The sequence below is a fragment of the Melopsittacus undulatus genome, chromosome 6 (assembly GCF_012275295.1).
Source record: "Melopsittacus undulatus isolate bMelUnd1 chromosome 6, bMelUnd1.mat.Z, whole genome shotgun sequence".
In the NCBI taxonomy this organism is placed as follows: domain Eukaryota; kingdom Metazoa; phylum Chordata; class Aves; order Psittaciformes; family Psittaculidae; genus Melopsittacus; species Melopsittacus undulatus.
In genome coordinates this window covers 2,080,378-2,135,820 of record NC_047532.1, presented here as the reverse complement: position 1 = coordinate 2,135,820, position 55,443 = coordinate 2,080,378, and the positions used below count along the sequence as shown (strand labels likewise).

At 45.7% G+C, this 55,443-nt stretch overlaps 4 protein-coding genes and 1 long non-coding RNA gene across 17 annotated transcripts; 2 read left to right on the top strand and 3 right to left on the bottom strand.

Annotated features, from left to right (window-relative positions):
* The first annotated feature begins 5,532 nt into the window (after positions 1-5,532).
* On the top strand, positions 5,533-9,305 carry TAF9B (TATA-box binding protein associated factor 9b). The gene is made up of 7 exons (XM_005144532.3): positions 5,533-5,598; positions 5,666-5,747; positions 6,238-6,374; positions 6,449-6,583; positions 7,336-7,417; positions 7,935-8,048; positions 8,255-9,305. The coding sequence occupies exons 1-7, from the start codon at positions 5,548-5,550 to the stop codon at positions 8,419-8,421; spliced, it is 768 nt and encodes a 255-aa protein (XP_005144589.2). The 5' UTR covers positions 5,533-5,547; the 3' UTR covers positions 8,422-9,305.
* Positions 9,113-11,815, bottom strand: LOC115945754 (uncharacterized). The gene is made up of 2 exons (XR_004079997.2): positions 11,392-11,815; positions 9,113-9,602 (listed from the first exon to the last, which is right to left on the bottom strand). It is a non-coding gene; the product is annotated as an uncharacterized lncRNA (long non-coding RNA).
* A 1,044-nt stretch (positions 11,816-12,859) lies between these two features.
* Positions 12,860-32,585, bottom strand: KIF4A (kinesin family member 4A). Of its 2 annotated transcripts, none has more exons than XM_034064255.1 (31): positions 32,527-32,585; positions 32,163-32,305; positions 31,962-32,076; positions 31,150-31,340; positions 30,780-30,872; positions 29,467-29,633; positions 29,125-29,219; positions 28,808-28,927; positions 27,608-27,783; positions 26,542-26,603; positions 25,725-25,860; positions 25,167-25,225; positions 24,853-24,958; positions 24,070-24,135; positions 23,581-23,766; positions 22,809-22,912; positions 22,199-22,343; positions 21,625-21,735; positions 20,828-20,911; positions 20,127-20,240; positions 19,734-19,889; positions 19,049-19,143; positions 18,570-18,699; positions 17,512-17,682; positions 17,017-17,124; positions 16,191-16,268; positions 15,995-16,096; positions 15,209-15,367; positions 14,715-14,834; positions 13,895-14,017; positions 12,860-13,508 (listed from the first exon to the last, which is right to left on the bottom strand). In XM_034064255.1, exons 1-31 carry the CDS (start codon positions 32,573-32,575, stop codon positions 13,326-13,328), a joined length of 3,747 nt encoding a protein of 1,248 aa, XP_033920146.1. In that variant the 5' UTR covers positions 32,576-32,585; the 3' UTR covers positions 12,860-13,325. The 2 variants fall into 2 exon arrangements, with proteins under 2 accessions (XP_033920146.1, XP_033920147.1); XM_034064256.1 differs by having other exon boundaries at positions 25,725-25,857.
* Positions 32,586-32,641: 56 nt separating this feature from the next.
* PDZD11 (PDZ domain containing 11) lies at positions 32,642-35,275 on the top strand. The gene is made up of 6 exons (XM_034063917.1): positions 32,642-32,761; positions 32,873-32,956; positions 33,255-33,311; positions 33,649-33,747; positions 33,925-33,985; positions 34,390-35,275. The coding sequence occupies exons 1-6, from the start codon at positions 32,675-32,677 to the stop codon at positions 34,422-34,424; spliced, it is 423 nt and encodes a 140-aa protein (XP_033919808.1). The 5' UTR covers positions 32,642-32,674; the 3' UTR covers positions 34,425-35,275.
* A 1,641-nt stretch (positions 35,276-36,916) lies between these two features.
* On the bottom strand, positions 36,917-55,051 carry RAB41 (RAB41, member RAS oncogene family). Of its 12 annotated transcripts, XR_004549673.1 has the most exons (11): positions 54,864-55,017; positions 53,328-53,386; positions 51,621-51,674; positions 48,201-48,306; positions 44,749-44,801; positions 44,504-44,609; positions 44,116-44,227; positions 40,884-40,977; positions 39,467-39,533; positions 38,706-38,935; positions 36,917-38,228 (listed from the first exon to the last, which is right to left on the bottom strand). XR_004549673.1 is itself a non-coding variant. In XM_034063683.1 (10 exons), the coding sequence occupies exons 1-10, from the start codon at positions 54,940-54,942 to the stop codon at positions 38,871-38,873; spliced, it is 795 nt and encodes a 264-aa protein (XP_033919574.1). In that variant the 5' UTR covers positions 54,943-55,017; the 3' UTR covers positions 36,917-38,870. The 12 variants fall into 12 exon arrangements, 8 of the variants coding, with proteins under 8 accessions (XP_033919574.1, XP_033919578.1, XP_033919579.1 ...); XM_034063683.1 differs by having other exon boundaries at positions 36,917-38,935; XR_004549674.1 differs by lacking the exons at positions 36,917-38,228; positions 38,706-38,935 and adding an exon at positions 41,436-41,529.
* Between the last annotated feature and the right edge of the window lie 392 nt (positions 55,052-55,443).

Genomic DNA, 55,443 nt, shown 5'->3' with positions numbered 1-55,443 from the left:
TGTATTACTAAATTGTAACTATCAAATAGATAATATATTTAATACAGCCAATAAATAATACAAATGTATTCAAATTTGACTACACGGTGGTTGTGTGGTTTTGTGGGTTTTAATCTTGCTCAGGAGCAGTCATTTGAGTGGTACCTCATTTAAGGTAAAGAAACACATTCAGATTGTTACTAAGGGTCTTAAACCCTTAGTTGTAAAGTTACTTGTGGGAGCCATAGCACAGCACCATCTTCATCCTTTCCACGAGCTCTCTCAGCCCTGCATCCATGCATCCCTTCATGTGAGGCTGGGAGGCCATAGGGGCAGCTGGTGACTGTTCTCACTTGGGTTGTGAGAGCTGAACTCACTGCTGAACATTGACATGAAAGAACCAAGGTCTGTACCTTCAAGAGAACCCTCTCCCCTCCTGGTCAGCAGCATCAAGTTCACTTGTGGTGCAGGACTTTGCTCATCACTTTGCTGTATTTGTATGACATGATGCTGTGATAATGTGGGGTTGATGGACACCCCAATATAGAAGCATGTGATGAGGCTGAAGTACTGTGTGAGGTTACTCAGGGTGATTTCACTGGCTGAAGAGGATTTAGCCAATATGGAAACTGAGCCAACCCAACACAGAGGGAAAGAGCACACTGCAGTCATTCCTATGTTCTCCCTATTCAAACTAAGCATTGAGACAGGAGCTTGTAAAGTTTAACCCAGCAAGGATGAGATCTCCTGCCTTGCCCAGTGGCTTTTGTGCTAATGTCAAGCAACAAGGACAAAATTAATTGGCTGCAATTAAAAGAGGGCTCTCTCCATCTGTGTGGTCCAGCAGAGAAGGGAATCAAATCCAGCCTGCACTTTGGTTAATGGCTGCTGTCCACTTGGCCTGAGAATCTGAGTCAGCCCTGACATCCCACAATGGGTGTTGGAGGACCCCTTTAGGTGGTGCAGGGGAGAAAAAGGGGAAGCACTGAGGAAGAGGATGGGAACACAGCATGCAGGAACAGAGAGCAGATAGTGGTTGTACATACTTCTGATGGCATCTCCGAGTGTGGGTGCTGCTGCCTCCCTGCTGAGATGGGTTGAGCAAGCACAGAGGTCACTAAGCTTGAGGGATTTTGCAGGGGAAATCGGTTTAAGCTGTTTCCTTGCCACGATAGGGAAGTTCCTGCTCTGGTTGGAGGTCACAGGATTTCCCAGTTTCCTTAAACTGGTATTTAAGTGTCAGAAATGAGGGGACACAATGAAGAATGTGATCTCCAAACACCCAAAGGCCCCACCATGCAGTAAGACCCCCAGCCTGAACACTGTGTAGCCAGGGACCCAAATTAGGTGTAAATCCATTCATTTCAAACCCTTGTATTCCTGTGTGTTTTGTATCTCCACACACCAGACCAGTGTCTGACAGCACCATGCTGGGTAGATATATGTTCACTGTTCTCCTCATCTCCTGCAAGAGCCTGAACATGACTATTGTTAAGTTCCCAGACTACCAAGAAAAACTGGATGATGGAAATTATGGGCACCTGAATACAGAATAAAACTAATAGCTATAAGGAATATTGGATTCACACACGCAGTATTTGCCAGGCAGCCTTTTAAAACCTGTATTGACCATTATAAACCCGTATTTACCATGCTGGTATTTATCCTTAGCTCCACTGTTCTTGCAAAAGGGCCATTGTCAACATTCCCATTCAAGTCCTGTGAATCCCACCAAGTGCATAGAGCCAGGTCTGGCATCAGGGCTCCACTAGCAGAGGAGCTGCAAGGAGAGGCAGTGCCCTGATGTGAGCTGGATGGGAACAGCCCCTTGGACCCACTTGGGGGTTCACCAGATCCTTCCAGCACCTCTGGGTACCACGAGTGGAAATCATGAGGCTGAGTGTCCTCATGCACTGGCAGAGATGGATGCTTCCCCTGCAGATGGCTTTCCTGTCACCACTGCCCCAGTGCTGCCATGCTGGGAGAGCCCTGGCACATCCGAGGTATCCAACTGGAGCCACTGGACTTTTCACAGCCGTTCCCATGCTTCTCATGTGGCATCATTCACCTTCCACACTCCACCTCCACACCACTGATGATGCTGCACTGAACACACACCCTCATGCTGGTTTCTCCTTACCCTGCAGTCACCAAGCAGGGTAGAAGAGTTCTTTGCTACCTGTCATTCAGTTAGCCCATTTGGGCCAGGTGCATCATTTTCCATTGTTCTGTGTTTACCTGGGGCCTTTCCCACTTGAGCTTCTCCTCTGCATGTGGTGCCGAGTGAGGGATTTCTCCTGGCAGCGCTTTAAGGATGATATTAATATAGGAGGGAGAGCCTGTACTTGAACATCAGTCTTCAAACTGAGCCAGTCTGACGCTGAGCTCGGGTTTACTTTCCACTTGAGAACGGATCAGAGATGATGACCTGGAGAGCGCTGGATAGGGAGGTGGGAGAAGGAGGGCCAGTGAGAGGGAAAAGCAATGGGAGGCGCTGGGAAGCTGGAGGTTACTGCACACAGTGAGGAGAGTGGGGACACTGGGCTGGATGGATCCAGTCACAGCCCTTGGAAATGCCTCCATAACTCAGGAACTGTGGTGCTGGCAGGAGTGAGCTGGGTACCCGGTGCACAACAAACCTCAGAGCACTGCTCTCTGCAGGTGTTCCTGTCTGAAGAGCTATTCAGAAGCCAGCAGTTTATAGAGCCAAACAGAGCAGGATTTAGGCTTGAAAGGTCAGTGCTGAAGACAGTCACTGCGTTGTGTCGGCAGAGCCCTGGTTCGGATGTTCAGGGAGGTTTCTGCTGCCATTCCTAAGAGGCTGTTGGGGTTCTGTAAGAGATTTAGGCACCCGAACACCTAAAGAAGGAGAACACCCCAACAAAACCCATCACTCCCACTGCTTGACTGTATGTTGGTGATTTAACCGAGGCACCCTGAGCAGAGCTGAGCCCACCGGTGCATGCTCACCCGGGTGCACAGTGCGGGGCTGTTGTCCCTGCTCCATGGAGCACATCGCAGCCATCCGGGAGTCCGTTGTCTCTGATGAACGGCCCCGGTTCAGAGGGGGCCGATGGAGGAGTCAGCTCTCGGCCTGGCCACGCTGTGACCTTGTTTCCTGTTTTCCACCAGTGTCTGAGCGAGGATGAAGGGGACGGCTCCGCTCTCAGCCTGCATGGTGCCTGCAGCGCCCTGAGCACAGCCCTGCCCCATAGGGCTGCCTTTGGGGGGGAGCCTTAGGACAAACAGCTCCCGATGGAAGTGGGTTCTCTGCCTCTCCTTGCCGCTGGTCTCCGGGCAGAAACGCTGCGAGAGGCTGTAGTGTGGATGTCAGCCCCTGGTGGGGAGCACAGCACAGACAGGAGATGGGGATGAGGCACAAGGGTCTGGTATAAACCCAGAGCCCTGCAGCAGAACAAAGTGCTTTACTGCATAGGGAACAGACGGCACTGACGGCAGGCGCTGATGGTGCCAAGTTACACCCTGCTCACATCCAGCGTCCAGCCCAAGGTGGAGGAGCTTCCATCCCTCAAACAAGGGGAAGAAAGTGGGTTTGTTTGCTGTCTAAGGTCATGTCTGGAACTCGTCCTCACAGGATGTGTTTGTGCAACGCTCTGACTCATGGAAGTCAAATGACTTGGACTGCAGCGGGGCCGAGCGCTGGCACGGGCTGAGCACCGGCTTCCAGCTCCTCCTCCAGTGCCGCAGGGCCCCGTTCCTCACCCCCGGCTGCCCCACGGTGTGCACACATCCAGATGTGGCTCTCACATCCGCATCAAGGGGCAGGATAGCGCACGGCTCCCGTGTGTTCCACATCCTCCCGGCGCAGCTGGAAGAGGGAGTCTCGGCGCAGCTGGAAGAGGGAGTCTCGCCGCAGCTGGAATGTGTTGTGGAGCACTGGAGGCTGGATCAGAGGGGCCAGCAGTTAACAGCTGTTGTTCCTTCTTGCTCCCAAAGGAGGCTGCGTTGCAGCTCCGTTGTCTCTTGCTTCGTTTGGGCCACAGGGTAATGGCAGCACCACTGCAGCCACTGTGCTGCAACCCCTATTTGACAAAACCACAACAAAAGCTTTACTTTACATTGTTGTTTCTTTTACCTCAGAGAGGGAACTGTGATAAACACATCAATGTATTGGCTTTTGCAAATCATAGGTGTGATTATGTGGGTATAACCATACAAGTTATATTATGTGGATATAACTATACAAGTTATATTATGTGGATATAACCATACAAGTTATATTATATGGATATAACTATACAAGTTATATTATGTGGATATAACTATACAAGCTCAATAAAGACATAAGATGAGCAAACCAGAGTCATATAGTAGAAGAATCTGTAAAGTTAAAAAGAAGAAGGGGGGGGGGGGAGGTTTGCATGCTTGATAGAAGAAAAGCTAATGCCTATAAAATATAGAGTACTTTTTAGCTTATCTTAGGTTGTAGAAAGAACAATGTTTATGTCGTTAGCCTGTGGAATTTAGTGGCCCCACGAAATGTGAGTGAACTGTTTCACACTGGTCCTCTAAAGTATGTTTAGTTGTAAAGAACAATGTTTGTGTTGTAAGTCTGTGGTGAGATAAGATTTAGTGACCCCACTAAGCATGAGTTATTTCACACCATCCTTGTACTTACCGGTTAGTTCAGAGACAGAGCCTCCCAAACATCTGCTCCCTTGGGATACTCCTGTCCTGCTATAATTGTGCAGGAAGGTCACACTGTGTTAAATCTGTGTTAGTTATCAGAATAATCACAGATCTGGCTGGTGTTAGTGAGTTGTGTGATGACTGGGGTGTCCAGCTGGGCCAAAGGTGAAAAGCACACTGTGAGGAAGACTGCTTACTTCATCCTCAAGACCCCTCCTCACATGAGGAAGACGCTTACTTCATCTTGAAGACCCCTCCTCACATGAGGAAGACTGCTTACTTCATCCTCCAGACCCCCACTCACAATCATTGAAGAGCAGTGCGCAGACAGCAAGAGGAGGAGACTTATGATAATAAATTACTGGACTTAATTATAATGTCCCCTGCCTATATGCAGGGATTATGAATATGTCTGTGACTAATGGAATTGTGGAAGTATATAAGCCTATAACAAATACTGATCACTTACGCCTCTGGCTACGGTCACGCACCCAGCGCTGTTTGCTTTTGCTTTATTGACTTTGTCCCTTAATAAAACCTTTCCATCTTGTTTAGAGAAGTGAATTCGTATCTCACAGAAGGAACATCTCCTCCTGCTCCATCGCTGGACAAACGGGTGCCATTGGGCTGCTCTGCAGCAAGGGGGAAGAGACGGCCCCGGAGCCCATTGGAAGTGGTGTGTCCATGCCCGTGGGCATCGCTTCCACCCAACGGATGGGTTCATCCATCCATTCCTAAGTTAGGTTACGCTTAGGGTTAGGTCAGGGTTAGGTTAGGGTTAGGCATCAAACGGCTCCTCCGGCCCCGGCCGCAGCCAGGCCCCGTCGCCATGGTAACCAACCCCTCCCCATCACCCTCTCGGCCCCCGTAGCCCCGGTCACGCGACCGGAAGCTCCGCCCCCCCGTTTACCGGAAGAGATGGAGCCGGCGAAGATGGCGTCCCCCAAGAGCGCCCCCAAAGACGCGCAGGTACCGGGTTCGGTCGGGCCGGGTTGGGTCGGGTCGGGGCCGGGCTGAGCGGTGCCTCCTCCCGCAGGTGATGGCGCAGATCCTGAAGGACATGGGCATCACCGAGTACGAGCCGCGCGTCATCAACCAGATGCTGGAGTTCGCATACAGTAAGAGGAGGCCGCGGCCTGGAACGAACCACGGCGTGGGCATGGGGGGGGGATCGGAGGGTGGAGGAGCAGGGAAGTGTTTGGGATCGGAGGGTGGAGGAGCAGGGAAGTGCTTGGGATCGGAGGGTGGGGTAACAGGGAAGTGCTGCCTTCAGCTGGGTTCCTGGGGGTTTCCTTGCCGGAGGAATCACGGGATCACGGGAGGTTGGAATGGGCCCCAAGGATCCTTTGGTCCAACCTTTGTAGGCGAAGCCTAAATACCGAAACCTTTGTATGAACTAGACTAAATGTCCCTACGCCTTGTCCAGCCAAACCTTAGCACTTCCCTGGGGAGTTCATTCCCTTGAGGAGGAGGCTGTGGGGAACCATATGGAAAGCCTTGGGGCATTCCAGGATCAGTGGTGTTGTCAGGAAGCGGTTGTTGTGGGATCCGGAGGGGGCAGTTTCCTTTGCTTTAACCCATCCGTAAGCAGAGGTGCTGTTTGTGAAGGGTATGTCACAACCATACTGGAGGATGCAAAGATCTACTCGAGCCATGCAAAGAAATCCAGTGTCGATGCGGATGACGTGAGGCTGGCGATCCAGTGTCGAACAGACCAGTCCTTCACATCTCCACCTCCACGAGACGTAAGTAAAGCTGCATGGATGGCAGCAGGACGTGAGCAAGGGCTCCAGGTGGGAATGTGACTGTGTCCCTGCAGTTCTTGTTAGATATTGCAAGGCAGAAGAATCAGACGCCGCTGCCGCTGATAAAGCCGTATTCTGGACCCAGGCTCCCACCTGACAGATACTGCTTGACTGCTCCCAACTACCGGCTGAAGTCCTTACAGAAGAAGGTGAGGTCTGTGTGTGGGGAAGGACTCACACTGTCAGGAACATTGTTGGAATTAGGGCTTTCAGCATCGCTATGGGGTAGGTGTGGGCACACTCCAGCCTATGCACATCAGAAGTGTGTTTCACATGAGGGCAGTGGTCTCTAGCTCTAGGAATTTACAGGAGTTCTCACTGCTGGTTAGTTCCAAAGGCAAAGTGTGTTATCAGATGTTAGAGCAAAATTGCATATCAGATCATAAAAGGCAAATGTAAGTTTTTAGTACAGGTGTTAAAGGGTATTTTGTACTTACAGCTCAGCTGTTTCTGTTTTAGAGGGACAAGGTTTACATGGCTAACTGCAAAACACTGAAGGTCTTGTTGTGTAGGATTTCATATCTGTTTTCCCCAGTTTAAAGAAGGGGTCTTAAAAGTGGACCTTAAGGCTCCAGGTGTTGACATGGGACATGCCTGGATGTAGGATGGAGTAGTAATTGTTGGTTCAAATGTTCTAACTACTTTTTTTTCTGGTAGAAACAAACCTGACTGAGCCATGTGCTGACCCTGTGGTGTTACATTGCACCCAAGAGCTCTCCTGCTCACATCAGTGACATCTGCACCATGCAGGGCTTGAGAACAGCTGCATTGACCTACAGCTTGTGTGTTGTTGCTGTGAAATGGGCACTCTGGGGTTTTGTAGGAAGATTAATTTCTTCTTTCCATCTCGAGAGCTGTTCATTTCTAATAGGATGCTAAACTGAATGTTCTCTCTCAACAGGTCTCTTCCTCTGCAGGCAGAATAACAGTCCCTCGCCTGAGTGTTGGTGCTGTGAGCAGCAGACCCAGCACTCCTACTTTAGGTAAGAAACACCTCAGTTGGGGGTTCCCAGGTTGATTTCAGGAAGGCACCACTTGAGCTTTGTATTGCTTGACAGCACCAGGAAAACACAATTAATTGCAAAAAGATTAGCATTCTCTTTGGTGTGTGTATTACTGACATTCTGCACTTTTATTCATGTATTTGTGGTAACTTTGATATGGGAAGAGGTTATTCAAGAAGGTTACTGAAGTCTGAGGAGTTTCTCCTCACTGTAAGCACAACACAAATAGCACTCAATAAAATCCATTTTTAAAAGGCTCACAAAACTTATGCCTGGGCACATGTACTTATGTATTGGTGTGTGTTTGTAGCCTAAAATTTTCTAAGACTTGAGTAAATGCGCAGTTCTGCCTGAAAACCTAACTCCTGTTGACCCAGTATTGACATGCTGCACTGCTTTGGAAGTAACAGCTTCTGCTTTGAAGGCAGATTCACACGTGCAAGTATATGTCTTTGGTTTTTAAATGGCTCTCTTGACCCTGTTGTTTGAACTGCAGGTACACCTTCAGCACAAGCTGTGTCCGTCTCAACCAAAGTGGGCACTCCAGTGTCACTGACGGGGCAGAGGTTCACTGTGCAGATCCCCTCTTCCCAGGCTGCAGTCAAGTCAGGTAAGACACAAGCAGAGACCAGCAGTGCTTTTTGGTCTTCATGAGCATTCTTCTTGCTAGTATTTTCCCATTTTCCCTACTTTTGCAGCCTGAGTGTTCTAGTAACACCCTGCTTTATCAGCTTGCAAGTTCCATTTCAGTGTGGGGAAATCCACTGTCACCTTTTTCAAGCCATTAATTGAATGTCTTCATTTTTGTTTTCACAGCCACACCAACTACTCCAACAGTTCAGAATGTTCTAATTAATCCTTCCTTAATTGGACCAAAGAACATTCTTATTACTACAAATATGGTGTCATCACAGAATGCATCTAATGAATCGAACACCTTGAAAAGAAAGCATGAAGATGATGATGACTACGATAACCTGTGAGGAGACTGCCTGGTTCCCGTTCCTGTCCTCGATTCACATTGAGTCCAATGGGGTTTTTTGCCAAGAGTTCTTTGTAAGCAGTGTGAGAGTGTGTAAATACTTGGTGTGCATTGGGTGTAGAGTGAGAGAGATCTTTGCCTGTGGAAAAACAGCAAAGCAACTCATTGTTTCCTGTGGACCACGGTGTCTCATGGAGCTCAGCAGCGATGGTGAGCACCGGTCCCTGTCACACAGGAGAACAGTCTTTGTGCCTTTTCTGTCACCTTATTTCTAAAGGACGTGTCCATGTCCCTGAACCCGGGGAGCCCTGTGCTGTAGTACTGTCTTTGGCCAAGTAAAATTAGCTTTTAGAAAACTCTGGATGATGTGACATAGATATTCCTTCTAAATAACATCAAAACCAGCCTTGGGAGACTGGGAGAGGGGGGACAGAGCTGGAACAGCAAATCAGTCCATGGGTTTTTTTCCCCTGAATACAGTTGCTGCTTCTAGGTTGTGTTAGTTGCATGCACTGTTCTCCATGTGCAGTTCAGCGAGTGCAAAGATCATCTCTTAACAGTAGAAATGCAGACAGAAGGAAGAGGAGTTGTACCAGGTTGAGACCCTGGTACTTGTTAATCCATGGTCTCTGTTAACCTGCACATCTCCACCAGTACCCACTGCTCTAAGTTAAAGGGAAGGAAAACACAGCAAAGATCTGTTCTTGGTTTATTTCCAAAGAGCTTTGTTAAGCTGGTGCCTGTGTGTGTGAACTGGGGCATGGAGGGACCTCTTAGAGGGTGGGAGGGGGCCTGAGCTTGGCTCTGAAGGGCTGACATGAAGCTGCAAGGCTGAATGCTGGGGTTTTGTATATTAAACAATAAATAAAGCAGTGTCTGTGGTTAGTGCTGTCTCTTGGCAAAGGCTTTAGCTGGTGCTGCCTTCCCTGATGCCTCTTGTGCTCTGGTCATACCTTTGGCTGGAAGAGCTCTTTGGGTTCTGGCTCAGCCACTGCTTCCTGCAGAGGCCCTTGAAGGTAACAAGCAAATGAAGACGCTGCCTTTTGAAGTGATATACACACCAGTGCCCCCTCTTCTTGACACCTTTATTGGGTGACTGGTATCACTTGATGTGCTGTGAGCTGGCTCCAGCTGTAAGTGTGCTGCATCTGTGCTCACTTTGTCAATTCCAGTGGGTTTTATCTGAAGAAAGGATGAATAAAAGTCACTTTTCCCAAGGGGAGAGGAGTGCACAGGCAGTGTCTGAGGGGAAGGGCAGGGGCAGGGGTGAAGAAAAAAGGAGTTTTGGCAGCACAGGAGGAAGGAAATGTGGGTTCTGGGGCGGGGGTGACGCAGCCACACAGAGATGTGCTCAGAGATGCACTTGATACAGACACATGCACACACAGACACCCAGGGTATAATTATATTACACACCCTAAGGCTCTCCTGGCAGCTATTCATTCATATAGACAATGTAGAGAGACTATTGTGGGTACAGAGTCACTCGACAGTAGTTTCTGGTGCAGACACAAACACAGCCCCATCTTGGTGTACACTACAGATTTATGGGTACACTTGTATTATATATACTTACATTCAAGCACTTACTTCTTCTATATTGTATTTGTACAGTCCCAGACACCCTTTTTATACATCTATATAACATACAGCATATGACGTGGCATATAATAGGTAATATGCATTTTTTGTATAATTATACACATCCACACTCTCACAGACACTATTCTTACATAGATACTAGTAAATGGATATATATAAATAAAACTATGTAATAACCTTCCTCACACCCACACCCCCGCTTTTGAAAATAATATATTTAGGCATACAGATGTATATTATGTTTATTTTACCTATCCTATAGCCACAGGGATTTATACTCTCTGTATGCACACACAGTCTCAGGTACTCTTCTGTTTTTAGATGCAAATATAATCATAGAATCATAGAATGGTTTGGGTCAGAAAGGGCCTTAAGATCATCCAGTTCCACCCCCTGCCACAGGCAGTAACACCTCGCACTAAATAAACCCTGTCACTCAAGGCTCTGCCCAGCCTGGCCTTGAACACTGCCAGGGATGGGGCATTCACCACTTCTCTGGGCAGCCCATTCCAGTGCCTCACCACCCTTACAGTAAATAACATACATAATCTATAACAAACAGAACATTGTTTATGTATGCCATTTGTTATACATTATGTGTCATGCAATCTGTAGTTCATCTTTCTATAATACACAATCACATTATTACATATTGTTGTATATTACATACATGTATATATTAGAGTATTATTTTAATTATATATCACATATGCATATATAACCCATACATTCTTGCACAGTCACCTTTTATGCACACGTATATATATACTCTGTACACTTGCAGACACCTTTTTTTTGTGCCTACACTATAACATGTAAAGTGCCTAGCTAAAACCTCTGGTTTTACACAGTGTGTCCACACTGTGATGCTGTAATATATATGGCTACAAAAAATATCATCATCACCTCTCTAAATGCTCCTGATCACCACACACATATTCACTCTTGCTCTCCCATGGCCACCTACCTTTTTTATACTTCTAGACACATATATATGCCTAATGACTTGACAATCTTTAGGATCTTTCTACAACCCGAGTCTGTGATTCTGTTTCAACTTTCCCTGTACACACAGTATGACAGCCTTGTATAGGTCGGAACTATACACCTTTGTATATTATAGATTATGTATATATAGGATATAGACACATCCTCTGCAACAAATGCTCACAATCACCTATTATTTTATATATATGTAATAGTCTAATGTATCTATAAATGTATATTGTCACACTAGTATGTGTATAAATTTACATTCACACACAGAGACACACTCTTTCAGTCACAGTGACACAGTCTTACATACATCTGCTCTACAAAGCCCCACACAGGTGCATGCACACACACATATATATTGTTATATATTTACCATATATAAGTGGAGGGAGATGTTGTCTGAGCCATCCAGGGTGCCCCCTTGCTTCCTTCAGGGAAACTCCAGGAGTTGCTTGTCTCAATTCAAGCCTTTGAACAGGTCCTGTGGCACCAGGAGTTGGCATGACATGACTTGTGCTCCTCATAGCTCCCTGCTTGCTCTGGCTGGCTGAAGCATGGCATGGCTCAACACAGCTTGACATGGCCCAGCACAGCTTGGCATGGCTTGGCACAGATCAGCACTGCTTGGCTCAGCTTAACATGGCTTGGCATGGTTCTGCCTGGCTCTACAGCTTACTATGGCTCAACACAGCTCAGCAGGGCTTGACACAGCTTGGCTGGTCAGGCCCATCCCAGGCCTTGTGGCTTTGTGTGGGCTGGGGGGAACCATCTGCACCACGTCCCTGCCCTGCTGAGGAAGGAGCCTTCCTGTGCCACCAGCATGACCCAGAGCATGGTCAAACCAACACCCAGCCAGGAGCACACAAGGGGGTGGCACTGAGGTTCAGGTTCACACAACTCATCCACCAGCATCACCTTCCAGCCAGCCAGCAGCATTTGGGAGACTGCCACCATGGCCACTGCCCCTGCACCTCAAGAACACACACAGATGTTTCACAAACCCCTTTATGAGGACAAGTTTGCTTAAACCACAGGCATTTGCACCTTGTGTGTCACCACACAAGGATTTGTTGCCTTTATGCTACCTCTTTGTTCTTCAAATACCTCACAGTACTCACCATTGCTAAGCCCTCTCATAAGGGAGGGGCAGAGGTGTGGGATGGATGGATGGATGGATGGATGGCCTTTCATTAGGTCAAGTTCTCCCAGGCAAGCACAGTTCCAAGCATGGATTGCATCAGCTAGCACATTGACGAGCACAGCACAAACCCTGCTCCTGCTCCAGCTACTCCCACCACTCCTCATAGAAGGTATGAGCTTGTAAGAAAGGGAAAGTGATACCGCTCTAAGGTCTTTCTGGTACTAAGAGAAACCATCCAGATAGATACCCTTTGATGTTTATTAAAGGCCTGTCTGAACAGGTCCTGTGCAGCAAAGCCTGCCTGGCTTGCACAGGGCCAGAAGCCACCTACCATATGGTATTGTACCCAGCCCACGATAAACAGAGAGGGCTCTTCCAGCTCAGGGATGGCATCTGTGTGCAAGTCAAAAGCACAGGTCTGGGTTTTCACTGCTACCACTGGAGGGGAAAAAAACCCCACAAAACATTACATTTGCCTCTGCTTCATGCTGTGACTCCAAAATTAGGACGGGAGCAAGGAGGGGGAAGGACACCTGCAGGGACTGCCTGCTTTGAGTAGGAAAAAGTCCTGAAGTGAGGCTTCAGGGGCAACAACACAACAAGTGGAAAGGAGATCCCTGCAATTAACCCTAGCCTGGGTGGGTCACTACATACAGTCATGTAAGATCACTCATCATGTGCAATAATGTAAAATTAGAAGTCAGGTTTTAGTAGTTACTTTATTACAGCTACCAAGGTAAAATCACAATATTCACAGACAGCTAGAGCAAGGTTCCAGCTTCACTTAACAATGACAGGCCAGTGCCCCAAAGGGACAGAAACACTGTTTCCAGCCTGCTCTCTAGGTTAAGACTACAGACAGCACCTCCAGCAGCCTGGGACAGCCCTTCGGGCTGGATTAGAGGACAGGAGCCAGGTTTCCAGTGCAAAGGCAAGATTCTGTCAAGATCACGGATTAAACTGTACCCAACCTGTTCACAGCTCAGGATGGAAAGAGGGACCCAGATCAGATCAACTCCAGTCACTGCAGAAATGCCAGAGCCACACATACAAATACTCACAAAGAACTGGACAGGACACAATCTAAGAAGACTCCACTTTTTTAAGTCACCAGTGACGTGGCCTGCAGGAACACAGGCCAGGCCAGTCATGCACCTGTGGGCTCCTCAGTTGAACTCCTTGATAGGGGTACAACCTGAGAAGAAGCTGGTGTTACTGCTCAGCATTCGCTTCTTTCTCTTCACAAGCAGGATCTGGTTCTCCTGGGACTCCTCATCGGTTGTGAGCATGGAAGAGGCGTTGCTGGCCTTCTTCAGGAACAACTCTTGGTCTGTGATGGGTTTCAGGACCTATCAGAAAGGTAAAGAAGGGAATTTGAGTGGATCAGTGCCCTGAAACACTTACTGTTCACTGTACACAGTGGTTTAAGAGCAGTAAGTTTGGACTTAAGACGCAATCACATCTATGAGCCTCGCCAAGACCAGACTCTCACTGCTGGAAGGAGCAGCAGGAAAGTATGGTAAGCTTGTGTGGCAAAACTTCAGTATGAAAAGAATTCAGCAGACTCAAACCAAACACAGGCTGGTTTAGCAGCTGCAATCTGCTCACAGTTTCCTAGCAGCAGTCTATCACCTGTTTGTTTGGGTTTTTTTTACTTACAGATCCATCAGTAGCCACTAACAAGGTGCTCACACATCCAGAGCCCTTCCTCTCCCCATACACCTTTAGGCAGTACCTTGGTGGGTGGTGTGACACACACAGGCTGAAAGAAGGTCTCTTCCACAGTCACTACAGTGGAGTCTTCAGGTTTCAAGAAGCCTTCAGAGCCCCTTCCTTGGTCCTCACGCTGTGCAGCATCCTGGGGGCAATACTATTTTGAAGCACTTTTAAAACATCCACCCTTTCCTTCCCCACCAACAGCTGAAGAAATACCAGTGGTCCCTAAGCCCCCTTCTCTCCAGCTGTGAAGTAATTCCTAATTCAGGGTGTCAGATGCCTCTTCCAGGCAACTGCCTTCATAAAAGAGTCAATAATTAAAGAATGACTATGGGAGATCTCTGCTTTAAATCTCAGAAAGCTAAGGCACTCAGGGTAAGGCAGACATTTCTAGCAAGAGATCCAATGAACATCAGTTGCTCTCGAAGCTCCCTGATGCTACAACTCCCACCCCAAATAATCACTTTCCATTTTTTAACAAAACCAAAAATAACCTAAAAATGAGTTAAGCTTTAGTGCCACCTGAAGCCAAAGATACAATTTTTATCTACCAAGTGCAAAAGAAAGGCCCAAACTGTTTGTCCTCACATTCATGGCTGATAATTGGTGATAGGTATATCTATGAGACATCTCCCAGATGTCAATCTTCAGTGCAGTGGAAAGCTTTGGGCTCAGTTAGCACTTGACAATGCTGAATTAGTGACATTTACAGATGTTTCAGCAAGGTGCATATGCTTTACCTCAACAAACTGCATGTTCACTAACAGCACAAGCACTTATCCCTTCACCCAGCTTTACTTTACACTGTATAGTGTGGCTGTAAATGCAGCACTACTCACCAGAAAGCCAGAGTCTCTGTTTCTGCATTTGGCAGGGTCACAGCTACAGCCTTCAGTGCAGCCCACTTTCTGCTTCCTGCAGCCACACTGCCTGTTTCCACACCGGCCCTTGCAGGAGCACTGACAGAGAGAAGAGCTCTTTGTAGCTTTGGTGATTTACAGACTGCTTATAGATTGCCACTGCAGCACACCACAGTGGGAGCAGTACGCAGGCATATTATGGCAGGCTATCCCTTTTCCACCTCACTAAAGTAGGTTCCATGAAGGAATAAAGCTGCTGTAGGGGTTCACTATTTTGCTGCTGTCTGAAACATACAGGCCAGTTCAGCCAGAGGCAGCTGGACAGAGCACAAGTGTCTCATGGTGGAAGAAAACTTGTCCAATAAAGAACTATTTAGGAAGGTGTCACTGCCTATAGGCAGCCTTTGTTCTTTATAGATCCTTAGGGATACAGTGGCTCCTTAGGTAACAACTCAAAGGTAACTGGACCTTACCCCCATTGTGCTTCTCTTTGTTCCTTTAACCGCCTTTACTGGAATCCAGTCTGCATCATCCATTTCCTCCCCAGACTCCGACTCAGAGAACAGCTCTTCCACGTTCATTTCTGAGGCTTGTGCACGGGGTTTTGCTGTCGTCTGGCGACGAGTCTTTGGCTACACACAGAAAGTAAAAGCACTGAGGCCCCAGAAGAAATAACAGGGGGTTTACATTTTATTAAGGCACTCGAGAGTCCTATCAGCACAGCCCCATTCCTCTCAGGCAGCCAGGAAGGCTGTAGGGGGAGGGAGGAGAGACTATCCGATTGCCAGGATTAAATATTCCATGCTATAGGTTGACAAACCCTTGGAAATGGAATCATTTGTGTCAGTTTTGACAAAAAGTTTTAAACAATTAATTCCTCCCAGCATTAAGATTTGGCTTTTTTGCAAGGTAATGATTCAGAGACTGGAAATACTACAGAGAGAAAGAGAAAACACCTGGATTACAGAGTCAGACATACTTAAACTAAGAAAACAAGTTTGGATTTTGTTTGTTTTGGGGTTTTTTCCCTATTTTAAGATTGAAAAAGTTAATGTAGGCCAGTTTTGGAGTATTCTGAAAGCAGAAGCCTTAAGGACTGTCTGAAATACAGATGAGGCCAACTTCAATAAATAAAGAACAAGATGCCTTGTAAAAAGCGACCTGGGGGAAAGAAACCAAGACTATTAACAGCCAACATTAACTTTTGAAGAGAAGTCAGGTACAATGAAAGTATGAAAACTGGTACACAGCATCTTTACCTTGGGTGGAATGTAATCGAAAGAAGAATCTGAGGACTCTGATGCCATTTGCCGAATGCGATGGAGCTTCTGTCCACTGGCAACTTGGAGGAGCATCAGTTTCTGTTAAGACAGACAAAAGTTAGCAAAACGTTCACAAAATACATTAATCCAACTGCCAGGAAGCTCTTCAGACTCCATCTGTACAGATCTCTACCTGTTTAAGAGTGTTGTTTTCATGGAGAAGTTCTTGGTTCTTCTCACAGAACTCCCTCATTTTCTCCAGCTCTTCCTCCTGTTTGCAAGACAAGATAGAACCTGTAGGCTTACAGGGAGGAGGTAGCAGAAGTTTGGGACAGTTTTGTTTTGATCTGTCTTGCAACACCAGAAGGGTTCTTTGCATTCTCCATCAGGAGATCAGCTCTCACATCTAGATCAGGAAAATCATTAGTCCTGCTGCGTTGTTTTAGGTGTAACACCACTGATACAGAGAGAAGTTGATGCTTTCAGAATGACCATTTAATACCTAAAATTGTCTGTTTCTAAGTCTTATCTCCAAATTCGGCACACCTATGACTGCTTTTGCTTTTATACATTGCTGAATACACCTTTTGACAAGAGCTTGCTACACTACTTAATTCTTTAGGGGCAAGAAAAATTGCAGCATGTAAATGTATACGATCAAGCTAAAGTTCTTCCATTACACAGCACAGCAGAAATATGCTCAAAGGACTAGTAATAGTATGTTGAATATCCTAACTAAAGGTGTTCTGAGCATGGAAGTTTATGTGAGCTGGTCAGATTGTGATAGGCCTCAACACTGCATTTACATTTAGTTAATGGAAGAAGATATTTAAGTGTCAAAAAAACACAGGCTTATTCAAACCTGTATAGCAACTGACCCCTGCAGCCAACTGAACTGAGCAACTTTAGCTACAAGTGGCAATACTCTCAATCCTTCTTCACCTTCCTCACTCTAAAGCTACTATTCCAAGTAGCATGTAATGAGCACACCCTCCCCAAGTCACATCTGGACACTCTACCTGGAACCTAAGTCGCTCTTGCAGCTGTTTCTCCTGCTCATTTAGCGAATCTTCCAATTGCTTCTTTGCTGCTTCTTTTTGCTGGAATTGGCTAAGCAGGTACAGAACCTAAAAGCAAGTTAATATGTTAAGAGGCAAACAGGCATGAATGCCTAAAGAGACATCTGGCAGCCCAGGCAAAGGCCTTAATTGCAGAAAGATTCTTTCTGCCACTTCAAAGCATGATTCCACCTGATCTACTTTTAAGTTATCTTGTGCTCAGGTGTCACATTCTCATTTAAAGCACTGCAAAATGTTATGGAATAAAACAACTTGGATAGGACAGAAGATGAACAGGGAAATTCCTTGTTAGTTATCTGCAAAAGTCTAACAAACCTTCATCAGATATACAGCAACAGGTTTCAGCATATCCTCTTTCCCTTTATCACTGAGCCCATTCAGGAGTCACAGTTCCAAGACACAGGAGCTCTGAAGATTTCCATCACTTTATTTTACCTTTTCCTGGTGCTGTTGTTCCTGCAGCAAAAGCCGATTTTGGAACTCAGTCTCCATCTCTGCTACGTGGTTTTGCTCTTCAGTCAGCTTCTTTTGTATGTCTGAACAGCTGGCTTTGCACTGCTGAAAGCTACTCTCCAACTTGCTTTCTTGCACTTTTGAGGAGACCAGCTGAAAGACAGAAGCAAGATGATTGCTTTGGTCAGTGAATTCCAGTTCCATGTTTCTTAATGCCTTTTGGGGCAGATATATGGCAGTCTGATGGCAAAGCATTTCTGTAACTTCCAGACACCCTAAGAATTGGACTGGCCATCAGCAATAGGGAGATTGTATGAGAGATTCAGAGCTAGATATTTGACAGCTGGTATGGAGGTGCAAAACAGCAGGAAGTCTTTCTTGTTGACAGTTCTAGATTAATCTCTTTTCTTACAACCCTTTCAGTCTGAGTACTGGGGGGATCTCAAGAAAGCATCTCTCCCATATTAGCTCCTTAATTCATTTCCTTTAATTTCCAAGCACCAGGGACTGATAAACAATTCTGTCATTCAGTTGCTCTTTCCTTAATCACACATTAGCCCTATTCCTACTTGTCCCTACGCCCAGTCTTGTTGGGGCTTCTCGCATCTCAACATCCATTCCATGGCTTCCTCTCTGACCCCAGAGCTCTTTCCCTGCAGATTTCCTACTTATTCAAGAATTTTTCCAGGTACTTCTTTCTTTCTTTGTTTTTAACTCTTCCACTTCTGACATTTGTCCCTTCCCTTTTCCTATTCCCATGCAGGGCTTGTTTTTATAAGCACAGCTTTAGCCGGTACCTCCAGGACTGGATCTATTCCATTGCCCTCTTCCTTGTTTCTGAAATTGTCACTCCCTAAACTGATCTACAAAACAGGAAAATATTTTAAATCTGAAGTTGTGGGGGAAATAAATCTCATCCGGAGAAGAGCGCTTCACTTCACTTCATCCCTGCGGTCAGCTTGTCATTTCCTTTCATCCCTGGCTAAGCAGACTTACAGCCTTTGTTTTTAGTGATTAAAACAGGGTAATTCAGGATTTACCTCTCCAAGGAGATACTTCAAAGCACATTTAGCTTCTAGAATTGTTGCAATGTTGTCCCAGCGCTGTTTCACACGATCTCCATTGTCAGCATCTAAGAGTTTCTGCTGCAGATCAGCTATTTGGGCACTCCTTTGGAAGGACACATTTGAGATTTACATGTATTTGAGGTTACAAAACAGGAGAAAAACTGGGCTAGTGACTGGGCTAAAAGTGCAGTGCTTCCCTTATACAGAGATGCTCACAAACAGAAAGAAAAAGCAATCCTAGTGTCCAAGTAGTGTCCTCACAACCCCACGTTCTGGAAGAAGTCAAGCCAGGAGAACCACATGGTCTTACCATTTTTACTGTCAGTGTATAAGTTCTCTTCTGTTTCACAGAAGAGTTGTAGAAAGAGAAGAGCTCATTAGAAAAAAAACCAAACAACCCACCCCAAAAATGGGGCAAGGCCATACAAATCAGCCTTGCTGTACTGCCTCACCTGAGCCCCATCTCAGTCTCCAGGCTTTCTATCTGCTTCGCTATGGAAAGGTCCGTCTCTGATGCCTGCAAATCTGCGATGGAATAGGTGCGTCTCTAAAGAATGGCAGCAATGGACAGAAGTGAGCAATAGGTGAAGAAATACATGCAAGACTGGGCTTTCATTTACAGATGTTTCAGCATAGCTGTTATAAAATCCTCAAGTATCTTTCCATAGTTTCAATTACATTGCTCCTCCTCAGAGTCTCTGATTAAGGGGTGTGACCCACTTGACTTTATTTCCTTTGCCAAGATTCCCAGTTTAAATAGGATCTGTTTCTAGGCCTACAGGTAGCAGAAAACCTCCAAAATGATGGTTTCAAGATGTTTCTTCTGTACAATCATCTTGACAGATTTTTGCAGTTCAGCATGTCCACCACCCAAGCTCATTTTACACTTTCTATCTCTGGGTGTGACCCACTCACACCCATATTTATTGCATTAAGAAACAAGTTATTTCAGCAACTCTGTCCCGTGATATGCCAGAGGACAGTAACAACACTAAATGCTCTCTTTCAGAAAGGTAACCATCTCCATCCCTACCACCCAAGGGGGAAGCTCAAACAGGAGCAAATCAGAGTAAGCAACAGTATTTCTTAACAGCCAGATGTGTGAGGCATGGAAAATGACATTTCCTTCTCTCTTACCCGTAACTTTAGAGGTGGGTTTTCCCCAGACTCTTTCTTTGTTTTAAGCTGATGTATCTCCTGTGCCAAGATCTTTCTGTCCTCCAGAAGGTCAGCAAGGTGCCGCCGAGCCTCTTCAGTACTAACGAGAACCTCTACTTCATTTGCAAGCCAGCTCTGGAGGAAAACAAAAACCAAACCCCAAAAACCAGTATATTAGTTTGCTGCAGTCTCAGTTTCAGGACTGAATCCCTCCCTGAAATGCTTTCACAGATAAACTGAATAATCATATTGCCTCTCTTAATATGTTCCCCCACATTCCTCCTCTCTGCCCTCCAGCCATCAACCCCAGCAGCACCTACTGAGTTCACAAAGTCTACTCATGGTTGCAATGCACAACATCTTGCCACCCACTTTTACTCGTGCAGCAACTCCTTCCATTCCCCGATTTTGACTTTCCTTCCTTTTATCTGCAGCCTCCTGTTGTTTCTGAAGAGCATCCTTTAGACGCTTGTTAGCAGCTGCTGCCTGTAAAACAATTAGTACAATAGCTGAACAGTAGATACCTCACTTAATGGTTGAAAACATGATGTATTCACAATGCAACTCAGACACTGAGGCAGTAAAACAGAGCAGAAGGTTAATAAGACCAGAGTAACTTCAGAATTAAGTGACTTGAGTGTCTGACTTTGTTTCCATTGCCAAGACTCACAGTTTAAACAGAATCTGTTTCTAGAACTACAGGTAGCAGAAAGCCTCCAAAGTGATGGTTTCAATATGTGTTTCTTCTGTACAGCCATTCTGACAGATTTTTGCAATCTAGCATGTTTACCACCCAAGCTCATTTTACACTTTCGAGCTTGGGTGTCTGAATTCCATTTGAAATAAAAGGCCTTATGTTCAAAGGATAATTCAGCCTTTAAGGAACAGATTTAACTTGAATCCCTCTAAGGCTACAGACAAGCACAGTATTTTTCTACAGAGAGAAAAGCACCTATTTCCAGACCTTCAAACTGCTTTGAAGAAGTGTCTGCATATTCTCTTACGACCTTCAACCACACTTTGCAGACCTTTAGGAACTGGTCAGGAGTTTCTAACAGATATGGGATCCTCACCTCTTCCGTTTTACGCCGAAGTACATTGGCCTGCTTCTGAAAATCTCGCTCTAGCTTCAGGAGCTCATATTGTCTCTTGCGATCCTGCAGGGAAATAATGTTGAGATAGACAGAAAAATCACCCCTCACATTAATACCTATGGCCAGATTCACAGGTTTTGGAACAGAATGATTAAGCTTGCTGTTCCACAATGCAAGTGCTTCATAACTATTTCACTGATCATTACAGGCTTAAGTCACATAGGGCCTCTAAGAGCAAACGTCTGTTAGGCTTAACGTGACTAGAAGGGCTTCAGACCTTCCATTAAAAAGATTTAGGAGCCTTAAAGCTGTAAGAGACCACAAACCATTTCGCATCTCAAAGCAAACTTGTTACAGTAAGAATTCCTGTGAGGCCAGAACTCAGCAGCTACATGTTTGCAGCTGGATTTCATTAACAATTCTGTTTACCTGAATTGTTATGGGGATTCAATATTCCTTTGAAAGTATAAATACCCCCAATTCCGTGGCCAAGCCCTAGAACTTTAAATCCTTAAAAATATTAAATATCTTTGCCTTCTGCTTTAGAGCTGGATCATGACAACTGTGTTGACAGCTTTAAGATCTCCAGACACAAGTGGGTCCATTTATGACAACTGGTGAAAGGTGGCAACCATATGAACTAACGTTATCTTCAAAGAATTCCCCAGATGTTTTTCAGATGCTCAATAGTTAAACAAAGCCCTTCAGCAAGCACTTTAATGATTTGTTTCACTCTTCAGAGGGAACTACAGGCTGGGGGCTTACTGTTTGCTCACCAGTTCTTTCAGCTGGATTACTTCCTTGTCCTTCTGTTGTTTCCACTGCCTGAATTTCTCAGCATCCTCTTTCATTTGGCGCATCAGCTGTACCCTTTGTGTTTTCATGTCCTGGAAAATAGAAGGGGCTGGAATTGTCCAGCACTTGCATCCTGAGTAGTTTCAAACTACATTCCCTTAGCGTGTCTGCCAGGGGTGGGGAGTGGCAGATGGGCTACAGTGTGCTGCCCACCCGGAATACTTGCCTAGGGACACTCCCAAAGCGCTAAACTGAGAATTCATTTTTTAAGGCAAAAAGGGAAGGCTAACAGATGCAAAGTATATAAAAGGAAATCAAAGTGACTGAGGTAATAAATTATCAGAATAGCCAGAAGACACTTAGGACTTCTTTTATTCCTCCAAGTCTCAGTAGCCATCTGCCCATTGTGTTACATCAGCAATTGTGGCCACATAACCAAAGAAACCTTGCAAAAAAAACCCCAGTCTAACAAAACAGAAAGTGAGGGCCTTCTCTCCAACACCTGCTTTATCTACTCTAGAGCAAGCCTGAGAGCTGCATGCTAAGGTTCGTTACCCTGATCTCTTGGTTCAGCTTGGAGACAGTATGTTCTGTAGATTCCTTCAGCTTTAAGAGCTTTGACTGCTCATTCAGCTTTTTCTTCAGCTCACTGATCTGTCCTTCCAACTCTTGAAGTCTTTTCCGACGCCGTTCACTAAGTCTGTGAAGAAGTCACACTTTACACACAGGACCCCCACCCAAACTGTTACTCTCAAACAGGTACTCTCCAACTTTAGAGACACCTTATGAAAAACAAAGCAATTATCTTTCCCATGTTGAAAACCCTCTATCAGGCTTTTCTGCAGTTCATACAACTCACATGCCATGTTAAAGAGATGCATCTGCATTAAAAGAAGAGCATTTACAAGTACCAGAATCATAGAATAGTTAGGTTAGAATCAAGTACCAGAATCATAGAATAGGGTTAGAAAGGACCTTAAGATCATCCAGTTCCAACCCCCCTGCCATGGGCAGGGACACCTCACACTAAACCATATCACCCAAGGCTCTGTCCAACCTGGCCTTGAACACTGCCAGGGATGAAGTGCAAGACAATGAATTTTCACAGGCACATTAACAGAATTTCCAGCACTATAAGCCACACAGCTCTCACAGTCACTCTTACTTGGCTTGGTTGACATCCTTCTTTGCCATCTGCAGAGCAAGGATCAGCTCCTCCTTTTCTTTTTGCAAACTGCTGACCTCAGATTCCAGATCCTTGATATTAGTCTAGAAAGAACAAGAATTATAAGCCTCCAAATAAAAACCCTGAAACCATACATCAAAACAAAGCTTTATGCCCAGAAGCCTTAAGAAACCACATTCTTTTCCAACAGGCTGTAAACCACTTTGTCTAAAAGCAGTACGAGTGTGAAAATGGCCAGTACGTCATACACTGAGATCTTAGTCAGTCCACAGAACCACCATGACAAACTGAAAGCTCTGACTGAACAACTTCAGAGACAGGAGATCCCAGCACAGCTAGTGAACAGATCACCTGGCTGTACTGCAAGAGTTAACAATGAAGTACTTGCATTTTGCTTGGTGTGGCCAAGCAAACCTCCAAGTAAAAAGCAGAGAAGGCCATTCTACCTAGAACATACAGTGGCTAATAGCTTACTTCAGGGAAAAGACTGTCTTCTGGTGGTAGAGCTATTTGTAGGTAGCTGGGCATGATGATCTCCAACCCCCCCCCCTTTTTCTGCTGACACCTATAGTTAATTCCCCACTATGCCCAAGAGGGCAGTGACCCAGCTTAAGGAAACAGACCCAATAAGAACACACTCATGGAAGGACAGATCATCTCCTCCCTTCCCTCTTTAGCATGGAGTGACTGCATTCTTTGGGGGAAAATAAACTGAACATATCCTTACCAGAACTATATCAAAAGAGCTTACCTGGTATTGGGACTGAATGGGCTCCAGCTGACTGTCGTTCTGTGTCATCTTCTTGGCAAGTGCCTCTTTCAGAGCCAGGACTTTATCCAATTCAAGCAGCTCTTTGGACATCTGTGCTTGACGGAGGGCATGTTGAGTTGTGAAGTCATCTGAGGATCTCTTGGTATTCCTTCCTATTCCTGCTTCCTGAAGGAGAAACAGCGATAAGCAGGAGAGGCCAACCCAATCCACCTATGTGACCACAGGCTCTGCAGAACACTTCTAATTCATTTTTTACATAAAAAATTAAGATACTTTAAAATAAGAACAGGTTATTGATCTTTAGCATATTGAGCAAATACGAGTTTAGAAAGGCAGCACATACAAAAGTGACACGTTATTTCCCAAACATCTGGATTAGAAAACTAGGGTAAGGATGCAGATAGGAGTGATCAGGGGATAAAAACATGCCCCTGGTGAGGTCTGCACTGCTGGACTCCCATCACTTACGGCTGTAGCATCCTGTCCAGAGTTTGCCATCTCTGCAGCAGCTTCTGCTCTGGCAGCACTTTCACTCTATAGAGGACAAAGAGAAAATAATTTTGGTTAAGAGTGAAGGATGAAGTAAAAGGACACTAACAACAGCCTGTTAGCCTATTATAACAAAGCATAATTGTTGTTCCCCTCTGTCCAGAATCCATGTTAGTTATCCCTGGAAAGAGGATGACATTGTCTTCCTCCTCTAGCAAAGTGAGGATACTCCTCCTAGACTAACTGGACAAGCCATTCTTTCTAGTATTCTCTCAACTCCAGCATTGGCATCCAGCTCCTCACAGGAGTAAGGAGTCAGGGAACAGGGGGAACATCTAGCAAGGGAGAACAGAGAAGATCCTCAATTACACAGAGATCGAACAGCTTCCATTTGACAAGTCAGGTCCCTAAAATTTCTGTTCCTCATTAAAACTAGCAAGTTCATAACTCTCATTCCAACTTTTGGATTGCAAATCCATGCTAATCTCCCACTGTCAGATTCTTTTGCGAAGTCTCTTCCTTCCCCCCTCACCACCACGTGCAGTCACTCAAGCACAAGTGGCCTTTCTGCAGCATTAAAAGTACAGCAGGACAGTTTGTCTTGAAGTAGATAACAAGAGTCATTTAATACTTTCATTACTGTGCTCCTTAAACAAGGTTTCTGCACAGCAGAATCCACTGCTCACCAGATGAACAGAAGAACCCTCTGTTTTGCTAGTAAACTCAGCTGGCACACTCTTCTCTCCCAGGATTCAGTCTTACCTGCAACTGAGCCAAAACTTGCTGCACATTGCGAATCACCTCAATATTTTCTTTTAGCTCTTCATCTTCTACATTCTCTACCAGCTTCTGTAGATCAAGCTTGCATCTGCAATGCAGAAGTGGGAATAAGTCCACGAGTATTACATGGCATGTTTGTGTCACACACACTAATAAGGAACAATTTTCCCCACTGAACACACAAATGAGCCCTAGATGAACAAACACAAATCAAGTGTATCCACTTTATCCCAACAAAAACGTTTAATGCTAAAAGACATTTCCTCAGCATAAGTAGGGTGTAGAAACAAACTTACACATCGTGTTGCTGAAGTTGGTCTAGTATGGCATTCATCTTCTCATTTTCTTGTTCTGCCTAAGAGAAGTCAGAATTATACTGAATTGTAGGAATAGCAAGTTAAGAAGTCAGCAAATAGCTAATTTATTTGTGGCAAAAGATACATTGTCAGTTGGTGGCAAATCAATGCACTGAAAGATCTTGCATGATCATTGCCACAAGTTTGTTTAGACTTAACACCCTTTTTCACAGGAAAAATACACTGCAGTGAACCAAAAAGCAGAATGAAGTGGGGAAGGGAGAGCACATGTGCAAATGCCAGTATTTAAAACATTAAAGGAACAGAAAAGCTGAAATATTCAGGTCTTTCCCCCACTGAAGTCAACAGATCGCTAGGCTCTGACTGGCTCTGGAAAACTTTTGGATCTGACTGATAGCTACAGATTTTAAATGAATGTGAAAGGAACATTAAAGAGAGAGATTCCTAACATGCCATTAATACAGGAGCTGCTGTTGATTAGTCTTTGGCTAAAAAGGGAAGTCATGCAACTTAAAAGTTCTTCCTGGGTAACCTTACCAGAATGAGCCTTTCCAACATCTGTGCTGTCTGCCCAGCAGCCTCACTCAGCCCTTGGCTCAGCTTTTGATTCTCCTCTGTTAGGGATTGGTTCTTCTCCATCAGGGACTGGAGATTCTCAGAAGGTGCCATGCTACTGAAATATTAAGGACCGGTTTGCTTGTGAACATGACTTTGCTAGAGGTTTGCAATAGCACTGAAAGTGCCTCCAAGTTTCCTAAACAACTTACAATAAATATAGGTTGTAGCAGAGAAACAGAAAGCACTGGAGGAAGTCTAATTTAAAAATATATATATATAAGTAATACAGCATTCCAAAAGTAGGCATTTGAAAGAGAAGAAAACAGCTTTTTGAAACAGGAATGCTGTTTGACCACTCTGTAAACCGAATGTACTTGGGTTTTGGAACATCCTCAGAAGATGACAAACACCTACACAATCCCACTCTTTCCTGCATTTTGTGCCTTTAAGAACAATGGAGGGGGAGGTGCCCTACAATTAGAGGTAGAGGGGAGAGAAAGAAAAGGGGGATGGATGGTTCTGAGAAACAGTTAGGAGACATTGCCTAGCTCCTCATATTTCCTACAATTGGTTTTTGCAGTCTTAAGGGGATTGCTATAAAACTACATGACCCACACATGCATGGAAATTCAGTAAATGTGACAAAGAGAAGGAAAAAGATTGTCCAGAACCTACTAGAACAAAACTGTTTGCTCTACCCTCAACTCTACAGCACTGCCTAGAGCAAAGGAGATCTAGAGCCTTTGCTGATGTGTGATGGCCATCAGAACACTGAGCATTAATATACAAATCTTACTTGATAGACACTGGGAGGATCCCTCCATGGGCCTGCAGTAGTAACACCTGCAGTTGTTGAACCTAGAAAGACAAATAATTATTACTTGTAAAGCTCTCCCATACAGGAACTAGATGGTTGAAGGAACACTGTTACGATCCTTTGTCTTAATACAAGTCACACTTCACAACTGTCCTTTTACAGGCAATGGTCTGTGGGAAGGAATCATGTTGCTAAGTATTTTAAGTAATTTACTCCTAAAAAGAAAAGTTACATTATCTTCATCAGGAATGCTCAGATCAGAGCATGGTAAATCACCAGAGAGCTGACATGATGTTCTGTGTGCAGTGTCAGGGACCTTGCTGATGTAAAGCACAGGTCTCTCACTTTGCTGAACCAATGTTCTGTTGCTACTGTTTGTATGAGAGAGCATTTGCAGTCCTAAGCTGCCTGAATATGTAATTTGAATTTACAGTATGCTAGTAACCATTCACTCAACTTTGGTGAACAGTGCTATGAAGTAAGCAAAACAACTCCCTTGATCCACTGTGGAACCAGAATACCAAGTTTTTCTCTGGAGAGATAGCATGAAAGGCTATCATATGCATAGTGTTAGGTAAGCATAGCAAGCCTAGTTAACTCTCATTGGTAGACAAGCCCGTGGGTGCTTCTGGCTTTGAGTTTAGCCGATTCCAGTTTATACAGCTTATTCCCCTCTGTAGCTGACCACATAGGAACACTCCTCACTTTCTGCTCTGTGCTGGACATAGGCAGGTGATGTCAGCAAGGCAACCACCACTGCATTTCTCATTTCACCTGTAGCCTAATGGGCAGGCAATGATTTGTTCAGTGGAAGGGAAATGAAAATCACGTTAATGCTATCATTTTTTGTTGCATTGAGTACTTGCTGTAGAATTACAAGAAATATTCATGTATATGGCACTTATATACTCATCTCAAGAGACAGAAACACACACTAAATATTTTTTGCTTATTCTGTGTAGCTAGGCATCCTGCATCTTTGCTTGCTCTTTAATGACCTTAGTAGGAAAAGGACAGACCTACACTTGTCACAAGTACCCAGTACCTGCTGCTTTAGTTGATGTAACTCAGCTGCTTGAGGGTCCCGGTTGACAATTGGCTTATTCTTTATTTTTCTTGCTCTGTCAGCATAACGCAGAGTATTCAGGGTTTCTTCTAGATTGGAATCCGCTGGGCTTACACAGGCAATCATGAGAGTGTGGCTGTTCCCACCCAGAGAATCTGAGAAGGAAAATACAGCATAACGGGCTTGTGTTGTAAGCCAAAGTCCCAAAGTTATGTCTCACCCCTAAGCCCCAATTATTTCACATTAGAAGTCCCAGTAACATTGTTCTGTTACGTAATTTCTGTATGCTATTTCTGGCATAGTTCTTTCAGGTTACTTCCTCCCTTCTCCCCCACAATAATACTCAAGATCTCCATGGATATCCAGACATCAGAATTCACACTACCTTCAGATTTAAATTATTGGCCAAGAATATAGTTATTCAACTTTATTAATTTTGTCTTTTTGTTTTAGACTAACACATACTGGCTACTTAAAACTTACAATCGGGAGGAAAATAAAAAATAAAAATAAAAAGAAGTGTCCTATAATAAACTCTGCCCAATCCAGGTTCTTTTTATTAGGTACTTCCAGAGGGAAAATACTGGAAAGCCCAACTTTTTGTACCACATTGTTTAACTACAAGGAAAAACCTCCAGTAAATTGCATGACTATAGTTATGCCTATATTAAAGGTTAATCTAAGTAAAATGCATTAAAAGCCCATCGCAACTATTGAAAAATAAGCGCCACAAGGACCAGATACTCAGACTGAGAAACAAAACAAACATGATGCACACAGTGAAGGCACAGACAGCTTGAGCTTCATTTTGGCTGCAATATTCTCCAGTAAGTAGCTATAATTAGGGTATAATAACAGATCTCTGCTTCCAGACATAGCTTCTCATCTTTCTTCTCCCCACCAAAAAACTAAATGCAGTTTGTCTAGTTTCCTTCTATTGCATAGGAACTGCAAAACAGGTGGACTCAAATGTGTTCATCTCAACATATCTGCAATCTGAAAATCAGAGTACAGAACAGGTCCAGCTTCAGCAAGAAGTGGAACTAAGCCAATAAATGCAACCCCTCTCTCAACAGCAGCCACTGCTTTGAGCTGTGGGGTTTTATGGCTGTTGAGGTTTTTTTTTGCTTCTTTGTTATTTAAAGTGCATATGCAGATTTATCATCATCTGTCTCTTACCTTGCAGCAATCTTGTTAACTTTGAGTCTCTGTAGGGGACAAAACCCCCCTTTTTATTTTCATCACCAAGTGCACCAATTACATTCCCCAGGCAGAGGAGACCTCTGTTTATGTTGATACCTGCAAACAAATAGATGACAGTGAGCAGAGATATCTCAGTAACTGGGAACTGGTCATTTCCTGTCCTTATTTAAAAGGAAAAATCAAGAAGGTTTAAAAAAGCACATTAAAAGTGTTAATTAAAAGACCTGCTTTGCTTTTTTATGAACTCAGAAGTGGTAAGAAGCCCAAGTTATACCAGTCCTTTTCCTACATACCTTCTTTTAGTCTGTCTCCCTCAGCCTTGGTCTTCTTTTGTCTCTCAGAGCCAGCAAGATCAACCAGATGTAGCTTGGAGTGAAAACTGCTGTTCCTATGGCAGAAAGAAACTATTCTACTCTCTCAAGTAAACGTGCAGTTAGGAAAGAAGCAGTCCAGGGGTTACTATACTTGAGCTACCAGGCTGAAAAACATTCTTCATATCAGAGACAGCCAAGTAAAGGAGCTGCCTCAAGCTCAGGTGAGTTCATCAAAGACCAAGAAAGAATGAGAGGACTATGAACTACTGAGTAAGTCTGACCCCCAACAACTGCTAGGACTGGCTGTGTGATCACACTTACTTGTCACTTTTCTTCTTCTGGTCAATGCAAATGGTGAAGATGGCATGGGACCGCGAGGACTGGGAATTCATTGCTGTGGAAGCCACTGTCCTGGAATTATTCCCTTGCTCTAGGCAGAATACCATCTCTTCGGCACAAGTGACATTTCTTTCTGTTAAGCCTACAATCTGTATCCAGAAAGAAAGCATTATTTATCCTCTTTATCTTGACTTCCATCAGAAAATTTATCCTTGGACTACAGTAAAGTTAATTCCCTTTGTAAATATGCATTCACAATAATCAGCCTTATTTCAAGCCAGAGGCTTGGTATGGATTTCCCCCAGCAAAAATTTGCTCTGAACTTCCTATCAGTAATGTTAAGTTGTGTCCTCTCTCCTTCATTATACTCCTACATACACACACCAAGTTCCTCTGTGCCTGCTTGAGAGTCAGCTGGGCTCCTCACTACTCTGTGGAAAAATCTAGAGCTGCCTTCAGATATGTCTGGCCAAGCTGAGAGCTGAAAGCTGTGCCACTCACGGGCACAAAAAGGGGAAAACTGGCTGGTGGGGGTGGCAACTTGTGTGAATAGAGTAGAGGGGAGGCAGGTTATTAGGGACAGAGAAGACATAGTGGGGAATGATCATGCTCCTTGGCAAGCTTGCATTTTCCCTAAAGGGCCTGTCTCCCTGGATCACAATGCTGCTACTAACACATGGATGAGTAGCACCAGAGTATTTTAGAGATAACAAGCAGCACAGGACTACATGTAACAAAGACATTAATGGATCAAAGCAACATGACACCTAAGCTGTGTGTATGGCAAATGACAACCTATCCACCACTGCAAACTGAAGTGATGCGAATGAAGCACAACAGAACTTTAGCTACAAAATGAGTACACAGAACCACCAGTAGCACAAGGCTTATCTGCATTATAAACACACATATGTACAAAACAAATAACTTGGGCACTGAAATAATTTCGTCTCAGGATCCTTTTGTTGTACACTATTCTGCCAAAAGGAAGAGTGCAACTGCAAGGGTTTGGAATTTGGTGAAGGACTCAAAGAACGTTCTCAGATATTCACCTAAAATAGCCTTCAAAAGAAGTCAGAACAGAATTCTGAAGTGGCTTCATGATGAATGTTTTCCCCTATTGGTGTTACCCAGATAAACTTAATCATCAACAGCTCGAGTTTAAGAGAAAGGAGTAGTTGTGATGATTTCACACACACTAATACAAAGCAGTGCTTAAGGAGTCAGATGATTCACTGAAATACTCATCCCATGCCATATCACACTGTATGTGACCCATCAAACAGGCAACAAACCTTTATGCCTTCTTTTGGGTCTTCCCGTATGCTGATTTGAGAAGGCCGTTCTCTTGATGGACACAGAAGGTCTAGAATATCCTCATTGTAGATCTGAAAACATCAGAGCAGCAGTTCAGAGTTACCAGCCTCGCATGGAGACAGACACACAGTCATGCTGTAACCATGGCTACCTTTGTATTACATTCTATTCCTTTTACTGCTACAGAAAGACACCAAGGACTCAGAATGCATTTCCTGACAAGACCTTATGTGGTCTTTGGGTTCAATTTAATAAATACCTACTATTTGAAGGAGGTGGCCTCATTAAAGCTTGCTTTATCTGCAGTTCATAGCTTCATAATAGCTTGAAAATCAAAACAACTTTTACCTCTAGATAAGAAACTTTGAGGACGAATTCCCAGTCCTGCCTTTGTTCCTTCTCCTTAAATAGCAGCTTGATTACCCGTGGGATGACTCCCACACTGGGCTCATCCTCTTGACTGGCAGTGTAAGTACCTCCCATAGAGTATGTTTTCCCAGATCCTGTCTGTCCGTAGGCTAACACAGTAGCATTGTACCCTGGGGAACAAAGGGTGCCCAGATCAGACAGTCACACGGAAACCAGGATAAGCTTTAATGAACAAAGCTGCATTTTGGGAAAAGCACTGATCCTTGACATCCATTTAACACAAGCTTTATGCACAGGTCACAGTTAGCAACATAAACACGATAAAATTGTTATTCCAACTCTTTGTTAAAGCTTTATTAGAGCTAATCACAGAAACACAACGTGAGTTCTGTCATCCCAGCTCTGCAGTACCATCACTAACAGCTCCTGGTATGAGATGATTAGCAACCCATCACATTATCCTTGATAAAATCCTCTTGCCTTACAGAAACAGCATCAAGAAATAAAATGACCTAAAGAAAACACAGAGATCATTTTGGGGAGCGCAACAGGTTGTGAACAGGCAAGATTTAGCACAAAAGTCACAATCTGGCTAGTGCGGGATTTAATTTCCTGAGAAGAACAAAAGTGAGTCAGAAGGAAGAATTAAACAGCACTTAGTTCCACAGCTGAGCCCACTGAAACTCCAGGTAATTTAAATCAGAGCTTAAAGGTTGGACCAGCTGACCTCGAGGTCCCTTCCAACCTGGTATCCTCCAATTCTATGATGTATAAGCTCAGTTAACACATACCTTTGAAGATGCCTCGTATGAGAGAGGACACAGCTGTGTTGAAGACCTCCTCTTGCTCAACGGAAGGGTCAAACACATAGTCATAAGTGAACGACTTATCGTTACCCACGACCACCTGCGGAGCAGATAGACACACAGCCCACGCTCACTGCGATGCCCCAGCAGCAACCCGCAGGATGGAAGCCCCGCTCGCCCCCTTACCTGCGGCTCCCCGGGCACGAAGGACAAGCACATCTGGCACCCTTCGCTGATCTCCTTGGGCACCAAGGGCCGGCAGCGCAGCGCCACTCGCACCGGGATCACCTTCGCATCTTCCTTCATCGTTCCCAGGCACCGAGGCCGCCCTGAGGGGAGCGGAGCCGGGTTAAGGCCTCACAGGAGCAGCACCCATCGCTGCCGGGGCTGGGCCGCAGCTGGAAGGCCTGGACCCCGTTACCGGCTCTACCAGCGCCCAGCCCTGAGAGAAGCAGGCAATGGGAGGCAATGGGGGGCAATGGGGGGTAATGGGGGGCAATAGGGAGCTCGAAGGGCAGCCGCCCCCACAACGGCCGGGCCTCAGACCCACCTGGCTCCGGCCCTGCGAGCTCCGGAGGCGGCGCCGCAACCGCCCGCATTCAAACCGGGCCGCGCTCAGCGGGCCGCCAATGGCGGCGCTGTGCGTCACGACGCACGGCGGAGCGGGGCGGGGCCGGGCCGTGAGGCGGAGCGGCAGCATGGAGGCCCGGCTGCCCTACGATGACTTCCCGGTGGTGTTCCTGCCGCCCTACGAGAGCCCTCCCGCATGGGTACCGCCGCATGAGGTGCGGGGATGGCGGTGGGAGCATGGGGGGATGATGGGGGAGAGGGGGAACCGGGAGCGGGGCCGCGGCCCCGGCGGCTGACGGGCGCCGCCGCCTTGCGTTGCCTTGCAGCGGGTGTACCACCCCGACTACAACAACGAGCTCACCCAGTTCCTGCCCCGCACCATCGTCCTCAAGAAGCCGCCCGGGGCGCAGGTGAGACCCCCCCTGACACTGACCCCTCTGCCCCTGTCCGTGGGTCCCTCCCGGTTGTTCCCCCTCGGGTTCGGTTCATGGCTCCCAGGGCCCTTCCTGGCAAACATTACTTGTTGCGGGGTGTGGGGTGATGCTGGTGGTAGGGTGGATGGGCTGAATGTGGGGGAGGCAAGAGGTGCTCACATGTGGGGATGTGGAGCTGATGGAGGACATGGAGCGGGGAGGAACGGCTCACGGTTCAGTGTGCAGGATCCTGGGTCGAAGCCCCGGTTGTATTTCACTCTGCTTTCTCTCGCAGCTGGGCTTCAACATCCGGGGAGGAAAAGCCTCACAGCTGGGGATCTTCATCTCTAAGGTGTGTCTGGCCTTCTACCATCTCCTTACCTGTGTCCTGGCCCTTTGGGTGTTGCTGAGCCAGCTGGGTGTGCAGGGAGACTGTCATACGAGTCTCTGAACTTACAGCTATAATTTGCCATGCACCAAGCAGCAATCAGACAGTCCTGCAGCGTTGCCTGATCTCTTGCCAGCACACAGAGCATTGATGCTGCACTGCAGTACCCACTGCTCCCCATCCTCCCCTGTCCTATAGATGGGCACCATGGGGAGGCTCCGGAGCTGACTGTGCAGAAGGGAATGCTGTGGCACAGGCTGTGCCATGGTCACTGCTGTTGTCCCTGCTGTTCCCCTTGCAGGTGATCCCCGACTCAGATGCACACCGGGCTGGGCTGCAGGAAGGCGACCAGGTGCTCTCAGTAAATGATGTGGATTTCCAGGACATTGAGCACAGCAAAGTGAGCACACTTGCAGCTCCACTGCTGGAGCAGGGACAGGATGGGGAGGAACTGTGCACCCATAGTCTCCTTCTGGTCTCTCAGCCTGCACCAGCTGAGCTGCTGACACCACAAAACTGATGCATTCCAATTTCCTCCAGCCCAGTCTGGTCACCGAGCAACTCTTTCTGGTTTCAGGCTGTGGAGATCCTGAAGACAGCCCGTGAGATCACCATGCGTGTGCGTTACTTCCCCTACAGTAAGTGCCCTCCCTAAGAACAATTGGATTCTAAGTGAAGGATAAGACTGTGTTAGTGCTTGATTTCTGTACCCACAGAGTTCATAGATATAATGGAGGGGGAGGAAGGCCAGGTCAACCAAACAAGGATTCTTTGTAAAATGGAAACTGACCCTCAAATGAAGAAAGAAAAATAGAAAGCAGAGGAAGACTTTGAACTTTTATTCTTAATGCCCTAAAATAACTTGAAATGAGTGGCTGGGGTGCAAATACTACTTTAAAGCCAGCTGCTACCCAAGAGGGTAGCAAACACTGTCTCTACTTAGTGAGGTATAAATGGAATGTATTTTCTCCTGTAACGTTTTTGCTAATTCCATCTTGCCATCAGCCTCTCCTGCTCTTTCAGCCTTGCCTTTCCCTTCCAGATTACCAGAGACAGAAGGAAAGAACTGTTCACTAGCAGGCAGCTGTCTGCTGGGTTTCCAGAGGGGCCATCCTGCTAAGAACTCTCCACTACTTTTCCTCAACATCTGAGATGACATACCACGTTTCAGCTGTCACTGGAGGTACAACTCTTCTGTTGGCTGCGCAGGCATTGGCTCTTTCCTGCATGGAGGGATACCAATGGAATCTTAGTTGGAAGATGGATGGGGCTTTAGTCTGTACTCCTTGAACTGGGTGTTGAAACAAGCTGTTGAAGCTGATGTGGAAGTGGGTACCAGAGGGCAGCTTCTCCGGCAAGATCTGTGCTTCTCTTCTAGCTGGACTTGAATTAAATGAGGGCTCTGCTGATTCTGGATCCAGCCCTCATTACTAGATAAAAGGCAAGAGGATATGAGCATGCTGGAGCACAGCACAGCCTTTGTCCTCCAGGAGATCAACCTGTTCACTTTTCTGGTACTATGAAGTTCTTTCCTTCTCTACTGTCCTACCTCTGCTACTCCCTACTGGGTTTACTTTGGACTCAAGGAGTAAAATCCACTCAAACCCAGTTCACGTATCTCGCTGCACTAGTCTGCCAGGGCAGGTTTGTACCTCTGCTGCTTAGCCACCCCCCACACTACAGTACCAAGATGCTAGGACCATGTTTGAGAGCTGCTGTAGGTGCTTGACTGGCTTCCTCCTAGGGCAGTTGAGGGTTTCATTCACTGAACCTGCTCTCTTCACTTGGCACAGTCCTGTCGTGTGCTACTCCGCATGGTACTATCACATACTAAGTGGTATCAGGACAGCCCTTGCCTTGGCTGCCTGTGGTGTTTTCTGCTTACCTGTAATAACTGAAATAATAAAAAGTACAGCAACCAGCATTCATTCTGTTCCCACTCAGGCTGTCTGTGTGGAGGGTTGTTTGTTAACACCCCCAGCACTACCCTGAGGAAGTGCTGGGTGGACAGCTGAGACAAGGCTTGGCTCCAGTTGCCCTGACAGCCTGTGGGAGGAAAGCATGGGACCCATATGACACGCAGCTCTGGTTTAAGGCTGTTCTTCCACCCACTCAGCTGGAAGCCAGTCCTTGATTTTAACCTGGAGCACTGCTTCAGCACTACCAGGAGCAAGAGCTGCAGTGGAGGGTTGTGTCTATGGTGCCATAAACAGCTTCCTTGGGATGGTAAAGGGTAGTAGCCCTGACACAAGTTCAGCACTGCCAGCAAACTTGCTCTTAGCTCAGTTGCTGGTAGAAAGCTGAGCCAGGCTGAAGCAGAATGAAATACACTAGAAACTTTCCAAACAGCAAATTTAGCTTTTCTACCTGGGAAAGCACTCTAGAAACCCCACTGTAAGATGTAGGAGCTCTTCCCTGGGGCCAGGCCTCTGTGTGCCATGGGATGTTCACATCTGCAGTCTCACACCAGTTTCCAGCATTTATATGTTCCTTGGGGAAGGAGGATGCTCAGGTTGCAGCAAGGCAGCCTCCTACTAGTCCACCTTCCCTTCTCCCCTTGTTGTGCCCAGACATGCCAGGGAGGTGGTCAGTTCCCAGCCCCAAAGCCAGCTCTGGTCTCTGCCTGGCGGAAAACACAGTGGCTGAATGCACATCAGGCTTTCAGCACACGACCCAGCTGCTGAGGAGCCAACAGACACCTTGAACTCCACAGGAGACTGCAAATACAACCTCAACATTCAATTTGCTCATCCTGCTCTGAGCAGTCCCTCACAGGAGCTCCAGGGAGATGTCCCCTGCCCAGGGCTGCTTCCTCCCTGCCATTACTCGGAGGCAATGAGTTGGGTGCTTTCACAGCCTTCTCACTGACCCTGTGACTGGCTGTGGGCAAACAGGAAAGAGGAGATTCTTTGTCCAAGACACCCAAGGCATAAGTTAACTGACACAGCACTAATGGGGTTTGCATGGCCACCACAGTCAATTTTATCCTCTGGAACCAGAAGGACAAATAGCAGTTACTGATTCCTGATGGTAAAATAACAGGTCCAGGAACATTGAATACTTTTTAGCAACTTGCAGAATAGGCCAAAAGTCATGAGGACTGGAGCAGATCTATGTCAGTGAATTAAGTCCCTGGCCAGGGAGGCAGACTGGCAGAGACACTGCAGGTAGCTTGATCTTCTGGAGCAAAACCCCTTCTCTTCCCACTGTACTCCCAAAGCCATGCTCAAACTCTGTAAGCTCACCTTTCTTCCAGCCTACACCACACCAGACAGCCTTGTCAAACCTACAAGTAAAATAGGCAGAGGCATCACAAGGCTCCTCTTCAGCAGCAGGACAGCAAAGGTGTTGGTGAAATAACTTTATTTAGTGTGATACATGGCTGTGGTCAGACAGTCCATACTCATAGTAATAGTCACACTTACTCAGCTAACAGCTAGGAGACAGCAGGGCCAGACACACACTCAGTATTATACACATCCATAGAGAAGACAGTGGGAAGTGACCTATTTAATTTCACTAATTACCCCCCCCCCCCCCCATTACTTAGGGTCTCCTCCCTCCCTCCCCCCAGGTCCGTGACTGAACAACACAACAGCAGGGCAGTGCACACCTGCCTGTGAGAAGGGGACAGCAAAACCTGTTTACAGCAGACACGGACACACCGACAAACATCAGCAATTCCCACACAACAGGGGTATGTACAGAGGAGGGGATTGAGCTTCCCGGACCAGGGGAAAGGAGGGGGACACTCCAGAGTGAAAAGGGAAACCACAACCCAGCTTCCTCCTGCAGGCCAGCTCACCCAGAGTGGAAGGGACAGGGGAACAACAGGTCTGTCACCAGCAGTGAGGGCACACTAAGCCAGGTCCCACCTAAGGCTGCCCCTTCCCCTCCTTTGAGGGCCCACAGGCTTCAAAGTGTGCATGCCATGTCAGTGACTGAGGGACATCTGCTGGGGGAGTGGCACCACCACCAAACACTGTTGTCCCCATCTGTCACACCATGGTCTGTTGCTCTCCTGCCCATTAGCATCCTCCCTGTCAACATGACATAGGCTGGATGATGAAAAGAGCAGTGGATGGCTTTCCACCATCCAACCGTTTTATTCTCCTCTCTTTCAACAGACCTACTGGCTTGTGGTTAGGACAGATGGTTAAAAAAAACCCAGGGCTCTATTAACAGAATTAGAAACCAGGGGCAGGGGTTAGAGGATGTATTTCCCAACCTCCAAGGTCAAAAAGTGAGACCAAAATCCACCTCAGCAGCATACAATCCTTCACTCCTCTACCTGGGTCTGGCAGTAGATCCCTGCACTGCTCATCACAGCTTTGGCAATGTTGCAGCTTAAAACTACCCCAAAAGTGAAGTGGCTACTAGCCCTATTCCCAGAAGCCTACTACAAAGGGTGAAGCAGCTATGTGTATGACTTCATCAAGCACCAACCTAGGCATGAGAGTACAATAGCTCTCACTGGCCTTCAATCTGCTGCAGCTCTCCTGGCTCCACATGAAGAATCTGCCATCCTATATTACAAGGAACAGAACAGAAACCTGAAAAGGATCCTGAGCAGCATCCATGGCTCCTGCAGTAGGTATTGCCCCTGTAGTGATGGATTTCAGGTAACTGCTCACTTTTGCTGTAGACAGACAGGACCCAGGTCTCTACAAATCACCCTGAGGGTCTCTTCTCCACCCAGCCTCATGCTGTGAAGCCTCTATACCCTCTTCCTTCCCCACATCTGACAATCAACACTCACCAAGCACCAATGTCCTCTGGATGGGAAAATAATCCAGCTGAGCAGAGTGGTCTGTGGGATGTCTCTGCTACACAAATGGAAGCAACAAGGCCAAAGCTATCAGAGTCTGGGGTTCTCCAGTGCTGTGTGTGACACAAGGGGCACAACTCAGAAGTCAGGAGCAAGAGTTAGCCAAGGTCATCCACAGAAAGGAGAAACTGAGGAGCTAATACTGTGTGTGCCCTGCAGGAAGCAAAAGCCTAGAAACAGATAACCTGTATTGTCCAAAAAAGGCAAGGCCAAGTCAAACTGGCTGGTTTAAAAGGAGCAGCCTTTCAACAGAGGAAGTGGGGATGCAGGATAAAGACAGGGCTGGAGTGGCCAAGGATGCAAGGCATTGAGCAAGGTGGCAAGCCTACCCCCAAGCTTTGTTTTTGTCTTCCCTAACTTGGTGGGTTTTCCAATTGCATTCACAAGATATATCTGAACAGAGAGGCTCGAGGTGGAAAAGAGGAGGAGGAGAGGAAGAGAGAGACTGTAAAGGGCACCACAGTGCCAAAGTGCAACAACATAAAAGAAAAGAAAAGACAGGACACTCATTCTGCACTCAGGGCTCATACCATGCAGTAAGAGGGACGACCAGGGCTGCTCCCCACCAGTAAACAGGGAGTTCGCTCGCGTTAATAGACTGGTTTTTCAGCCCACAGAGTAGGGTTGCCAATGAGCAGTGATGTTCTTCAGTGAGACTGGCCGGTTGGGGAATGTGCTGCTACAGAACGGGCCTGTTAGCAGGAGCACCCGCTCTCCGTTACTGGCTGCTCAGGAGGTTTCTCTAGTTTGATATCAATCACTGCAGGAGGCAAGTGAAGGAAAACAGCTGGTTCAAGGGAAAACAAGAAATAAAGGCCAGAGAAAGGTATCAGTATCTGAAAAGCCTGTTACCCTTCTTGATAGAGGCAAGGGGTTTAGCAGAGCATATTCTACCTACAGGATTAACTGCAAAACCCACAGACTGTATACCAAGAGTACTTGGAGGTTAGAGCTGAGTCAAGCAGGTCTGCACACAAGACAGCCCTGTGTAAAAAAAGTATGGTATTTTAAATCCACGCAAATTGCTCTCCTAAGCTTAAGTGGAGAAAGCAAAACTTGTGCTTGCCATTATAAATAGCTGTGTATGTTTCTACACAGACAATCGGGATCCTCAAATTATGATCACAGTTAAGCACCACACTAGAGTGGCTGTTCCAGCCGCATCTTTGCAAAATCCCAGTAAAGCTCATCCCCACAATGTGCCAAAAAGTCAGTTAATCCCAACCTATCACATGATAATTGTAAAACTCCCCAAGAACAGGGTAAGTTACTGCTGAGAAAGCAAGGATACTGTCTTCTTTGCTCTTCTCTGGTGTGCTGTCCATCCCCGGTAAGGCAGCAGCCACACGACGGAAAAGCTGAGAAGTGGGAATAGGAAAGTTGAAGGCTTGTCAGATATAAAAGTTCATGTTAAAACACACTGCTCTGCAGAAGGTCTTGGAGTCAGAGTTGTACAAACTTGTTAAGTGGGTACTTTAGCAAGCAAAGCAATGATTGACAAATGCCACAAGAATTTTACCTAAGAAATTTACTAAATAAAGGCTTTATTAAAGCAGTTATTCAGTTCCTACAAAACAGTTTTATTTTACCCGTTTCTGCTTGGACAGAACATGAAATTAATCATAGCAGTTCTTGCAGGGACATGTAGAACAATTTCCTCCTACTCTCATTTGCCATTTCCAGCCTCAGCTGCTTTTGCACACAGCAATATCACACAGCCCAGCTAAGGACTTCCGATGACCTATCTTAAAAGAGACCAAAGGTTTAAGAAGTCTATGGAATACCTGAGGTTTTACAGACCATCTTTTCAGTTCACTCCTGCTGTGAACCAGCCATTTCTGAGCAGAACAGCTGGCCCAAGTGAACTGCTTTGAGCTACGAAGGATGTGCTAAGGGCTGGGAAGGGCTATCACAGCCCCTCCAAAAAAAACCCCAAAAAAGAAACCCAGAAAGAGGTTTTGCATCATTCAAGTCAATGCTTAGAGCTCCTCCTGCTGACAGGAATGCAGCAGCTAACACACTACGCACACTACCAGGCAGTTAGGCCAGAAGTGCTGCACATAGGACAAGAGGAATCATCTGCTAATGATTATTTTCTCACAGTAGCTTGGCAGGGATTCCTCATCAACCCCTCCAAATTGTGTTAGTTGGAAAATCCAGCTGCTGAGGTACCATCAAGGTGCTGCAGTTTTCTCACTGCAAACACCCGTCAGGCAAATAAAGCAGCTAAGATAGAACCAAAGACTAAAGGGGTTCCTTGGTCTTCAATCCAGAACAGCCAAAAGAAACAGACCCAAAGTTTCCTAATACCATTGCGAGGTGCTCCTAGCCAGTTGATGTACAACAAACTGGTGTGTTTCCCAGTACACCAGCAGCACTCATGGCCCCTGCAGACCCCTGCACCTTACAGCTGCCTTACTCCCAGTGTTCTGTCACGCTTATGAACGATTGCTGAACTAGTTTCTAGTTCAAGAACTATATGATCACAAGCTTGTAGCAAGAAGCTATGGATGCAAACTGAAATACAAGAAATACTGATTAATGGTAAGGAGCAAGATGCATTTCAGTTCCTTGTTCATTCACATTATTCAGCTGACACTGAACAATATAAGCAAATATCCAATGGAGCATGAACCCTGAGCAGAAGCATATGCATAGAGAGCAGTGAAATACAGATGTCCTGACTCTAGAAGAGAACATTGACCTACCTGTTTCACATTGTATCCAGTCTTTGCACTGGTCTCAATAAACATCACATTCAGCTCTTTGGCTCTCTGTTCACCTTCTTCTGTGGTGATTTGCCTGGAAAAAGATGCAAACAAGCAGAAAGAGAGGAAGAACAGACAGGAAGAGTTAGAGATATCTGTGACTGAGCTGCTCTTCAGCAGTGGGCTGCTTCACCACCCTTAAAGGAGTGCACAGTGCATCAAGGGAGACCTCAGGACCTCCATGTCTTTAAGAGCCCATATCCTGCAGCTACAAATGAATCAACCTCAGGTCAGTTACCCAGGGAATACCTGGACTTATGACTATTAATAACAGATGACTTTGAGCCTCATTCACAGCATTCTAAAGGGAAGGAAGAAGCCCCACACACTGCACCAGACACAAAAAGCACTTTCCAAACAGAAAGGAGCTAAGTGGCTACAGGAAGGTTTCAGAAAGGCTCTAGCAGCAAGTACAGGGCAGCAGCAAGTGCCAGGCTGCTGGCTGTGAGCAAGCACCTGCAATTGCATCTCCAGTCAACACCCTGTACATACCTGTTTCACATTATATCCTGCTTTAGCACTGGTTTCAGTATACATCATATTCAGTTCTTGGGCTTTTCTCTCACCCTCCTTTATAGAAACCTGTCTACAGTAATGAGACCAAATCACAGAAAAGAAAAACCAGAACAAAGAAAAAGAGTCCAAAAATGATGAAAAGAAAACTGCAGTTAAAGAAAAAAAACCAACAAAAAAACCCAGCCACCAACTGGAGCAACATTAACAGGGAAGTAAAATTTAACAGGCTGCACCAAATAAGAACAGAGCTATTTTTAGCTCAGCTTTTTGGCCTCAGAACTTAACTCACATCATCACTTTACCATAGGATGAATAGCTCCCAACACACTATTCTATTTCAAAAAATGTGACTATGCTCAGGCTGACACTGGGGCTTTGTCCAGCCTTAAAAGGCCCAGTATTTCAGCCTCACAGGAATCAAACTCCCTTTTAAAAGAAGACCAAGGCAGCTTCTTTCACTGGTACCTGCATACAGACTGTCATTCCAAATTCTAGCCTAGACCAACACTACTGTTACTTATATGAACCTTTTAAGATCAGAATTTCTAGTGCTACATAAACTCCAACTGTAGCTACTATTCAATATTCTGTTATTTTTAATCCTTATGGCAGTGCTGGACCACACTGCCTCATTTATGGACTACCAGGAAATACTCCTAGGCTGAAATGATCCCATTTGGTTTTCCAGTTCCACATGAAATTGGATTTGGATAGAAATTAGAAAACCTGAAATCTAAATGGCAGCTTATTCAGTTAGGGAGCTGCAGTTATTTCATGCTCCCAGGAGGGCATAAGAGATACTAAGTGGTTAATATTCAGAACTGGCTCAAGTAGAACATGCTAGATTTTGCTCTTTTGCTTTTGTGAGCTGCTTTCAGAGATTAGACTGAGGTGAGATCTTCCCACCTGGAATTCAATCCAAATCAGCTGTACACGTTTTTATCATAGTTCTGAAGCTCTGAGCACCAAGTTTTACCACTACTTCTAAAGTGAAAGGCACTGAGAACAGCCTCCCACTTGAAGTGGGGAAAAGCCAATTGTTAAGACTAAGGTGGTTGTGTGGAGGACACAGAACCCATTTCTGTAAGAAGCACTGGTACAAAGCCCATACACAGTGGCCAGCCAGAGCCTAAGTTTATCCTTTTCCTCACTGACTCAAGTCCCTTGCTGGTATTAGAATTGGCTATACTTTTCCTGCTAGGCACTGCAAACTGAAAATTAACAGCGTGACTTGCACAGGGAGACAAAGGGCAAAACACATCTCCTGACCCAGTTTGTGCAGCCAGGGATGCTGGGTATTGTCTCACATAAGCATTTGGACAACACCAAAACCACAAGGGAGAAAAACACAATATATTCTGAAGCAATATATGTACACTGCAGGAGTGAACAAAACAAGGATGAGAATTTAAAACACGGCAGCATCAATGAATGAAACAGTCATTTCTATGTGCCTATTGGGCACATCATCCCAAGAAACAGAGGAAACAAACAGGCAGTTCAGATAATAGGGCAAGGCTGGTCTGAGAAAAAATTAATGTTCCACCTGTAAGGCTTTTCAAGCTGCTAGCTTTTGATCAGAAATGTCTCATGAAAAGCCAACGGATAAGGGTTTGATTTATAAGAACTCACTTTGCTGTGAGATACAGCTCTTCCCCAGTCCTACCTTTTGGAGATGCTTTCTTTTGTATCAGATAAAGTTTCCCAACCATTTCAGTACTTCCCATGTCCTATGACATATGAAGCACACATTTCAGAGTGCCCGGTGTACACAAACATGTTTCAGTGTAAAGTACTGGGACTGTAAGGAACTGCACAGCTTATTCCATCTTCCCTTTGCCAATTGCTACTGACACTATTCATTCAAATAAAACCCCTTCCTTATCTACACTCTCTCTGATGTCTTCAGAAAGAATTAAATCTCCAAAAACATTAAACAAAATTTTTACCAAATCAACAATCAAGAGAATTTGAAATAGAAACACAGACTTCTAAGAAGCCATTACATTGATTACATTGCTTGAAGTGGTGTTGTAGGACTGAATTTTAAAAGCCAAATGCTTTACTATGGCCAATGTGTCCCAAAACATTCAGTCCATGTGATTTTAAGAGTCTAATTCATTTTTTATTTCTCTTAGGGAAATCTGCTTCTGTTAATTCAGTTTCCTCACACATCCACAACAACAGTTTGTGTTAGGTATGACATGAAATTGATAATCAAAGGGAAACCTTTCATACTGATACTGATAAAGTTCATGCTGCCTCTTGTAGCAAGAGGCTGTACTGTGAACTTACAGCTGCACACAGACTCATGTAAATAGGATCACTAAAAAAAGGCACATTTACTTGCTTTTGCAAGACACCTTTCTGGTTTTATCTCAGCATGGAAAGAAAAATCAGACAAAATACACTATTGAGAAACATGGTATATATAAAGATATGCCAAGGATTGATATTTTTCAGGTTGGTTTGTTTTAACCAGAACTATCTGTAGAATAGCAAAAGGAAGTAACTTTGCATATGTTGAAGCCAGAAATCTGAATTTCATGACAAGCTTTTTATGCTTCGCTTAAATCAGTGATTGTTTTGAACACAGACTAGTTGGACACTGCTTTTACTGGTCATGGCAGCAAGGCTGCCAGCCTCCCTCCATTACCTCTTGTCTGCCAGGTCAGTTTTGTTCCCCACCAACATGATGATGACATCGCTCCCTCTCTCTGTCCGAACGTCATCAATCCACTTGGAGGTTTGCTGGAAAGAATTCAAGTCTGTAGGGAAGAAATAAAAGGCAGTGCTGAGGATAAAACTTCTCTTCAGAGAGGGAGAATGCTATGCCTGTACTCGGGTGCTTCTCTGAATCTCCCCACACCACATAGAAATGACCCATACATTGTTTTCTGCTCAGACAGAAAAACAGGGCTGGGGAGAAAGGGGGGGGGAACATTCCTAATGTTAATCACCTTTTTGCAGAGCTTCTGGTTGTAACTTATTAGTTCAGCTAACATGTAGTATTTCAAATAATGAGCCACCAAAGCATCACTCACTTGTAATGTCATAGACTACCACAGCAATAGTAGAGTCGCGGATGTAGCTGGGAATCAGACTGCGGAAACGCTCCTGGCCTGCTGTATCCCAAAGCTGCAGCCGAACCTGCTGGTACCAGGCCAGAGAGAGCAGAGAGAAGGAGAGAGACAGCAAGAGAGAAGAGAAAGGAGGAAACTGTCATTCAGAGAAAAGGCCATTTCTGGATTAACTGCATGCAGCTTCATGTGAGAAGCTGAAGGCTGACCTTGTAAGCTTGCCCCAAATATCCAAACATCACAGAAGTTGGCTTTTCTGACTCTGTGTGTAGATAGTTTGCTTTAATTACCTCCTTTCATTGTCCAGATGTTCTGCTATTCCCAGAGGTTAAGTCTACTACCTCATTACTGACAAAAGTAGCTAGTAAGGCATACAGAGCTGGTCTTCCTGGTTCACCCAGCGTTAAGCGTGGGGTTTCCACAGGACTCCTAGGCTAGAGCATCAAGACTTTTTGAGGCAATTCCCAGGACAGACATGCAATTCCATCAGCCCATACACCATGTGGTAAACTGGCACGCATTCGCCAGTATCAAGAATTCAGAAGATAGCAATGGGATTTTCATGCAAGATTAGAGCAATCAGTAACTTAAGTTCCAGCAGATAAGATTTTACACACCGCAGGCTTCATGTGACACAGAGGGCATCAGGTTCTCCCTTTTCAGATAAACACAAGAGTCAGAAACAAGCACAAATGCTACGACAGGTACAGTTTGTTCTCAAGAGCTGTGCCCAAACACAAACTGATCTACCATATACAATAGCTCTAAGGTCTGGTACTGCCTATTTGAAAGTGCAATAGCCAAAATATGCCCAACCACCACAGTGAATGCTAAACAAAAGCTTTTCACAACTAGGAGTGATACCATTTCCTTCCAAGTCATTACCCCACGCAGCTAGCTCTACAAGCAGTGCTACCCTGCCAGAAAACAAGACTGCTGTTGGCATTCTCAACAGGCAGGAGTTTCAGGGGAGGGCAGATACCAGTTCCCAGCTCAGGGACACAAATTGGTCAGATGTACTCACAAAGCCACTTGTTCAGCAGCGAGGGAGAGCAGCTGAGCAGCACAGTTAATAAGGCAGCTTGCAGGAGACTGGCTACACGGGGAAACACAGTCCCAGATGGACTGATAATTGCTTTGTTTAGAAGAAAAATAGAAGCTGGACAGAGTAACATCTGCAAAGTGTCTTGCTACCAGCAAATTCAAAACAACATCCGATGTACATCAGGGTATGTAGATCCAATGCCCTGGGGCTTAAGGAAGATCAGGGTTTATAGTTAAAGCAATTAGCTCATGATTTTGAAGGTAGCCTTGATTACAGTAGAAAAAACCAAGGCTTTTTACTACCCCAAGCAACTCAGGGTGACAAACTCCAAGTATTGGAGTCTGGACAATACTACACTTGTGCTGGAAGATCAGACTAATACTGACAGCTTCTGGCTCTTGCTTCTGGACTTTACAACAAGCTTCCACATAGTCCCCAAGATATTGCTGCTAAGTACACTATTCAGCCAGACAGTTTACCAAGGTGGCAACTTAAATACTCCAACCTTCAGTTGCCTTCAAAAAGTCAACTAGAGGAAGTACCACAGAGCTGGGCAAGAACCGGCCCTGGTAATCTTCTTGTAAGTGAAGGGTAACACTATTTGAGGCCTTCAGCTATGCAGGTACCATGCAGGCACCCCTGAGGTGACCTGAGAAAGCTGCAGTATTTCTGTGGCTTCTCATTTCTAGAAGTCAACATTCACATGCACCCATTCTGGAGGGGAAGTAAACCCACTCAAACACGATGGGGTGCCAATGACCCCACCAGCCTGGGAAGATAAAAGGTCCTCAACCAACAAGAATTAACCCAGCCTATCTTAGAAACTAGGTAGCTTTGTTCAGAAAGGAGCCTGAGATGCAGTATGGGCTTTCCTCATGGATCTCTCCACAGGCCAGTTGTGTATTTATTGTTAAGCTGTTGGGCAACTTGAAATGGGTTTTTTGTCTTCTCAGCTCCCCATTTGCTAGGTAACAGCTTTTCTCCATTAGTTAAGAGTATCTTGGCTGGTACTTAAGTATGTCCTATGGGACTGTCCCTATTTTACGCTACTATGACCTGCAATGACTTACAGGAGGCTGTTTGAGGTTCCCAAACACAGCACTAAAGACAATGCATATAGCTCTTTCAGAGTGGTAAATGAAACTGTGTTTTTCTAATTGCACTATAGTGCTTACCATCATCATGCAATCAGAAGTACCTGAGCATGTTCCTTCAGTAACACAAGAAAATCAAAAGCCTCTCAGTCACTAAGAACAGAACAAAGAGCAGTAACAAGAAAAATATGAAATTATCTGAAAAGATCAGACCATTACCAAAGTATGAGGAGATCAGATAGCACTTGATTGGTTTTGACATCTGTTTAAGACTGGCAGGATTCTTCCACCTGCCTGGATAAACAATACCTGTCACAACAGTGGGGAGAGAAGATGCCAAGCTCTGAAGCCTGCCACAGTGCCTCACCTTGGTTAGTTGCCAGCATCAGCCATCACATGCATATCTCAGCACTCCCCAGACAGATCACTTTAGTTTTACATTAGTTTGCATGAAACCAGGAATCCTGCCAGAGTTAACTACTTAAGCTACAGGACTGAGAGAAAGGCAATGTAATTATCTGCCATCACTATGCAAGATAAATCCTAACAGAAGTCTGTTACTTGCTAAGCACTTTAGTTAAAGGGAAACAAATCCCTGGTCCATAAAACCTCACAATAACCTAGAATTTGTGACAATAAAGGTGGGCCAGAGGATTTCATCTGCACTATGTTCTTTACTTAGGCTTTATCCACATGGTGTTAGTTCAAAGGTGTAAATCCTGCCTAAATAATTCTGCTGACAGTGTAGCTTAAGGGGAAAAGCCAGATAAAGTGAAATCAATAACAAGAAGTTATAATGAAGTAACTGTATTTATATCTTCATATCTTATATTAAAACATTCATGCCAAGATTTACAAAGTATTTCCCTTCTAAGCTCATTTATTCTTTAGAAATTATGGTAGTTACATCTCTTTCAAGAGCTCTGTTGTGAGAGAACAAGAACTCACATGAATCACCAGCTCTCTTCTTCAATGAAATGGGAATCCTGAATCCTCCTAAGCTGCCACTTAGCTTTTATTTAAATGACTGTTGTACTATTTTACCTACTCTGACAGCATTCCTTTGCTTTAGCATCTGAAGTTGTTACCTGTGTTACCCCTCTAGTTATCCAGAAAGGAAAATACTCATTCTGAGGGCTTTTTAGAAACAAACAACAATAACAAATACACAGACCCCAAAACCCCAAGCCAAACCAAACCCCCAAGTCCCCCCACACAGACCAGAAAAACAAGAAACCTTTTCAAAGGCTACCAATCACCTGACATTACCATCAGCACAGACATATGAAAAATCACAGTCTCTACTCACCTACCTCCAGTTCCCCAGCTTCTGGATTATGGGATGGAGTTACCATTGGTTGTGGGGGAAGATGCCCAGCTGCACTCCCTCAGCCCATGAAACACTTACAGTCCTGGGGCCAGTGGCCTATCCTAGCTCTTTTCAGATAACATCACCACTTCCAAACATAAAAGGTACATGTAAAAAGCAAGGTCCCTGCAGTCACTCCAGCTCAATACCTACTTGTAATGTCAAAGACAATGACAGCCACAGCAGAGTCACAGATGTAGCTGGGAATGAGGCTGCGGAACCTCTCCTGCCCGGCTGTATCCCACAGCTGCAGCCTGATCTGGGAAATGGAAAAGCGTAGGGGAAGAGGAAGGGGGAAGAGCAGGAAAATGGAAAACAAAAACCAAACTTCAAGTGAAATAAAAATTAAAATTAAAAAAACAAGGCAAAAATAATGCAACAAAAGAAAAGTCAAAATGGAACAGAAACGTGAAAAGAGCCAACGACACTTCTATCCACGTTCTCACAGCAGCCTCAGCCCAGTATGTCTGAGAAATCTCCCTCCCTCCACAGATCCATTAATAACTCACACATGCAAACACATTCTTCCATTTCATCATAAACCCAAGACATCCCTAAAAAAGTACCTTCTCACACCATCTGTTAACGGGGGAAATAAGCATACATACCTCAGTGCATCCTGCCATGCCAGAGCTCTGGCTAGACTGGCCACACAAGCAGACTGCAGCCTACAGCTAGCTAGATGTGATCACCTCCAACCATAAGGGCATCACCCACATACCGATTAACTCACTGGAGAACCTGGTGTGGTGATATATGCTAGCGGGGTATAAGCCAGAAGAGAAAACACCCTCTAGACTGACTTATCCTGTGCTGAAATTCAACAAGCCTGGGAAGACACTGAGTCACAGAAAAGGAAATACCAGGTCTTTTAAGAATGAGGTTGCAGCTGTAACATGGGACTGGCGGCGTGACAGCCAGGACTGAGGACAGGGTGTCTCGTGGCCTCAGTTCACTTAATGCCACAGGTTCCACTGCACTGGCAATGTGATGGAAACAGCACACTTAGAGCTCCTCTGCAGGAGGCAGCTGGAGGCAGTTTTGAAGAACCAAACTCCAGTCTATTTCCCCTTCTTCTGCCTAGTACATGCTACACAGGCCATTGTTAGAGCTGAATGATCTAGCACAGGTATATCTTCAGGATATATTATTTGGTGTAAGGACATATGAAGTATGCTAGAGCACATGCTGTAGTTAAGAGGCTCAGCATTCTTCATTTCGAGCCCAGCAGTCAAAGCCTATTGCAGAATACAGCATTAGCCATAGCTGAGAAATTATTTCACTGTCTGAATCTCCCCAGCTTGTGTGCTTGTATTTGTCCCTTTCTATCTTCATTCAACACCTCTCCTTTGTTTATACAGGCTTTATGAGCTGTGGACCACTTACATAATCAAGAAACTAGCAGTATACCCAATGAATATGGTGTTTTTTGGATAGCAGGCCAGCAGGTGAATGACATCCTGACCTGCATAGCCACAAGAAATCAAGACTACACTGCTGAAAACAGAATACAAGCATTCCAAGTTGCTTTCACAGGTGTTAAGGAGCATTTCCAGGATGTTTTTCTTCTGCTACTGCCAGTATCATTGAAGAATGTTATCCAGTTTCTCCCAAAGATTAAGCCAAGGTCTTTCCTAACAGTGAATCACTGGCAAGATGGCAGAGAAGCACTTGGGAAACTCACCACACACACTGGGCTGAGACTTCCTCAGAAGCAACAGACCCAAAGTAACACAAACGACTTCTACTGCACCACTGGTCCCTTCCTTCCCGCAACAGCATCACACTTCTTAGCCAGTAGTAAAACTAGCAAAAAAGGCAAGTACCAGCAAAACACAAATTAATGAAAAGACAAATAGTGAAAGACAGGACAGGGATGTGAGGGATCTCTTTATGCAAAGAGGAGTCTCATGCAAGCTAAATCCAAAATTGTTTTATTCACAGAATATTCACAGAATCCCAAGGGTTGGAAGGGACCTCAAAAGATTATCCAGTCCAACCCCTCTGCAAGAGCAGGGTAACCTGGAGTACATCACACAGGATCTTGTCCTGGCGGGCCTTGAATATCTCCAATGTAGGAGACTCCACAACCCCCCTGGGCAACCTGTTCCAGTGCTCTGTCACTCTCACAGTAAAGAAGTTCTTCCTGATGTTAACGTGGAACCTCCTATGCTCCAGTTTATACCCATTGCCCCTTGTCCTACCACTGGATATCACTGAAAAAAGCCTAGCTCCATCATCCTGACACTCACCCTTTACATATCTGTAAACACTGATGAGGTCACCCCTCAGTCTCCTCCAAGCTAAAGAGACCCAGCTCCCTCAGCCTCTCCTCATAAGGGAGCTGTTCCACTCCATCATCTTTGTGGCTCTGCGCTGGACTCTTTCAAGCAATTCCTTGTCCTTCTTGAGCTGAGGGGCCCAGAACTGGATGCAATATTCCAGATGCGGCCTCACCAAGGCAGAGTAGAGGGGGAGGAGAACCTCTCTTGCCCTACTAACCACACCCTTTCTAATGCACCCTAGGATGCCATTGGCCTTCTTGGCCACAAGGGCACATTGCTGGCTCATGGTCATCCTCCTGTCCAGCAGGACCCCCAGGTCCCTTTCCCATTCACTGCTTTCCAGCAGGTCAACCCCCAACCTGTACTGGTCCATGGGGTTGTTCTTCCCCAGATGCAAGACTCTACACTTGCCCTTGTTGAATTTCATCAAGTTTCTCCCTGCCCAACTCTCCAGCCTGTCCAGGTCTCACTGAATGGCAGCACAGCCTTCTGGTGTGTCAGCCACTGCTCCCAGTTCAGTGTCACCAGCGAACTTGCTCAGTTCCTTCATCCAGGTCCTTGATGAAAATATTAAACAGCACTGGTCCCAGCACCGACCCCTGAGAGACTCCTCTGGTCACAGACCTGCAGCTAGATTCTGCCCCATTGACCACAACTCTGGCCTTCTTCCTTTCAACCAGTTCTTGATCCACCTCACTACCTGATCATCAAGCCCACACTTCCTTAGCTTATCTATGAGGATGCTGTGGCAGACAGTATCAAATGCCTTACTGAAATCAAGAAAAACCACATCTACTGCTCTACCATAATCCCTCTACCTAGTTACTTCCTCATAGAAGGCTGTAAGGTTATTAACAGTACATTACACCTGTATTACAAAAGGAGCCTTCCTACAAGAAGAAACTGCACCACTGCTGGTAATCATGAAAGACTTCCAGACCTGTAAATGCCTCGGCTCTGCTCAGACTCATTTATACCAACAATCCCAGAGACAGAGCTGCAAATTCTAGAGGCAAACTAAGCTTAAAGTACATAGACAGCCCATTCCTCGGGATATGGACATTAGCTTGCCCCAGTTTTGCATGAAAGATTTTTACTTCATTCTAGAGGTATCAGATAGGAACAAATATTGGAAACAAGGAAAGCTGGTCAGTGACAAAGGCTCTCCTCTGAAGGCTGCTGTGGGATTTTAGCAGCTGTTGGAGGAACGGCCAGTGGAATAGCATGCACAGTAACCACTGCTCCCAGGACTGCAGTTGCCATGTTATCAGAGAGATGCCTCACTTACCGTGCGGTCTTCCAGATACATCGTTTTTGACAGGAAATCAATTCCAATGGTTGCCTGGAAAGAAGAAAAGCATTAGGAACTGCAAGCTTCCTTCCAGCATCTGCAAATCAGAGCTGTCCACACAAACTCTCAGAAATGTTCACCAACTTAGAATTAAGCTGCTGAAGTAATTTGCCTTCAGTGCAGCTGATAACAACAAAGCAGTCTGAATACCTGCCCCACTGTCATTTCATATCATTCTTCCAACACTTCCCAACTGCACAAGAACCTCCAAGTCTTGATTTTAGCCTCAGACATTCACGCATCTTAACACATATCACATCTGAACTGGGATCACCTTCTCTTCTGGTCTACCACAATTCAGTCTGGTAAGAATTATCTCACTAGAAATATCCAAAAGGTAAAGCAAATTACAGATATAAATTGTGGGCAACTGCGCCGAAAGCTTAAAAGCAATGTTTATTCAGGCTTTCCATTTCAGAACGTGCTTCCTTTCCAGTGACATTCAGACGCTTCATTTCACAGCTCCTTCCAGTCACATTTCTATTGCTGCACAGCAATTCTGGTACAAAGACATTTAAAGTAATTTACCAAGCTAGCTGTGCTCCCAGGCACTTAAATCAAGCAGATGTCCTATCATAACCCCGGAACCAGGAGACAGGTTACTGATGTAACAGATTTTAGTATTTTAGACAGACTAGTTCCAGTCTTAACAAACATAAGGAGCATTTAACGTGTTCTGTAAGGTCTCCATCATAATGTGAACCATTTAACATTAGAAGAGACCACAACATTCAATTTCTGTAGCGAGTAGCAGCCAGGACACAGCTTGTAACAACTATAATAAGCAGATAAATCTACAAGAGCACATTTCCAAAGACAGTTCCAGTGAATGGCTTGTCACCAAGAAAACAATCTTCTCTTCCTTTTTCAACTTAAAATAACCCAAATCTAAACCGATAACTCTTTCTGGCCTTAACTACAAGATAACACCCTAGTCTTATCTTCTTTAAGGATATCTGGTATTTCCTTGAAATACTGCCAAGTGCTTTTGACATAACTAGTTCTTCCTGAAATCTTCAGGCCTCTTACCCATTTTCAGATTTCCATCTCTACCTCTTCATTACTACCATATTCTTTCCCTGCCGAGACTTCGTCAGCTCCCTCTACAGCCCGTTAGCTAACAAAAGTAGTAATAATAAAGAAAAAAAGAAAGTATGCCATGCTGACTTCTTGCAGTTCTATCTCCACACTTTGGATTCAACCATTCCTACTTAAATGGAAAGCCTCTAAAGATGCCAGAGACCAAAAACAACCATGAGCATGTTCATACCTTATTCATTCTGTTTCCTGATACTCTCATACGCATTGCAAGGCATCCTAACCCTTGTCTTCCCTGTTCACCACCCCATAAACCAATGGTTATCCCCCTTTTCCTCAAGGCTTCTCACATACATATAGGATCTAAACATTGCTTCTTTTCTGTACACTGCACTTCCTGGCATCATATTAGATGCTTGGGCTTAACTGTGAAGTCTCATCTGCATTTCAAGGCACATTCCAACCTTACAAATGATGCTGAACTGACAGCTCATGGGGAAATGTGCTTGGCCCTAACACACACACACATATACATATATATCAAAAAGCAAACAAAACCCAAACAAATCAAAACTAAAAAGCCACACTCAACACACTACCACATACCTGGTAAGTATTGTCAAAACTGTCATACATAAACCTGGTGATCAGAGAGGTCTTCCCAACTACAAAAGAAGAGAAAAATTACTTTCAAGCAGCAGTGGGGAAAAAACCCCAAACCACCACTGCTTTGGGACAAATGAATCAGAACGAAGCTGCCAATCTAAGGCCATTTCCCAGCTACCCCCTCCTGTGAAATAACCACCTAAGAAAGCCATTCACAAAATGACAGAACTATGTTAAACCAAATCAATCTCAGTAGGTCAAAGATAAATCATGACAATCGCTTGATCCTCAAATTAGGTATGTTGTGATACATCTGACAAAGGACTATTGGTTTACTTTAAGCAAGCAATAATCTGCTTTGTTACTCATATTTTGCTACTTATGTAATCACCAGGTCTAGGACTTACAGGCATAAACATCAAACCAATACACAGTGATGTCCTTGACACTGTTTAGCTGCCTCTGGATGGATGGAAAAGCAACATTCAAAACTTACATCCTTTCCTCACAATGAGATTTTAGATACAGAGTAAATTTTGGTTGCTTGATTAAAAACTTTACATTTGCATTGCCAAATATTATCAAAAGACAAAGTGCAGAACTGACAAGAAACTGGAACTAAAGAGCTCAGATTCTCTCTCAGGAAGCTGGAGGAAGCCAAGAAAAATTCAAAAGCCATGGACAAAAGAAGAGGGTAAATCACCTAGAAAGGTTGTGAAAGTGTAACCACTAGGGAAGGTTAAAAACGGGTCAGTCAAATGTCTATCAGCATAACCCTTGGTAAGGCAGGGGAATTAACTTCTGGGAATTCCTCAAAGATCTACAGTTCTGGGACCGAGAAGAGGGGAAGCAATAAAAGATCTGAAGAGAACAATGCAGCAAATACCACCATTTCAAGAAAATGATACAACTCATCCATATATTACAAAGGCAGGAGTACAAAAGAGAGTCAACTTCAGGTAAAACAAAACAAATGCAGCTCTAGGCAGCAGCCACACTCCACAACCACCGCTTCGTCATTTACCCTCCTTCCAGTATCTGCCATGCAGCCGGCGTGGACAGGGCCAGAATACAACACCCAGCACGGAGCAGCGGCCCGAGAGCCCCTTGACGGCTCCTCCCGGCCCCGCTGTGGGCGCACTGCGGGCCTGCCCCGGTGGAAGGCCCAGCCCCGGTATCCAGGCCCGCAGGGAGCCCCGGGCGCTCACCAGGCCCTCGCCTCGCCCCGGCGGAGCCGCAAGGCCGGAGCACGGCGAGGCCGCCGCTCCCTCGGGCGGGCGCCCTCTGGCCGCCGCCTCCCGTGTGGGCCCCGGCCGCCTCCCCCCTCAGCGGAGAGAGGCGCTTGACGGCTCTGCTCACGGGTCCCACCCAGCGGCCCTCAACGGACCCTCAGCACCCTCAGCCCCGTTACCGGAGCGCCTTTAGCGCTGTCTGCCCCTCCGAGGGCCGCTCGCCGCCGCCGCAGCGGAAGGCCCGTGCCGGCTCCGCACCCCCCATCCCCGGTGCCAGGCCCCCGCCGCCCCCCGCCCCGCTCACCGCTCTGCTCGCCCAGGAAGACGAGCTTGAACTTCCTGAGCGGGTTCCCGAACTCGCCGCCGCTGCTGGGCGCGGACATGGCGGCGCGGGGAGGCCGAGCCGGAGCCGTGACTGAGGAGCAGGAGACACCGCCGAGCACACACCGGCACCGCCGCCGCCGCCCCGCGCGTCACGTACGCTACGTCACCGCGACGTCAGCGTGCCCCGCCCTCCCCGGGGCGGGCGGTTGCCATGGCGACGGGAGCGGCCGGGCCTGAGGCCTACGTGTGGGTACCGGCCTTGGGCCGCGTTGTGCCGCTGTCACAGAATCCCGAGGGTTGGAATGGACCTCGAAAGATCATCTAGTCCAACCCCCTTCCAAGACCAGGGTAACCTGGAGTACATCACACAGGAACTTGTCCAGGTGGGCCTTGAATATCTCCAATGTAGGAGACTCCACAACCCCACTGGGCAACCTGTTCCAATGCTCTGTCACTCTTACAGTAAAGATGTTAACGTGGAACCTCCTATGCTCCAGTTTACACCCATTGCCCCTTGTCCTACCACTGGATATCATTGAAAAAAGCCTAGTTCCATCATC

Excerpts from the sequence above, each read along its gene's own strand:
- TAF9B (XM_005144532.3), top strand. The coding sequence starts at position 5,548 with ATGGAGCCGGCGAAGATGGCGTCCCCCAAGAGCGCCCCCAAAGACGCG. Across the intron at positions 6,375-6,448 it reads CATCTCCACCTCCACGAGAC|TTCTTGTTAGATATTGCAAG; the intron begins GTAAGTAAAGCT and ends GTGTCCCTGCAG. Across the intron at positions 7,418-7,934 it reads ACCCAGCACTCCTACTTTAG|GTACACCTTCAGCACAAGCT; the intron begins GTAAGAAACACC and ends TTTGAACTGCAG.
- KIF4A (XM_034064255.1), bottom strand. The coding sequence starts at position 32,575 with ATGCGGGCGGTTGCGGCGCCGCCTCCGGAGCTCGCAGGGCCGGAGCCA. Across the intron at positions 31,341-31,961 it reads CATACGAGGCATCTTCAAAG|GGTACAATGCTACTGTGTTA; the intron begins GTATGTGTTAAC and ends TTTGTTCCCCAG. Across the intron at positions 16,097-16,190 it reads AAAACAACACTCTTAAACAG|AAACTGATGCTCCTCCAAGT; the intron begins GTAGAGATCTGT and ends CTGTCTTAACAG.
- PDZD11 (XM_034063917.1), top strand. The coding sequence starts at position 32,675 with ATGGAGGCCCGGCTGCCCTACGATGACTTCCCGGTGGTGTTCCTGCCG. Across the intron at positions 32,957-33,254 it reads AGAAGCCGCCCGGGGCGCAG|CTGGGCTTCAACATCCGGGG; the intron begins GTGAGACCCCCC and ends TTTCTCTCGCAG. Across the intron at positions 33,748-33,924 it reads AGGACATTGAGCACAGCAAA|GCTGTGGAGATCCTGAAGAC; the intron begins GTGAGCACACTT and ends TTCTGGTTTCAG.
- RAB41 (XM_034063683.1), bottom strand. The coding sequence starts at position 54,942 with ATGTCCGCGCCCAGCAGCGGCGGCGAGTTCGGGAACCCGCTCAGGAAG. Across the intron at positions 53,387-54,863 it reads CTTCCTGGGCGAGCAGAGCG|TTGGGAAGACCTCTCTGATC; the intron begins GTGAGCGGGGCG and ends CTTCTTTTGTAG. Across the intron at positions 44,610-44,748 it reads ATTTGGGGCAAGCTTACAAG|GTTCGGCTGCAGCTTTGGGA; the intron begins GTCAGCCTTCAG and ends TGGTACCAGCAG.